At 46.2% G+C, this 64327-nt stretch overlaps 1 protein-coding gene and 1 pseudogene across 2 annotated transcripts; both read right to left on the reverse strand.

The window, feature by feature from the left end:
- Positions 1-45594: 45594 nt before the first annotated feature.
- LOC109735286 (uncharacterized) lies at positions 45595-48701 on the reverse strand. Of its 2 annotated transcripts, none has more exons than XM_020294489.3 (4): positions 48448-48701; positions 47684-48096; positions 47022-47257; positions 45595-46405 (listed from the first exon to the last, which is right to left on the reverse strand). In XM_020294489.3, the coding sequence occupies exons 2-4, from the start codon at positions 48090-48092 to the stop codon at positions 45845-45847; spliced, it is 1206 nt and encodes a 401-aa protein (XP_020150078.1). In that variant the 5' UTR covers positions 48093-48096; positions 48448-48701; the 3' UTR covers positions 45595-45844. The 2 variants fall into 2 exon arrangements, with proteins under 2 accessions (XP_020150078.1, XP_020150083.1); XM_020294494.4 differs by having other exon boundaries at positions 47684-48110; positions 48448-48691.
- Positions 48702-50896: 2195 nt separating this feature from the next.
- On the reverse strand, positions 50897-60316 carry LOC109735194 (uncharacterized; annotated as a pseudogene).
- Between the last annotated feature and the right edge of the window lie 4011 nt (positions 60317-64327).

Consider the following 64327-nt stretch of genomic DNA (forward strand, 5'->3'; position numbering starts at 1 on the left):
TAGTTGATATGGATCACCTGATCATTTAGATGACTAGAGGGATGTCTATCTAAGTGGGAGTTCTTAAGTAATATGATTAATTGAACTTTAATTTACCATGAACTTAGTCATGATAGTATTTGCATAACTATGTTGTAGATCAATAGCTCGTGATATAGCTCCCCGTTTATTTTTGATATGTTCCTAGAGAAAAACTATGTTGAAAGATGATAGTAGCAATGATGCGGACTTGGTCCATGATCTGAGGATTATCCTCATTGCTGCACAGAATAATTATGTCCTTGATGCACCGCTAGGTGACAGACCTATTGCAGGAGCAGATGCAGACGTTATGAACGTTTGGCAAGCTCGATATGATGACTACTTGATAGTTTAGTGCACCATGCTTTACGGCTTAGAACCGGGACTTCAAAAATGGTTTGAACGCCAAGGAGCATATAAGATGTTCCAAGAGCTGAAATTGGTATTTCAGACTCATGCCCGAGTCGAGAGGTATGAGACCTCTGACAAGTACTTTGCCTACAAGATGGAGGAGAAATAGCTCAACCAGTGAGCATGTGCTCAGAATGTCTGAGTACTACAGTCGCTTGAATCAAATGGGAGTTAATCTTCCAGATAAGATAGTGATTGACAAAGTTCTCTATTCACTATCACCAAGTTACTGAAACTTCGTGATGAACTATAATTTGCAAGGGATAACAATTCCCGAGCTCTTCGCGATGCTAAAATCGGCGAAGTAGAAATCAAGAAAGAACATCAAGTGTTGATGGTTAAACAAAACCACTAGTTTCAAGAAAAGGGCAAAGGAAAAGAAAGGGAACTTCAAGAAGAATGGCAAGCAAGTTGCTGCTCAAGTGAAGAAGCCCAAAGCTAAACCTAAGCCTGAAATAGAGTGTTTCTACTGCAAAGGGAATAATCACTGGAAGCGGAACTGCCCCAAATACTTGGCGGATAAGAAGGATGGCAAAGTGATCAAAAGTATATATGATATACATGTTATTGATGTGTACTTTACTAGTATTCATAGTAGCCCCTAGGTATTTGGTACTGGTTCAGTTGCTATGATTAGTAACTTGACACGAGTTACAAAATGAACAGAGACTAGTTGAGGGCAAGGTGACGATGTGTGTTGGAAGTGATTCCAAGGTTGATAAGATCACCATCGCACACTCCCTTTACCTTCGTGATTAGTATTGGAACTAAATAGATGTTATTTGGTGTTTGCGTTGAGCATAAATACGATTGGATCATGTTTATTGTGATACGGTTATTCATTTAAAGTCAGAGAATAATTGTTGTTCTGTTTACATGAATAAAACCTACTATGGTCTTACATCCAATGTAAATGGTTTACTGAATCTCGATCACAGTGATACACATAATATTGATGCCAAATGTCGTGGTTTTGTCACAGCAGATGTCCTAGAGAAAGGACTTAGTCGTGGAGCCATCGCTGCGGGTTAGCTTGAAGGGGTTAAAGCGGACAAGGGACGCAAGAGAGTTTTATACTAGTTCGGCCCCTTCAATGAAGATAAAAGCCTACATCTAGTTGTGATGGAATTGATGGGGTTTCGATGACCAGGGAGCGAATAGCTTTGCCTGAGTCTTGAGTTGTTGTTTGTTGTCCCTGAACCGCCGCCTGGTCATCCCCTTATATACTGGGTTGACGCCCATCGGTTTACAGACTCCGAGGCCGGCTCATAATCATGTCCGGCTCGGTCTCTGCTATGCATATCTTACAACACAAGTTTACATCTCAATGCCGGTTTGTGTCTACATGCCTTAAACCGGCTTTGGGCCCTGGGCCTCCATGAAGCGTCACCGTCTATCTTCATGGGCTTCAGATGAACTACTTATGAAGTTAACCCGGCCTCTCCTGGCCGGTTTACGCCCAGTGGTAATATCCCCAACATTAGGCCCCAGATTGATTTGAACTGGTTCATGTCAATCCTCAATACTTGAGAAAATTTCTTCTTCAAAATCTTCACACAATCTTGTAAACCGCCATGACATCATCTTCTAGGATCTTGGTAAACCACCGTGACGTCACCTGTCATTAACGAGCCTCTGACAATTGAGGCGACAGCATTACCTTATCCAGAAATCCGGCTCCTCAATTTTCGCATCTCTCGTTTATCTCCTTATAAATAGGGCCAGGGGGTCTTCCCAGTCTCCCCCTCGTGCCTCTTCACTTCATCTTCATCCTCGCGACGCCCGAACCCTCGACTTCAGCCGCCGCCGTCAACCTTCGACCGCTGCACCAACTTTGGCCGCTGCATCGGCCTGAACGTACCAGAGCTCCTCCGCGCGCCGCCGCTACTCAACAGCATTCGTAAGTCTCCCCTTTCTCTTACCACAGATCTGCGCTTAGGGTTTCTGTTGTTCATCAGTGTTCGTCGCTGCCTTTCCTTTCCCTTATTTATATCCGTGGGTTAGATCCAAAAACCACATAGGTCTCGTGCGGTAGTAGTTTAAACCTCATAGATCTCGTACTTTAGCAGTTTCAGCACCTGTTTGATATCCAACTCATCTCGTCTTGGTGAACCTTCAGTACACTGGAATTTAGGTCAGAATATACTTTGTTTTTCCTACGCGCGTTAGATCTGAAATTACCACAGCAAGATGTGAAACTTGTTTCTTCCTTCTTTTACACCCTTTGAATACCAGATTGGCTGGTTTAACCTCACAGAAAAAATGATGACCCAGTAGATACCATTAGTCCCCTGTTGAACCGCCACTGCATTACACTGTTCCATTGCCGGACTCCGGTTTACCAATATGCTAGTATCCTCATACCGTTGTATAGTTGTCCACTGTAAATCTTAAACCGGTAATACTCATGTTTCAGATTTTCCTTGTCATGGCTAAACAAGTTTATGAGTGCAATTGGGCTCCCTATCGAGTAACCGAGGAGCAATTAAACAACCTTGTTAAGACGGGCGCCCTAGCCAAGAAAGATGTCATCCACTGGAGGGTCCTTGGCCTGGAAAATCCTCCTACACCCAAGGATGGAGAAATAATCGTGTTTGCTGATCATCTCGGACGAGGTTTTAGCCCTCCCGGTTCAAAAAAATTCCGAGATGTGCAAGCCAATTTTCAGCTGCGCCCTCAAGACATCGGTCCCAACTCTGTTACCAATATCTGCCACTTCCAAGTATTCTGTGAAGCTTATCTGCAAGAGGAACCTATAGTCGAACTGCTTAGGGATTTCTTTCATTTAAACCGTCGCACCGAGTTCTCAGATGGACCCAATACAGAACTGGGTGGGATGGCGGTTCAGAAGAGAAAAGAAGTCACCTTCCCCCATCCCAAACTCCACAGTCACCCCAAAGAGTGGAACCAAACTTGGTTTTACTGCATGTATACCTCTCCATCTGACGAAAAACCCTTGCCGGGTTACCACCCTGAACGCCTGAGCAACACACACTCATTTCCTCATAGGCTGACAGCAAGAGAACGAGCCAACTATGCTCCCCAACTTTCGAAGCTTAGAGCCTTCATGGCAAACGGTTTGACAGGAGTCGATCTTGCTCGTTGCTGGATAAGCTGGAGCATTCTGCCCTTAAGCCGGCCCCCCGGTTTGATGTGTGAGTACACGGGGAGTTTGAAGGATGCTCAGCGGCACATTGACATTCAGCTTACAGATGACGAAGTCACTGAGGCTGTAAAGAAAATACTGAACGAACCGGAGGCCGTCTGTGCCCAAACCGGGCTACTCCCTTTTTGCACCTTCAATAAACCACCAGCTGTAAGAATCATATAACCCTTTGTGTCTGAATTTGCTTCTGTCCAAATATTCTCTGAAAGTGTGATTATTTTTCTGACAGGGTGATGATCCGTTCTGGAACAAGAAACCATCACAAGATAAACCGGCAAAACCGCAAGACAAACCGGTCAAGCCAGTTCGCCCAAAGACCAAGGTTGTCAAGAAACCTGCCAAGAGAAGGACCACCGCATCCTCCGATCTACCAGCTGACGACAATGTGCATAATCCGGAATCAGAGGTAGAACTCGACTCTCTTGGTTTATTTTTCGTACATCTTATTGACAATGATTATTATCAGGACGACGCTGAAGGCAGTCACGCTGAGGACATAGAGGTAACTATTCTTTCCTCCGATTCAGATCCTCTGCCAACATCAAAAATCCGTCAGGCAAACCGAAAAGTAAAATTTTCTCACCCTGTTGCTTATTTGGATCCAAACTTTCTTTTGAAGACGCCGCAGCACGAAGCTCGCCGTACAACCCGGCACAACGGCCAGGTAGTTACCTCCGCCGGTTTACCGAACAGTCCGGTTCGGAAACGCCGATCAGAGGTCTCTTATCCTATTGATACTTCATGCCCAAAAGCAGGTTGTTTTCGCCAACCTCTTAACCCGTCTGATTCAAATTATCATGGTACTTCTCACTCATCCTCTGGTGAGTCTTCGGCCACACAGCTTCCACCTCTCAAAACAGTTCCTGGGTGAGTTATGCACATGTCTTTATTCTTGATATGTTATCTTTTCATACTGTACTGATCCTTATGTCTTATCTTTTCGCAGCGCCAAGCCAAGACCCAGCAAGAAAGCTCGGTTGAACAAACCGGTTGATGAAAATGTAGCTGCTGAACCGGAAACAACTCCAGATCTGGAGGAAACCGATGCTGATGCCATGCTTCACGATCCACCGCTTCAAGACCATGATTTCCTTGCTGAACAAGTGCAAGTTGATACTACAAGTCATGCAGACCGGCCAACCAGCCCTGTCCGAACTGGTGACAAACCGGTCAGTCCAGCGAAGGACACTGATAAACCGCCAACTCCGACAAGAGCTGCTGATGAACAAGACGATGATGTTATGATTACTGGCACTGGCCACTCCACTCCAGGCAACCCTGTAGCTTTGTCCAAGCATACTGCCAAGGATGATCTCTCTGCTATCGGCAAAGGCAAATGGAATGCCGATTTATCAAGCTTCGCCAACCTCAATGTGCGAGATATTCACTCTGGCTTATTGAACCGTCTGTATACCAGTCGTGACTATGAAGCTAGTTTGGTAAACTTGATGAAGGAGCAATATGAGGTAACTACTGTTTCTCTCCTTTGTTCAATTGCAGTTCATCGACTCGTAGTAGCTCCCAAGTGACGGTTTATGATACCAATCTAAATCGGAATTTTTGTCATAACTTAACCTTGCCTATTTAGCCTCCAGGGACCGGATTACCTTGTTAAGATGAACCGGTTCCTTATAATTTTCCATACTTCTGTTTTGCCGGTATAGTCCCCAAGGGCCGGCTTAACTTTATAAAGATGAACTGGGACTATAGAAGAATTCCATATCAACAGCTTTTTGAGCAGACACACATTAGCCCCCAAGTGCCAAGCTTAATACTTGTATTGTGTTTGGGACTTGTAAAAATTTCTGAGTAAACGCAAATATGCATTAGCCCCCAAGTACTAAGGGCATAACTTGTTATGTGCTTGGTACTTCAAATATGTACTGTCAACTCATTATGTATCTGTCTCTTTACAGGCGGAGCTGAGCAAGAAGGAACGCCAAACCACTGATCTGCAGGAGAACATCAAAACCCAGCAAGCTGAAGCTTCCAAAGCGAAGGAAGAGTTGACCCGCGCTCTAGGCGCTATGGAGAAACTGAAAGAGGCCTTCAACAAAGAGCGGGAGGATTGGGAGACTGAAAAACCCACTCTGATAAAAAGGGCTGAAAACGCAGAAGCTGCTCTTAAACCGGTGGTTGACGAGCTGACTGGTGTAAAGCGGCGAGTGCATGCCATGACCTCTGCTGTGTTTGGTAAGCATCCTTCCTTTATGCTTTCAACATATCCTCTCATGTGTTGCCGGTTTACTGATGTTTGTAATGATACAGGAACCCGCATTAGCCATCTGGGCTCAGATGTGCAGAAGAAGTTGAAAGTTGCCTACACGCTGATAGAGCAACTTTATACCGGCGCACAACAGATTATCTGCACTGCTTCACACAATAAGCCACCCCCGTCGTTGATCAAGGATACCTTAGACAGGCTATCTATGCTGCCTGCCCGGATAGAAGAGCTGAAGCGGTCTGCTGCAAGGGTTGGTGCTCTGACCGCGCTAACCCGGGTAAAAGCATGGGTGCCTGATCTTGATCCGACGGACGTGGCTAAAGGCTACCCAAGCTTGAAAGAGGACGGATCAGAATTTTGCACTGAAGACCTCTGCGCCGTAAACTGGCAAGTACGTCCACTGGCTTATCAACTTGCTGAAGAAGCTGATCTTTCACATTATCAGGCGAGTTATGATATCAATAACAAGCGGGTTGCTGCACCAGCTCTTGAAACTCAAAGCCTGATCCCTCCAATCCGTAAGCACACTTATGCCCCTGATATTGAACCGTCCACCCTTATAAGCGACGAAGCTGTGTTCCAAGCTTTAACTGGGATCGACTGGACAACTGTTGACTTCCAGCCGCTGGGTAGGGACGAAGAAGAAGAACCGGTGCAAGATGACCCGCGGCCAACAGGTCAAGCTGCTCAGTGATCATAAACCGGTGGCCGGTTTAACCTTCCATACTTCAATGTTTATTGAGAAACAATTATTCCTTTGGGCACTGAAACGCCTTGTAATAGGCTAGTTAAAACACTTGGTCTGTTATGCCTTCGTGCATATTTATCTGCAACTGATGCGTGTTAATCCGCCATGCTTTGAGATATGATGTTCATAATCCATAGATATTTACTCCAATTGTTCCTGCAGATAAAAAGCTTAAAATGCCCTGGCGGTTTACCACCGGGCGGGTCATGATACCCAACTATATATATGACCAAGTTTTATAACCAAGGTTGTAAAAGATAACCAAGTATGGAAATATATGATACCTGCGACCTTTAGGCATAGTGTTGGCTGACCAACCTTGTAATGAAGGTAATAACCTTGAACCGGAGTAAAAGTATCTCCTGTTATATAGTGCCGGTTTACAACAAAATCGTTCCGGGTTGTGATAAACACCGGCTTATTCCATACTCGTGACTATGAGTCAAAACCAGACCGGGCAGATAGTCTCCGGATTATAACTTGGTCATGTACTGACAACTTGTAGCTGACAGCCCAACCGGGTTGATAAACACTGGTTTGAAAACATCACAAATCTTAGCAAAAGAAAAATAAACTTAGCAAAAGGCAAATAAAACTGTTGTAGTCGAGGCTTTTCACGGGCTGCCAGGCCCCAAATTTGATCAAGAGGTGTTGCTATGGTTCGGGTTCGACCAAGCCCCCAAGTGATGTTGTGGCATTACGCCGATCAAAAGGCATTGCTATGGTTCGGGTTCGACCAAGCCCCCAAGTGATTCTGTGGCTTTACGCCGATCAAGAGGCGTAGTCATGGTTCGGGTTCGACCATGCTCCCAAGTGATGCTGTGGCATTACGCCGATCAAGAGGCGTGGCTATGGTTCGGATACGACCAAGCCCCCAAGTGATTCTATGGCTTTACGCTGATCAAGGGGCGTAGTCATGGTTCGGGTTCGACCATGCTCCCAAATGATGCTGTGACATTGCGCCGATCAAGAGGTGTAGCTATGGTTCGGATACGACCAAGCCCCCAAGTGATCTGATATCAAGCTTTAAGAAGCTAAATCAAGGGGTAAACCGGACGCCGCTTTGCAAGCTCCATGTAACCACACGTGATGTAAGAAAACAACAGATACCCCACTTTAGCTGAGGTTCCGGTTTATTATATTGATCATAATATATACAATGTCATAATATGTACATAAGCAGAGCCTGTAGCTCAAGTGTAGTAGGGCCGAAGATGAGCAATATTCCACGGCCGGTTGGTCTCCTCCTCCGAAATACGTGAGTCTTTGCGCTCTCGAACATCGATTAGGTAGTATGGCCCATTGTGCAAATCCTTGCTGACCACAAAAGGCCCTTCCCAAGGGGGGATAGCTTGTGCATATCCGTCTGATCCTGGATGAGTCAAAGCACCAGATCTCCTTCTTGAAAGGTTCTGGTTCTAACCCGGCGGCTATGATAATGACGCAGATCTTGCTGGTAAATCGCCAAACGAGCTGCCGCCATGTCACGCTCCTCATCTAACAGGTCAAGGGCTTCCTGCCGTGCCTTCTCGTTGTCCGCTTCAACATATGCCGCTACACGAGGTGAGTCATGACGGATGTCACTAGGAAGAACCGCTTCCACTCCATAAACCATGAAGAATGGCGTGTAGCCTGTCGATCTGTTGGGTGTGGTATTGATGCTCCATAACACTGAAGGTAACTCCTCAACCCAACAACCCGGCGTCCGTTGCAAAGGAACCATAAGCCGGGGTTTGATGCCTCTCAAGATTTCTTGATTGGCCCTCTCCGCTTGACCATTGGACTGAGGGTGAGCCACTGATGATACGTTAAGCCGGATGTGCTCACGTTGACAGAACTCCTTCATGGCACCCTTTGACAGATTGGTACCATTGTCTGTTATAATGCTATGTGGAAAGCCAAATCGGAAGATCACCTTTTTGATGAATTGAACTGCCGTGGCTGCATCACACTTACTAACCGGCTCTACCTCCACCCATTTTGTGAACTTATCAACCGCCACCAAAAGGTGGGTCTTCTTGTCCTTGGACCTCTGGAAAGGCCCAACCATATCCAGCCCCCAAGTTGCAAACGGCCAGGTGATTGGAATCATCCTCAATTCTTGAGCTGGTACATGAACACGCCGTGAGAATTTCTGACAGCCATCACATCTTTTAACCAAGTCCTCGGCATCAGCATGAGCTATCAACCAATAAAAACCGTGATGAAACGCCTTGGCCACCAAAGATTTTGAACCGGCGTGGTGTCCACAATCTCCTTCGTGGATCTCACGCAAAATTTCACGGCCTTCCTCAGGAGATACACAGCGTTGAAACACCCCTGTCACACTGCAATGATGTAACTCTCCATTGATAATAGTCATGGACTTGGACCGCCGGGTTATCTGTCTGGCCAAAGTTTCATCCTCTGGTAACTCGCCCCGGTTTATATACGCCAGATACGGAATCGTCCAATCCGGGATAACATGTAGAGCTGCCACCAACTCAGCCTCCGGATCAGGAACAGCCAAATCCTCTTCACCAAGGAGCTTGACGGACGGATTATGCAAAACGTCCAGGAAAACATTAGGTGGAACCGGTTTACGTTGGGAACCCAGGCGGCTTAAAGCATCTGCCGCTTCATTCTTCCGCCGGTCCACATGATCCACCTGATAACCTTTGAAGTGACCTGCAACAATATCCACCTCACGATGATATGCTGCCATTAGTGGGTCCTTGGAATCCCAAGTGTCAGACACTTGTTGAGCCACCAGATCCGAGTCACCAAAGCATTTAACTTGGCTGAGATTCATCTCCTTAGCCATCCGTAGACCATGGAGTAAGGCCTCATATTCAGCTGCATTATTAGTGCAAGGGAACATTAAACAGAGAACATAACAAAACTTATCACCTCGTGGGGAAGTTAACACGACTCCAGCCCCCGAGCCCTCCAATTGTCTGGACCCATCAAAATGAATAGTCCAATAAGTGTGATCCGGCTTCTCTTCTGGTGCTTGTAATTCTGTCCAATCATTGATGAAATCCACAAGTGCCTGTGATTTGATCGCCGTTCGGGGTATGTATTTCAACCCGTGAGGCCCGAGCTCGATAGCCCACTTAGCAATTCGACCAGTTGCCTCCCTATTCTGGATTATATCCCCCAAAGGAGCAAAGCTGACCACCGTGATGGGATGACCTTGGAAATACTGCTTAAGCTTCCGGCTTGCCATGAAAACCCCATACACCAATTTTTGCCAATGCGGGTACCTCTGCTTGGATTCAATGAGTACCTCACTAATATAGTAAACCGGCCGCTGAACCGGATATTCCTTTCCTGTCTCCTTGCGCTCCACCACAATAGCCACACTAACAGCCCGAGCGTTAGCTGCCACATATAACAACAATGGCTCTTTGTCAACCGGAGCAGCGAGAACCGACGGATTAGCTACCTGCCGCTTTAAGTCCTCAAACGCTTCATTAGCGGCGTCACTCCAGACGAAGTTATCCGTTTTCTTCAGCATCTGATACAAAGATGGCCTTCTCACCAAGACGACTGATAAACCGGCTCAACGCGGCAATCCGGCCTGCCAGGCGTTGAACATCATTGATACACTTTGGTTTAGCCAAGGAGGTGATGGCCTTGATCTTTTCCGGATTGGCTTCAATGCCCCTGTTAGACACCAAAAAACCCAAGAGCTTGCCTGCAGGTACACCAAAGACACACTTGGCCGGATTAAGCATCATTTTATAAACCCGCAGGTTATCAAAGGTTTCCTTCAAGTCATCAATCAATGTCTCCTTTTTCCTTGATTTCACCACAATATCATCCACATAGGCGTGAACATTGCGGCCGATCTGTTTATGAAGACAATTCTGCACACACCGTTGATAAGTTGCCTGTGCACTCTTGAGCCCAAAGGGCATGGACACATAGCAGAAGGCTCCAAAGGGAGTTATGAAGGCCATCTTCTCCTGGTCCTTAACTGCCATCTTGATCTGATGATAACCAGAATTGCATCCAAAAAACTTAACCGCTCACAACCCGTCGTAGCATCAATAATCTGATCAATACGGGGGAGGGCAAAAGGATCTGCTGGACAAGCTTTGTTGAGATCTGTGTAGTCCACACACATACGCCAAGTGCCATTCTTCTTGAGGACCAGCACCGGATTAGCCAACCACTCAGGATGGAATACTTCAACGATAAATCCAGCCACCAAGAGCCTGGCTACTTCTTCTCCAATAGCTTTGCGTCTTTCTTCATTGAACCGGCGGAGAAACTGCTTGACCGGTTTATACTTAGGATCAACATTGAGGGTGTGCTCAGCGAGTTCTCTCGGTACACCAGGCATGTCAGAAGGCTTCCATGCAAAGATGTCCCGATTCTCACGGATGAACTCAATGAGCGCGCTTTCCTATTTCGGATCCAAGTTAGCGCTGATGCTAAACTGCTTGGACGAATCGCCAGGCACGAAGTCAACAAGTTTAGTCTCATCAGCCGATTTAAACTTCAGGGCCGGATCATGCTCCGTAGTTGGTTTCTTCAACGAAGTCATATCTGCCGGATCAACATTGTCTTTGTAAAACTTCAACTCCTCTGTGGCACAAACCGACTCAGCATAAGCCGCATCACCTTCCTCACACTCCAGAGCAATCTTGCGGCTTCCATGCACAGTTATAGTTCCCTTGTGACCCGACATCTTGAGCTGTAGATAGACATAACAAGGTCGTGCTATAAACTTGGCATAAGCTGGCCGTCCAAATAGGGCATGATACGGGCTTCTGATTTTCACCACTTCAAAGGTCAAGGTTTCTGATCTCGAGTCATGCTCATCTCCAAAAGCCACCTCCAGGGCTATCTTACCAACAGGATACGCCGACTTACCAGGCACCACACCATGGAACACTGTATTAGACGGTTTAAGATTTTTATCTGTTAGCCCCATGCGACGGAAAGTTTCATAATAAAGGATATTGATACTACTCCCTCCATCCATGAGTACCTTAGTGAACTTATAATCTCCCACCTGAGGTGCCACCACCAGGGCCAGTTGACCCGGATTGTCAACCCGGGGTGGATGATCATCTCTACTCCACACAATGGGCTGCTCGGACCAGCGCAAATAACGGGGCACTGCCGGTTCAACGGCATTCACCATCCTTTTATGAAGCTCCTGATCGCGCTTGTCCAAGCTAGTGGTGAAGACATGATACTGTCCGCTATTCAACTGCTTTGGGTTGCTCTGGTAACCCGACTGCTGCTGCTGCTGATTGCCCTGATGATTATAGCCACCTTGGTTACCTTGATTACTTTGATTGTTATGTCCGCCCTAATTGCCATGGAATCCTGAACCGGAATTTCCTCCGCCATAACCCGGCCCATGAGAGCCAGAGCCTGAACCGCCTCCTGATCCATGATCATACCGGAAAGAGTCAGAATTTTTGAACTCTTGCATGATATAACAATCTTTCCAGAGGTGTGTAGATGGTTCCTCCTTCGTCCCATGCTTTGGACAGGGCTGGTTCAACAGATACGACAAATGGTCCGGATTAGGATTCGGCATTCCATTCCGCCGGGGCGGTTTACCCTTACGCTGCTGGCCCTTGTCGTGCGTGTTAGTGTTAGCCACAAAGTCTAAACCATGCTCCGCTTTATGCTTGCCGCCGTTTCCATGACCCGCCGGGTTGTGGTGCTGTCCCTTGGCGTTGCCGCTCTTCTTTCCCTTCCCTGTCTTATCATTGTCAGACTCGGGATCCTTGGTACTATAAGAGTCGGCATACTTCACCAGTGCAGCCATGAGGGTTCCCATGTCATTACAATGACGTTTGAGCCGTCCCAACTTCAACTTCAAGGGTTGAAACCGGCAATTGCCTTCCATTGTTAACACTGCGGTGTCGGCGTTGATGCGGTCTGATGAATGCAAGATCTCCGAAACCCGGCGCACCCAATGGGTTGTTGACTCTCCTTCCTCCTGGACACAGGCAGCTAAGTCCACAATTGACATGGGCTGCTTGCATGTATCCTTGAAATTCTGAACAAACCGGGCTCTCAATTCAGCCCATGACCTGATAGAATTAGCCGGTAAACTCTTTAGCCAAGTGCGGGCCGTTCCTTCTAGCATCATGGTGAAGTACTTCGCACATGCGGCATCATCCACGTCCAGCATCTCCATGGCCATCTCGTAGCTTTCAACCCATGTTTCAGGGGACAAATCGGCGGTGTAATTCGCACCTTGCGCGGGCCCTTGAAATCCTTGGGCAGGCGCACATTGCGCAACGCTAGGACAAGACATTGCACTCCCAAGGAACTAGAGGTAATTCCTAGTTCCACCGATGTGGTTGGACGAACCGGAGTAAGCTGATGGGCCTCATGTTGCGCCGCTAACTCGGCCTCTCTGCGTGCCTGAGCCCGGTCCACCACATCCTGAGCCTCACCGGCACCACCCGCCGGGTTATGGCCACGGGGCGGATCACGGTTCCGCGCATTGCTTGATACTGCCGGTTCATCCATATGCCTGCTGTAACTCCGGCTTGGACGGGGAGTGGAATGAATCCGATCGCGACTATATGAATAAGCCTCCTGTTGAATCAATGCTGTCTGAAGAAGCTCCTTAACCCGACGTGTCTCGACCGCTGCTGGAGAATCGCCTTCGATCGGGATGGCCGCCAGCCGTGAAGCGGCAGCGACAATGTTGTCCATCGGGTTAGAGTAATGACCCGGTGGTGTGGGGACATGAGGTACCACAACGTTGTTCTGACGAGGCGGATCCACCAAACGTGGCTGAACCGGCGCCCCTGCTCCAGGTGCCTCTGCCCGGTTTACCACCGGCGGATTGCTGGTTCCTGCTCCTGGGGTGTTAAAGAGATTTCTAGCTTCATAAACCGGCGGCAGGCGAGATCGGTGCCTCCTCTTCAGGACTTCGTTCGACGCACTCTGATCCAGCATAATCCGGTAAGCTTGTGCATCCAAAGCGGCCTGCTCCGCGGCTATCCTGGTATCCTTAGCTGCTAAGTCGGCTTTTGCCTGGGTGATCTGATCTTTCACTTTCGCGACTTCCGCATTGTGTGCATCCTGATCCGCCGGGTTAACCTCCGCCATCAGCGTTGCCAATACGTCAAACAAATCAGATAAAACCTGAGCTGGCGGTCGCACAGGGCCTCCTGCCCCAGCTGCTGCCGCCGCTGCTGACCCGGAAATCATCGCTGCTGCGGTTGAAGAGTGGAGCGTTGGCTGCGTGCCGGCCATGAAGATCGCCACCCGGTTTGGTAGATCGAAGGGGTCCGGAATACTGTCGCCGTCGGAACAGCCCCCAATCCGGCCATCTTGTAACTGATATAACAACTCGGTCTCTCCAGTCGATGACTCGTCGCCGGAATAAACGACGGTCTCACCACCAGATTCCGATCTATCCTTAGATTCACCTCCATGGATAACTCCCACGAAGGCACGCTTCATGACAGGCTTGACCCGGGCAGATCTCGCACGCTGAGCCATTTCGACGAGGTCGGTGCAGATGTCCGGCTCAGGGCCCAGTTCACCGATCTTGCCAATGAAAACGTGTATGCCACCAAAGGGGGGCCCGGTACCCGTACTCGATTGAGCCGGCCTCGGGGCCCTAGCCTGCATCGTCGATGTAGAGCTTGCCGCGACGACTCTTGGTCATCCGGCCCATAGCGTAACCCTTGAGTCCTTCGAAGCTGCCCTCCAAGAACTTGAAACCATCGTGCGATAGCCCCACGGTGGGCACCAACTATTGTGGTTTTGTCACGGCAGATGTCCTAGAGAAAGGACTTAGTCGTGGAGCCATCGCTACGGGTTAGCTTGAAGGGGTTAAAGCGGACAAGGGACGCAAGAGAGTTTTATACTAGTTCGGCCCCTTCAATGAAGGTAAAAGCCTACGTCTAGTTGTGATGGAATTGATGGGGTTTCGATGACCAGGGAGCGAATACGCTTTGCCTGAGTCTCGAGTTGTTGTTTGTTGTCCCTGAACCGCCACCGGGTCGTCCCCTTATATACATGGGTTGACGCCCGTCGGTTTACAGACTCCGAGGCCGGCTCATAATCGTGTCCGGCTCGGTCTCTGCTACGCATATCTTACAACACAAGTTTACATCTCAATGCCGGTTTGTGTCTACATGCCTTAAACTGGCTTTGGGCCCTGGGCCTCCATGAAGCATCACCGTCTGTCTTCATGGGCTTCAGATGAACTACTTATGAAGTTAACCCGGCCTCTCCTGGTCGGTTTACGCCCAGTGGTAATATCCCCAACACCAAAAGATGCAAAGTTAATAATGATAGTGCAACTTATTTGTGGCACTGCCATTTAGGTCATATTGGTGTAAAGCGCACGAAGAAACTCCATGCTGATGGGCTTTTTCAATCACTTGATTATGAATCACTTGAAGCTTGCAAACCATGCCTCATGGGCAAGATGACTAAAACTCCGTTCTCCGGAACAATGGAGCGAGCCATTGACTTATTGGAAATAATACATACTGATGTATGCGGTCCGATGAGTGTTGATGCTCGTGGCGGGTATCATTATTTTCTGACCTTCATAGATTATTTGAGCAGATATGGGTATATCTACTTGATGAAACATAAGTCTAAAACATTTGAAAAGTTCGAAGAATTTCAGAGTGAAGTGGAAAATCATCGTAACAAGAAAATAAAGTTTCTACGATCTGATCGTGGAGGTGAATATTTGAGTTACGAGTTTGGTCTTCATTTGAAACAATGCGGAATAGTTTCGCTACTCACGCCACCCAGAACACCACAGCGTAATGGTGTGTCCGAACGTCGTAACCGCACTTTATTAGATATGGTGCGATATATGATGTCTCTTACTGATTTACCGCTACCGTTTTTGGGTTATGCTTTGGAGAGGACTGCATTCACGTTAAATAGGGCACTATCTAAATCCGTTGAGAGGACACCATATGAACTGTGGTTTGGCAAGAAACCCAAGTTGTCGTTTCTTAAAGTTTGGGGCTGCGATGCTTATGTGAAAAAGCTTCAACCTGATAAGCTCCAACCCAAATCGGAGAAATGTGTCTTCATTGGATACCCAAAGGAGACTGTTGGGTACACCTTCTATCACAGATCCGAAGGCAAGATATTCGTTGCTAAGAATGGTTCCTTTCTAGAGAAGGAGTTTCTCTCAAAAGAAGTGAGTGGGAGGAAAGTAGAACTTGATGAGGTAAATGTACCTACTCCATTATTGGAAAGTAGTTCATCACAGAAATCAGATCCAGTGATTCCTACACCAATCAGTGAGGAAGCTAATGATGATGATCATGAAGCTTCTGATCAAGTTACTACTGAACCTCATAGGTCAACCAGAGTAAGATCCGCACCAGAGTGGTATGGTAATCCTGTTCTGGAGGTCATGTTACTTGACCATGACGAACCTACGACTATGAGGAAGCGATGATGAGCCCAGATTCCGCTAAATGGCTTGAGGCCATGAAATCTGAGATGGGATCCATGTATGAGAACAAAGTATGGACTTTCGTTGACTTGCCCAATGATCGGCAAGCCATAGAGAATAAATGGATCTTCAAGAAGAAGACTGACGCTGACGGTAATGTTACTGTCTACAAAGCTCGACTTGTTGCGAAAGGTTTTTCACAAGTTCAAGGAGTTGACTACGATGAGACTTTCTCACCCGTAGCGATGCTTAAGTCTGTCCAAATCATGTTAGCAATTACCGCATTTTATGATTATGAAATTTTTCAAATGGATGTCAAAACTGCATTCTTGAATGGGTTACTGGAAGAAGAGTTGTATATGATGCAACCAGAAGGTTTTGTCGATCCAAAGGGTGCTAACAAAGTGTGCAAACTCCTGCGATCCATTTATGGACTAGTGCAAGCCTCTCGGAGTTGGAATAAACGTTTTGATAGTGTGATCAAAGCATATGGTTTTATACAGACTTTTGGAGAAGCCTGTATTTACAAGAAAGTGAGTGGGAGCTCTGTAGCATTTCTAATATTATATGTGGATGACATATTGCTGATTGGAAATGATATAGAATTTCTAGATAGCATAAAAGGATACTTGAATAAGAGTTTTTCTATGAAAGACCTCGATGAAGCTGCTTACATATTGGGCATCAAGATCTATAGAGATAGATCAAGACGCTTAATTGGACTTTCACAAAAGCACATACCTTGATAATATTTTGAAGAAGTTCAAAATGGATCAGTCAAAGAAAGGGTTCTTGCCTGTATTACAAGGTGTGAAGTTGAGTGAGACTCAATGCCCGACCACTGCAGAAGATAGAGAGAAAATGAAAGTCATTCCCTATGCCTCAGCCATAGGTTCTATCATGTATGCAATGCTGTGTGCCAGACCCGATGTGTGCCTTGCTATAAGTATAGTAGGGAGGTACCAAAGTAATCCAGGAGTGGATCACTGGACATCGGTCAAGAACATCCTAAAATACCTGAAAAGGACTAAGGATATGTTTCTTGTTTATGGAGGTGACAAAGAGCTCGTTGTAAATGGTTACGTCGATGCAAGCTTTGACACTGATCCGGATGACTCTAAGTATCAAACCGGATACGTATTTATATTGAATGGTGGAGTTATCAGTTGGTGCACTTCCAAACAGAGCGTCGTGGCGGGATCTACGTGTGAAGCGGAGTACATAGCTGCTTCGGAAGCAGCAAATGAAGGAGTCTGGATGAAGGAGTTCATATCCGATCTAGGTGTCATACACTACAAAAAAATACACATCCGTGCATTTTGGGCCGAACGAAACTTTTTTTGTCATACATATGACACTACTATGACGATAATTGTGACAAAACCCGGTATCATCATAGATGTGGTGGGCTCCTACTTATATAACAAAAAATCATGACAGAAAATGGGCTTTTCGTCCTGGGCGGGCCGGAGACGCAGCTGCATGACATTCTTTGGGCCATCCATGACGGAAAAAACTGTGGTAGAAGCGAGGGCGAGGAAAATTTCGGCGAGTTCCCGGTTATTGTGGGAGGTCGGGGGCCGAGCGATGCGCGTTTCTCTCGTACACGTACGCGCGTGTGTGCGAGGTGTTGGCTCTAACTGAACCTGAGCAAGGCGTTGGGCTCTAACTGAACCCGAGCGATTGCACTGCAGGCTACGCGTTACTGAACCTGAGCGATCAATCGATGGCTGTTAACTGAACCCGATCGAGCGATTCCTTCGCTACTGCTGCTAACTGAAGCCGATGGATGCTGCCTCTCTGGATGAACATTGAGCGGTGGCGTTGCCTCTGGATGAACAGGACCCCGTGGTGTGGAGGGCTGGATGAACAGGACGACCCCATGGAGGGCTGGATGAACAGTAGACGGTGGAGGGGTGCCCGTGGAGGGGTGGTTGAACAGTAGCTGGTGGAGTAGCGCGCGGTGGAGGCTGGATGAACAGGAGCCCGTGGAGGCTGGAGGAGGTCGACGGTAGCCCGTGGAGGTTGGAGGAGGTCGACGGTGGAGATGAACAGTATCCCGTGGAGTCCCGTTTTGCGGTACGCCACACCCCTCCCGATGAACAGGACCGCCGTTTCGACCATAGCGCTCCAACACAAGTCCGTTTCGTCCGTTTTGTGGTACGCCACACCCCTCCCGATCAATAGGACCCCCGTTTTGACCGTAGCGCTCCAACACAAGTCCGTTTTGCGGTACGCCACACCCCTCCCGGTCAACAGGACCCCCGTTTCGACCGTGGGAGGTCCGTTTCCTCCGTTTTGCGGTACGCCAGACCCCTCCCGATGAACAGGATCCTGTTTCGAACGTGGCCGGTCGAACACAAGGCCGTTTCCTCCGTTCTGCGGTACGCCAGGCCTCGTTTCCATCGCCTGTTCCGTCCAAGCCCTCCCGATGAACGCGACGACGCATTCCGTTCCGACCCAGCCGGTTGGCTCCCCATGAACACGACGGCGACGCTGTTTCTCCGTTCCGACCAGCCATGTACACAAGCCCTGGCCATACGTATGCGCGAGTAGGCGTTCGAGACCCCGCCCGTATGTACACATACGTGGCCGTATTTTCTTTCTTGCACCCTAGCCGCTGTACGTACGTGTACATGCTACATGCGCGCCTCTACTACAACACGTGCGCGCCTCTACATCGACACGTGCACGCCTCTACATCCACCAGTATATATGTACGTACACGTTCGCGACCAGAATGACAACGCTACGTACGCTTCGACCAGGTGGGTCCCGACTGTCAGGCACTTCCTTGCGTGCGAAGATGTAGCTGGTGGGTCCCAGCAGTCAGGGGGGCGAATCGTTTTTTTTGCCGGGACGCACTTCCTTGCGTGCGAAGGTGTAGCTGGTGGGTCCCAGCAGTCAGGGGGGAAACGTTTTTTTCGTGAAATACGGTGGCCCGTCCGGTGGGTCCCTGCTGTCAGGTGGAGGAATCATTATTTTCCGCGTAATAAGGAGGCACTTCCTTGCTGCGGCCGTTGACCCAGCTGTCAGCCTCTCCACGTACAGTCCACGTCCGATGGAAGTCGTTCCTTGACCACGTTGACCACGCCGCGCCGAGAGCACCAGGGCGGTGGACGATGGCGAGGCCTAGGAAGGGGACGACGGGGACCCGGGGAAGACGCGGCGGTGGAAGCCCGCGCGGAGAGGAGTACGAGGGTTCACTAGTTCGGCTGCGGTGTGAGGCTGCTGTCGCCGCAGGGCCTGGCCAGCGGTGGGAATAGTAGGGGGCGGTGAGGCCTCCACAGCAGCACAGCCGGCCACGGGAGGCAGGAGCATGCGGCACGACCGGCGCTGCTTTGGGCGGCTGGAGCAAGAAGACCAGAGGTTGAAGAAGCACTACGGCCGTTGGATGGACATCGTACGGTCACTGGAGCTAGAATCGTTTATATTGACTAAGTTGACAAAGCCCTCCGTCCCCGTCAACTTAGTAGGCCCACAAGTCAGCCTCCCACCAAGGTGGGTCCCAGCTAGCAGGGGGTATTCATTTTTTTGTGCATAATAAGGAGGCACTTCCGGTGGGTCCGAGCTGACAGCGGGGGGAACGTTTTTTTCGCGAAATACGGTGGCCCGTCCGGTGGGTCCCAGCAGTCAGGGGCAAATGTTTTCGCGAAATACTGGTGGCCCGTTCGGTGGGTCCCTGCTATCAGGTGGAGGAATAATTATTTTCCGCGTAATAAGGAGGCACTTCCTTGCGGCTGTCGTGGACCCAGCTGTCAGTCTCTCCACGTACAGTACTCTTCCGATGGAATTCGATCATTGACCACATTGACCACGCCGCGCCGAGAGCACCACGGTGGTGGACGACGGCAAGGCCTAGGAAGAGGACGACGCGGAGCCGGGGAAGACGCGGCAGTGGATGCCCACGCGGAGAGGAGTACGAGGGTTCACTGGTTCGGCTGCGCTGTCGTCACCACAGAATAACAGGGGGTGTGGGTGAGTGGAGTGGAGGGATGGCCTGGCCAGCGGTGGGAGTAGTATGGGGGCGGTGAGGCCTCCACGGCAGCACAGCCGGCCACGGGAGGCAGGAGCAGGCGGCACGACCGGCGCTGCTTTCGGCGGCTGGAGCAAGAAGACCAGAGGTTGAAGAAGCACTACGGCCGTTGGATGGACATCGTACGGTCATTCGAGCTAGAATCGTGCATATTGACTAAGTTGACAAAGCCCTTCATCCCCGTCAACTTAGTAGGCCCACTATACTGGGTCCCAGCTAGCAGGGGGAGTATTCATTTTTTTGTGCGTAATAAGGAGGCACTTCCTTGCGTGCGAAGATATAGCTGGTGGGTCCGAGCTGTCAGCGGCAGTAACGTTTTTTTCATGAAATACAGAGGCCCTTTCGGTGGGTCCCAGATGTCAGGTGGAGGAATCATTATTTTGCGCATAATAAGGAGGCATTTCCTTGCGTGCGGCCGTGGACCCAGCTGTCAGCCTCTCCACGTACAGTCCACTTCAGATGCATGTCGGTCGTTGACCACGTACAGTCCCGCCGGCGCTTGTTTGAGCGGCTGGAGCAGGAAGAGCAGAGATTGAAGAAGCACGACGGCCGTTGGATGGAAATCCAACAGTCACTGCTTGTGCATCAACCTTTTTTTAGGAAAGCCTCAAATCTGTGGAAAACAGCATACAGGCCATCTGCCATTATTTCAAATAATTTACAGCTCATTTGCTAATTCTTATGGGTTTTTTTGGAGCCCATATTCTTTTTGTTAGCATTACAGCCCATATTGTGGCCACGGTTAAAAAATTATACAAAATTTTGCATATGTCGGTGCGGTCTGAACTGTTTTTAATCCCGAAATTTCGAGTCACATTCAGACTGATTTTAAAAATAAATGTATATCAATATTAAATCCAATAAATTGTCCACGCATAAAAATCAATGCAATTTAAAATCTCGAAATGAAAAAAAGATATTTGAAACTAATTGCCGGTTTGATGTGTTTTAAAAATGTACAGCCCATTTCTCATTACTGATAGGCCATTTTCTCGGCCAGCCGAATGAAGCTCTCCTCGTCTTGAAAGATTTGCAGCCCAACAGGCCTGATAAAGCGACTTACTTGACAAATCACGAAAAAACTGGGCTAGCCATTTTCAGAAAGAAAAAAAACTACTGGGCTGGTCTGTGGTAAACATAAAAGAAAAGGTTGTCTAGACAGGCCAGAGTGTCCCGCACAGCCCAGTTGACACCCTGCTTCCGTCTCAAAAACAAATTAGATAAATGCCACTCCAATTATGGCGATTCATAAAAATGCCACTGCAATTTCCAAACTTTGAAAAATGCCACTGCAATTTTTGCAAACTTTGAAAAACGCCACTGCAGTTTGCAAACTTTGAAAAACGCCACTCCAGACTTCAAAAAATGCCACTAGAAATGGCTTGAAATGGCATTTTTCAAAGTTTGGAAATTGCAGTGGCATTTCTCAGATACACCAGATTTGGAGTGGCATTCATCAAATTAATCCAAAACAAAAATAACTGGGCGAGCTGCTGGGTCCCTGGTGTCAGCCGCTCGTTGTGCAATTCTCTCGTTTATTGACTACGTTGACAATGGCATGGGACCTAGATGTCAGAAATCCACTAGGAGGAGCCATTTTTTATTGGCTTGAAATAAGGAGGCACTTGCTTGCGTACTGCCATGACCTTGGCGGGTCCCTGCTGTCATCCTCTCCACGTACAATCATCTCCTGATTGTGTACGCGCCAACTTGGTAGGCCCACAAGTCAGCCTCTAAACCCGTGGAGGACAAATACAACCCATTTAAAAAAATAACAGCCCATTCCATATGTTCAAACGGAAAGTTCAACATTCAGAGCAAAGTAACAGGTCTGATCCACATATAGAGTACTGAACTTCCACGTTGACAACCATGATAGCCAAGTTAACTATCTACTCCCACTAATACTCTAGTAGCGTACAAGTACTAACTTACTCTTAGCTAACTAGACGATGCCGGCCGCCATCTGTGGTACACACTAAACGCCGGCACCGGCGTCCTGCGCCTCGCCTCGGACTTGCAAGAGGTGCGATAGGGCGCGTTGCTCGCGCGCGTTGGCCCTTTCCATGCCGACGTGGTCCACCGAAGCTTCGGCTTCCAAGCGGGAAACCCACTTGACGAGCTGGTAGTAAAAATCGGCGTTGCGAACGCGTGCGTGCCCGACAGCCTCCAGGGCTATTTGCCGGGCGCCGGCCTCCACGTAGTCAGCCCAGTTGCGGGCGCTCTGCGCGCGACTCAGAGAGTCGGTGCGCTGCTGCTCCATATCCCGCTGGTGGCGCAAATCGGTGATACGCTGCTCTTCAATCAGGCGGTCGCGCTCCAACAACTCCTGCTCCTCCGCCAGGCGGTCGCGCTCCAACAACTCCTCGATCTCCTCCCTCCATCTGCCTTCCGGTGAAAAACCAAACACTAGTTCCGGCGGTGACCGCCTTCGGCGTCGCCTACCGCGGACGGGTGGGGGCATGGCGGATGTGGCGAGCGACGTCGGGCCCGTGGGGGCTTATGAGGATATGGCGAGTTGGGTCACGGTGCCACCGGAGAAGGCCGGGAAACAGTACTTATAGGCGGAAGGTAGCGCGACGGTCATCAGAATTCAATGCATAATGGCTTAATTAGCACGCCAGCTTATCGTGGAAAACTAGAGAAACTGAAATTATGACTGTGCCGTCCCGTCCCGTCTGGGTCGCACGCCGGCATGGCGGTCAAACGAGTGCACTCGAATCATCTCCCTCCTTGTCAATAATGATTCCACGGATTTAAAAAGCCCGCAACAATTAAAGAGCATCTTTTTTCGCATCAGTTAGCTGCCTTAATTACGGCCGGCTGCATGCAGGCACTCAGAATCGCTCGCAGCCAGTACGCGGAGTAGCATGCAACGAGTCGCAGCCGAGGGCACGCATGCAGCCACTTAAACTGCTGGAATTAATTAGGCTTAAACTTTTGCATGTCGTTAATTATTGCCATGCCTTGGTCTTGCTGCTTTGCTCACGAGACTAATAAACCCGGACGGAGGGAGTACCTTGGTTGGTGAGAGGTTTGAATTAAGCCCTGCAAACCGGAAAGGAGGTACTAGTGCGTGCGTGATCCGCTATTTATTCGTGTAGGATCGAGTAGGTCGTTTCTTGAATTGATCCCTGCAAACCGGAAAGGAGGTAGTACGTGTGTGATCTGCTATTTATCTGTGTAGGATCGATAGTGTAGCTTGTCAGTTTCTTCAGAGGTAGGCATTTTTATTCAAAAAACTGCCACTTCGCATCTTGTGTCGCAAATAAAACTGCCAGGAGCGCATTTGTAGGCTAGCTAGTGATCGATCAGTAACTTGTAAACACTGAGCGAACAGAAATAAGTAACTGTTAATGCATCTCAATGATTCACAGATCATATACAAATATGTAGCTCCAAAAGCAAAGATCAGCCACTTCGGATCTTGCGTCGCAACTAAAACTAACTAGTACGATTCCCATACATAAGATCAACATGTTAATGCATCTCAATGATTCACAGATCATATACAAATATATACCAATGTAGTAGGAGTACTAGCACTGTACTACTCGTTGGTCAAATTATTACGTGCTGCTCCTCACAGTGAAGTGACAAGACCCTGCGCCGGAGATGACACCTGAGTATAGGCGCCGTGTTCGGCATACCATAGTCAGCCTCACCGTCTGCAGTCACTACCATCATGGCTGTAGAGCTAGCCTGCTTACAACTAGCCCTGTTCGACATAATTTCCCGTGCGTAGATGCCCGTGCATTGCACGGAACACCAAGATTGGGGGTGGACGGCGCCGGCAGCGGCCATCGCGCCAGATTTTTCCATGGCCTTCTAGATGTGGTGGGGAGGAGATAAGGCTGATTGTGAGAGACAAGGAGTTATTTGTAAATAGGGAACAAGTGCGGGCATCTTTTTGCAAAAATGGAGAAGTTTGGTTTGTATGCGTCAGATCTAGATCCGACGGCTATTGGTGAAAGATGGGAGGCACAACATCATCACCAACTCAGGACCTGTTTGATTCGCAGGATTTTGAAAACGCAGGAATAGGACACGGCAATATTACAAGTTTCAAACTGATATTACAAATGTTAGGAGTAATGTTGCACCTACGAAGAGGGAATTACTAGGAAGTTTACGTAAGAACTTTCGTTACTTTAGGTGGATGTAGCATTATCGTACAAACTAAAATCCACCGCCCTGACAAGTCACTAATGGGCAAATAAGTTTTCGAGTCTCTGGCCACTTGATGTTTCAAAAACAAATTCAGCTTCTGCGGAGACTTTGTCATTTAGGCTTAGACGCTTGCGGTGATCAGCACGCCATTCATTGTTGCGCCAGAGAATGCCAAACCTCATTACCTTGAGCACACTTGCCTCCAGAACAAAGAACCTGGCCAATTTAATCTCAGATGTGCTTCCTCGGTAGTCGATCAAATCAATTTCTATAAGATGGAGATCAAGGCATTCGATGAGATTGTTATAGTGCAGCACATTTTTCACTTTCGGGTCTTTTTTATCTGCAAAAGAAGAGAACATATTAGAGCAGCTGGATGTATAAGATTGCCGTGTCATCAAGAGGTACCAATATCATTCGCTCATACGATAGGGTTGGCTGGCTAGTGATATTTTTTCACTCTCTCTCTCTCTCTCTCTCTCTCTCTCTCTCTCTTTCTGTTTCCTCTCATTTAACTAGGAGCACGTGAAGAGCTTGGGCATTTGTTGCCTTCCACTATCTGGCCGATGCCATATTTCGCAAAAGTATGCCACATAATACGCATCAATGTCAAATCAAAAGATTTTGGCACCGCTCTCGCGATGTGAGAGAGTTGGCACCGCTCTGCACACAGACCCACATGTATAAACAAATCAATCAAACCAACTACACCAGCCTCTCACTCTCCCAAACAAGTGTTTTTATTGCCTCAGTCCTCTCTCTCTCTCCCACGCAGTGTTTTTTCATTGCGTGAGTTAATTTGGCACCGGAGCAAAGTAGGTGATCCAGATTGGGGCACCAGGTGAGCAATGGAGGGGCATCGATGCCAAATGCATCACAAGTGAATTTGGCACATGTTTTGGCCTACATAGCCCACTTTTGTACTCCCTCCGTCCCAAAATTCTTGTCTTAAATTTGTCTAAATACGGATGTATCTAGTTACATTTTAGTGTTAGATACATCCGTATCTAAAAAAATGTAAGACAAGAATTTTGGGACGGAGGGAATACTACCTCGTATTTAGTATAAAATTTTGACCATAGATTTACCTAAGAAAATGCCAATGCATGTCACTAAAAATTACACCATTTGAAATTATGTTCAAATACGAATCCAACGATATAGTTCTTAGTGACATGCATTAATATTTTGTCAGTTAAATCTATGGTCAAATTTTGATACTACAAAATTGGAAGAGTAAACCAGGACGGAGGTTAACCAAAGAGTTACTGGAGTAGTCTAAGTTACTTTCCACTATGACTAGCCTAGGCTACTATAGTAGTACAACATAAAAACGATGCAGGTGATCACGTGAGAAAAAATACTAAAAACATTTCTTATGGTGCAGTGCGTAGATGCAGTTTTGAACAATACACTTGTCATCGTAATTTGGGAAAATTACGAAAAAATTGAGCTACGTTGTGATTACCATTTACTTATAGGAAAGAAGTTTCACCTCGATGAGTAGATTCTCCATGCACGGAAAGCATGTAAGGAATCCAACAACTTGATCCAGATTGAGGCCGATAGATTTTAGTGTTAAGATCTTCACTGTGCGCATGGACTGGGTCAAGCTTGTGGGAATCATTTTCTGGAAGACGGTCGTAAATACATCAAGAAGAAATTTAAAAATGTGAATTTCAAGAAGACGGATAAGAAGATGAGTGCTGTACCTGAACGATTACGGATCCAATAAAGAGTTCGGAGAATTTGGCAGACGAGTACACCAACGCTGTCAATTTCGGCGCGTCAATGACCCTGATTTTTGTTGGACCTTCTAGATCAGATACAAGCAATCTCTCAAGGAAAGGCGCATTCTCAATGACCATAACATGGAACAACTGGAGTGATCTCTTCCCAATTGATGTCTTGTTGCGGGGCCAGCAAGACACATAAATCCATCGGAGATTCGTCGAGGCGATGTGGAGGCTAATGAACCCGTGGATCTGCTCAAGACGAAGGTACTCGAGCGTAGTACAGCTGCGGAGCAGGTGCTCCATAGCCTTCTTCGAGATGACAACGTCGAAGAGGTCGAGCTGCTTGAGTTGAGGGAGAAGAAGGGCGGGCGCGGCATTAATCTGGGGAAGATAGCAGGAGCTGAAGCTGGCGCAGTGCAGCGTTGGCATGAGGCGGAGTGCGGACGGCGGCAGAGAGCGACATCGTCCAGCTTCAAAGCTGAGCTCCTCGAGCTGATCTAGGGCGGGGGATAAGAACCACTCATCGAACTTGGGTTGGACCTTGCAGTTGGTACTGGACATGCGGATGTCAAGGCGTCTGGCTGGCCCAGGGTGCGATGAAAGGATCTTGGAGACTGCGGCCATGCGTTTGCAATCCCCGTCGCAGATGCAGCTATCGACGGTGAGGTTGAGGGGGACGCAGTGCCAGAGGGGGCGCCACCGCCAGGAGAGCAGGGCGGTCCGCACGGCAGATTTGGTGGGGAGGAGGCCGATGATGACGAGCAGCATGTCGTCGGGGAGGCTGCTGATGAAGTCCAGGCTCGCCGAATGCGGTTTTGGCTCGAGCCGCCTCCGCTTGTTGGCTGCCTCGCCGTCCATCTCAACCGGCGGCGACGCCGGTGTACACGTGTGCTGGTGTGTGTGCGAGTGCGTCCTTCTGTGCATGCCGCCGCGCAGTGGTGAATTGTGCGTGGGTGCGTCCTTCACGCGCAAGAAGTGTGTCCTCAATGCGCCCCCAATTTACTAGCGTGCGGGGTGCTACCCCGAGTGGTTTCAACTTTGTTTACTTCACCGCGTGTCAGATGGGCCTCTAGTTTACTTATTTTCACCCACTGCCACATGGGCCAGCACATGAAGATACAGAACACGAGCTGACAAGACAGCATGTGGATTGGTTGACCAGTCAACTAAACAATATACGGAGCTATACGCTGACACAGTGAGCGTATAATCCGTCGGTATAAAGAGTTCGAGTGAGAGGGGAGGCCCGTGAGAGATAGCAGAGAGAGAGAGAAAGAGCTACTCCCTCCGTTCGATAATGTAGTTCCAACATTTTTTTAAAGTCAAACTTTTGAAACTTTGACCAAGTTTATAAAGAAATTACTTATATCTACAATACCAAAGATAAATGATAGTATGAAGTAAGTACATGTTGTGATGAATCTAATGATCGTTCCAGATGTAAATGTTTTTCTCCACATATACCTGGTCAAACTTTTCTGAGGTTTGACTTTTCAAAACATCCATATGCTTATGGACGTGACAGAGTCCCTAACTAGAGAGAGAGAGAGAGATAGAAAGAGTGAGTGAAAAAGTGTGTGTGCGTGTGTGAAAGAGACATGGACAACACACGATAAAAGTAGAGAAAAAGCGTGCGTGTCTTATGCAAACATATCACACATGCATCTTCGACAACGGAGGCAAGGTGAGGAGATAGTGTGTGGTTGTTTGGAACTGAGAGAGCAAGACCCCTAGCACGTGGCCAAGAGGGGTCTGACAAACAAGGGAGAGAGGTCGAGAGAGACGTATGGAGAAAATGCAGACATGGGGAGGAGAGAGTGTATGTTTGTCATAGAGAGATCCCCTGGAGATCGTGATGGGACTACATGGGTGGGAGATCGAGTGACAAGGTGTGTGCGCGATAGAAGATGCCCCGAGAGATATCGAGATAGACGTATGGATGGAAGGAGACAATACGTGTGTTCCTGATGGCTAGTAAGAGATAATCATACTTAGGAGGGGGGAGTGCTTGCACCTATGATGGAGTGAGGGATTATGGTACTTAGGGGGTGCGTGTCACATGGAGAGAGAACAAGGGCGAAGAGTGTTGGATGGGTCTATATGTATAGCGCGAGCGAGACATGTGTATGTGTGAACCGGGGAGATATAAGGTCAGTTTGGCTTGTGTCCTGAGCATCTTTTGCCTGGCCTGGGGTTGTGGCTGGATTTCATGCACGCTTGTTTGGTTGCTACCCTGTGAAAAAGAAAGCCCACCTAGCCTGGGTTCCCTTGCACTTTAATTAGCCTGGCTGGACTCCAGACACTACAAGTAGCCTGGCCCAGGCGACCGATTTCGAACGCCTGGCCGTGCCTGGTCATGCGGCCACGAGGCTAATAGCAACATGGATGGATATTAGCATTAAATAATTGCTGCATGGATTGATTGATGGGACGTTGATGCTTTGCCTGGCCCAGGCATGAACCAAACGCTTCAGCACCACACAAGCTTGACCAGGCAGAAATATTTTACATCTCACGTCCACACCAGGCAGTGCTGGCCATCAAGGCATGAGGGTCAGGTCACGAACCAAACTGACCAATAAAGTTTGAGAGAGATTGAGGAGCCCCGATAAGGCTGAGTGGTGCGTCAGATAGCTGAGAGGGGGAAAGAGATATTCCATCCGCTCGATAATGCAGTGCATGTAAATTTTTTAGAAGTCAAACTTTGGAAACTTTGATCAGGTTTACGCAAATGTTATTTATATCTACAATACCAAAGATACATCATACAAAACTACATCTCATGGTGAATCTAATGGTATATGTTTGCCGTACTAGATGTAATTGTTTTTCTCCACGTACATGGTCAAACTTTGTGATGTTTGACTTTTCAATAAATCTATATGCTATGGACCGAGGAGAGTGCCTAAGTCGAGACAGATCAAGTGCGTGTGAAGGAGAATGAGTAAGTGTGCAAAAAGAGTATGTGTGTGAAAGAGAAAGTGACAACAAACGATAAATTAGAGAGAGTGTGTGTTTTTTCGTTTCTTATGCGAACATATCACGCATGCATCTTCGAGATGGAAAAGCGAGGCGAGGAGATACACGAAGATAGCTAGTGTGTGATTGTTTGCAACGGAGAGAGACACCCCTGTAGCACATGTCCAATAGAGGTCTGGCCAACAAGGAACAAAGGTCGAGAGGGACACATGGATGGCATGGATGCATGGGGAGGGAGAGAGGGTGTGTTTGTGATAGAGAGATCCCCTCGAGATCGTGAGGGGACTATATGGGTGGGAGATCGAGGGAGTACATGCGCGATAGAAAGATGCCCCGAGAGAAATCGAGATAGACCATGCACATGTTTGTGATGGAGACTAAGATTAGCTAGTCATATACATATAGGGGGGACTGCGTGTGCCTGCAATTGAGTGAGAGACCATCATACTTGGCTAGCTAGGCATGAGATTGTGTGTGTGTGCGTGTGAGATGGAGAGAGAACGAGGGAGAGAGATAGAGTTTTAGATGGGCCTATCGAGTGCGAGTGAGATATGCATGTGTATGTGTGACCCAGGTGGATGGAGAGTTTGAGAGAGGGGGGGAGAGCTCGGAGACGACAGAGTGGTGCGTGAGAGAGTTACGGGCAAAGAGCCAAGGAATTTGTGTGTGTACGATGAGTGCAACCAAGATATCTAGCTTGGACTAGCTAGAGTATCATACATAGTGTGCGAGAGAGACCTATAGATGGTGTATATATGCATGCAAACTAGAAAGACCCCCCCACACACACACAAAGAGAGAGAGAGAGAGAGAGAGAGAAATGGAGAGAAAGGGAGAGAAAGGGAGAGGGACCAACAAGGTTTTTGTGTCGGATGCGTGCGACAGAATTGAAGATTGTCAGCGAGAGAGAGAGAGAGAGAGAGAGGGAGGGAGAGAGAGAGAGAGAGAACAGGAGTCCGGGAGAGGGGGAGGTCGCGTTTTATGCATCAAAGACTGATATAAACCATGTTTCGATATAAACTTGCATTCAAATATTTAAATTGGAGAACATGTTGTCTGCAATCCACACATGAACGGATATACGCGTATATCAAACAAGTTCATTAATTTGACTTTCAACATGTTCATGGGGTACTATAATACTGTACAACATGCTACTCGATTGAGGTGTTCAATTTTGCATTTAGTTCACTATTTTGACCTAGTGAACGAGCTATTTCATTGAATCAAGATATTTCATTTTGGGTTTGATTCGCGTTTTTGAGTGGGTCAACTATTTGTCATATAGTAAATCGCTAGCAATGAGCATGTAAAAACACATTACTCCCGAGCATCATCTCTCCATCTAAAAAAGAAGTGGCAAGCTAATATTTCAAAATTTGATTCGAATCGACTTGGTAAGGTAGACGTGGATGCTCGTTCTCCCAAAATTTGAACGAACCGTTAAACATCCTCTCTGCTCGGTGGAATTCGCCCGAGCAAATAAATGGGAGACGCAAAATTACCGTCCTATGTGGGACACGCATCAATTGGCCCATTGTACATCGAGGGTAGGTTCGTAACTTCATCCAAGCGCGCCTTCTCCTCGGCCAAAATCACATGTGCCGAATAATTCATAAACCATGGTCGGAAAAACACGCTCTCCTCGCCCGAAATAGCTCGCGCCCACTATTTCAAAACACGCTCTCCTCGGCTGAAATCGTTCGCGCCCACTATAGTTCAAAACACGCCCTCCTCGCCCGAAATCGCTCCCGCCCACTATTTGGGGAGAAGCAAAGTTACTCTACTATCCCCGACCCTCAGTACACAGACCCAAGCCGAGAAGCCTATAGGCAAGGATAGAGTTGTAACTCCCCCTCACATTTCAGACAAATGGTTCCACTCCCCTCCCAATCCCCCCCCCCCCCATTCATACCTCGTGGGCGCCAAATCACCTTCTCCCCGGGAAGCTCCCTTCTCCCGAGCCGCGAAACCTCAGCCCCACCTCCATGGCACCCCCCACCGCACCAATTTCACAGCCGCCCTCCTCCCTAATGCCGGAGACGTTGTCCATTTGCCGTCGTGCACTGGGTCATGTGCCTCTTACTCCGTGTTGCTGGTGCTGCCTCGATGACGGCCGCGTGAACCGTACCGAAGCCGATTCACCCCAGCCGTTGTTCACGGCGCCGGAGCGGCTCCAACTTCGGATCCGTCCAGAGTCCTGGCGCTGCTTCCCCGTAGCCGTCGACCGTCGCGACATCGCTCTTTCCCTGCCGCCGGTCGCCACCGCAACCGCGCCGGCCTCACCGACTCGGCAGCTGGACCTGCCTACTTCACCATGCTGCCAGATAGGTCGCACCCTCATCTCAAATCACTTTATTTAGGCGTCAGTTGTCTGAATTTTTATTCTGGGCCAATCGATTCCCAATGGGAAGCAGCACCCCTCGAGGCGGCGGAGCTCCTAGGCTGCCGGTTGGCTGGTGTCTAACGTAAGGGTGCGGGGCCGCAAGTTCGCCGCGGAAGCAACGCTTAGATGGCTATCTTTTAGAGTTGCGTGGGTTGAAGGTACTGCCGCCGCCGGATCTGGATGACGGGGAGTCTTTGTGGATTGGCCGGGGGACGGCGCAACCACGGCAGTGCGGTGGGGCGGGGAGCGGGGTTTTGGCCGGGGCCATGGACGGCGGAGGCAAGCTGCTCTGCCGTTGGTCGCTGGCTCTTCGGGGAAGATTCCGAACAGTGTCAGCCGGGAGGCACAAGACGGCCATCAAGCCATTCGGCGTAGATCGGACAGTACCAAAATAAAATAAAATCGTGTGACCCCAATTTAGTCTTCAGTCAACAGACGTGTGACCACTCTCGTACCTTGCTGTTGATCTCTTAGTGTATTTCTTCAGATCAAAGAGATATGTCGTTCTTAACATTATGTGTTATCTGCATCTTCAGACACACCGTCTTCTGACTCACCGCAGCTGCTCCGACAAGGGAAGCATACACCAGAAGGGAGCTATAGTCCCCACTCAACAGTTCCCTGCATCGAATGCGCGTGCCCGACATGGACAGCCACAACAACTACAGGGCCATCGACAAGTCAGCACATGATGCTCACTCCTATGGATGGCAGCCAGATAGGTTGTACCCTCATCTTACTTGTGTGCAACATTTATGGCTTTGTTATTCATCTAAGCATGGAAAATAGATCATCACATTTCACTGTATATTCATGCTGATCTCTTACGGGTCTTGTTCAGGAGTTAACGATGTTCCATAGTTCAGCTAAGATACTTGTTCTTTAGGTAACGTTGTTCCATAGTTATCATCCATCAGCCAATGCTATCCCACAGGCTGGTGATTATAGTATTATACCACTTCTAGTATTACCTATGTTGTTCTTTAATACTTTTGTGTGCCATCTAGTTAATCTCGAGTACAAATGATATATATTATGTAGCTTTCATCTGTGTTCTCCCTTTAGTTTATGAGACCTGTTGCTGCTAGTTAACCCCAGTCCTACTATTTATGTCGTCTCCTACAGGTACTCATTACATAAATCTAACTGCTAGTTGTCTTCCATGCATGTCAGATATAATTGCACACACTGATATATCCACAAGAACCTCACGGAGCAATGTAAAGGCCAATAAACTTGATGTCAATGATACCCAATATGATGGAACATGTAAAGGCAGTTCTTCAGAAGACTTGCAGAAAGATGATGAATCCTCTTCACCCCACAAGGTCCTTGCTCTAACTTGGCCTGTGATATGGGTACAACATGCATATAATGTCCTGGAGTGTATCTACTCTGTTGCAATGACATGTGCTTAGCATGCTGATCATGCATGTAAATATGTCATGCCTTCCTGTTTTTCAGTACCTATTCCATTCATGATAACATGTTTTCAAATTCAAGTACTGTCATTCTACTCTATCGCAATGCCATCTGCTTAATTTGGACATCATGCTTCTGAATATTTTATGCATTGTTATTCATCAGTATGTACTTCATCTGTCTACCATACCATGTTTTTTTACATTGAAGTGCTGTTCTAGTGCTCTGTTGCAATGCCATCTTAGTTTCCCAATCATACACGTGTATGTTGGCTTAGTTATTTCTGTACGAATTCCGCTAGCATACAGTTTTACATTCAACTAGTGTTTTTTTTGCTGTGTTGTCTTGTCGTATCCCTAGCTCTTACACCATACTCCCTCCGTCCGGATTACATGTTGTCGAAATGGATAAAAAGGGATGTATCTAGAACTAAAATACGCCTAGACCCATCCATTTTTTTCCGGATGGAGGGAATACATGTCAATATGTCATGCCTTTCTATTCTTCAGTACCTATTCCATCTCTCTGTTGTCGCATGTTTTATAATTAAAGCACCATTCTTCTATACAAGGCATGCAAGGGGAAGACGACTATGTTAGAATCTGAAGGGTTACAAACAAGGCCTTTGCAAAAGATCCAAACGCTAGGAGATAATAAACCAACTCCAGTTTTTATAGATACTGCTCCCGCACAGAGAAACCCAACTCCTACTGATAATAAGCAGTTTCCAGTGGCCAAAGAACTAGTCCGCTCCAGTCCAGCAAAAATATGTCAACTCCATTCTAAGAAGCGTGTGCGTATCCTTGCATCATGAAATTTAATAGCATGCTGATCATATTTTCTACATGTTTCTTACCCATCTCTCTTTTAGAAAATAAGCTTAATAGATAGAAGAATTTCTGCAATGGTATCGTTTATGAGGAAAGATTCTTGCAGGAATTCTCTGTGCTTCAATGTAGATGTAAGTACCTGTTGTATATCACTATATTTTTACATCAGCATGTATTTTGTTAATCGGTGTGAATCCAACCTTTATCTGATCTAAATTTAGTTGTAGCAAAATGTATGATTAAAGGCCACAATGTTGATTTTTGTAAGGAAAACTGCCTGGTAGTTTTGCATCCTGAGCTGCATGAGTGTACTATCTCATATCAGTGGGTTTGAATACTTTGGTTCTGCAGTGGGTTTTCAGTGTTTTTTTACTGTGTTGTCCTGTCGTATCCCTAGCTCTTACATCATACTCCCTCCGTCCGGATTACATGTCGCAGAAATGGATAAAACTGGATGTATCTAGAACTGAAATACGCGTAGACCCATCCATTTATTTCCGGATGGAGGGAATACATGTCAATATGTCATGCCTTTCTATTCTTCAGTACCTATTCCATCTCTGCTGTAGCATGTTTTATAACTGAATCACCATTCTTCTATATAAGGCATGCAAGGGGAAGACGGCTATGTTAGAATCTGAAGGGTTACAAACCAGGTCTTTGCAAAAGATCCAAACCCCAGGAGATAATAAACCAACTCCATTTTTCATAGATACTGCTCCAGCACAGAGAAACCCAACTCCCACTGATAATAAGCAGATTCCAGTGGCCAAAGAACTAGTCCGCTCCAGTCCAGCAAAAGAATGTCAACTCCATTCTAAGAAGCGTGTGCGTATCCTCGCATCATGAAATTTTATAGCATTCTGATCATATTTTCTACATGTTTCTTACCCATCTCTCTTTTAGAAAATAAGGTTAAACGATAGAAGACTTCCTCCATTGGGATCGTATTCAAGGAAAATATCTTGCGGGAATTCTCTGTGCTCCAATGCTGATGTAAGTACCTGTTGTATATCACTATATTTTTACATCAGCATGTATTTTGTTAATCGGCGTGAATCTAACCTTTATCTGATCTAAAATTAGTTGTAGCAAAATGTTAAAGGCGCCAATGTTGATTTTTGTAAGGAAAACTGCTTGGTAGTTTTGCATACTGAGCTGCATGAGTGTACTATCTCATATCACGCACATTACTGAATTGTAGTGCTTCTCTGGTTGCCCATTCATTCATTGTGTCAATGTTGCTTTCGTATTACCTTACCTGGCTGATGATAGTTGTGCCATATTGTGTTAATTTGGTGTAGGCTAGTTGCCCAAATGTTCGTTGTGTCAATGTTGCTTTCCTATTATCTGACTTGGCCAATGATAGCAATGCTAGTGTGTTAATTTTGTGCAGGCTGCTGAAGATAAGAAGACAAACTCTGAAAACAAGGCAACCCCATTGTTTCTTTCCAATAAATCTAGGCCAGGTAATATGGCAATAACTCATGATTAATCTGTTTGGTTCCCGTCCTAATTTATGTTATGATGCAGTGGTCGAGACACTCTCCACTATCAATAATACAAGCCTTCCAAAATCGTCATCTGAATCTGTTCAGTATCCTCTGTCTCAAATGCAACGAAATAAATGTATGTTTGTGAACCAATTAATGGCTGAAGCAATGATGGAAATGGTGGATGAATCAGAGGTGCAGAGTCGTGCGACACAATAACTGATCAATGTTTTCAGAGATAGTGTAGCAAAGCAGCAAGAACTTGCCCACATGCTTATGGGTGTCATTTGTGCTGAGGTTGCAGATTGTGACATTGTAGATGGTTAGGTTGTGCTCATTTATTTGCACTGGCATCAACCTTTGATTGCCCAGTGGATGTAATTTCCTGTAATATATGCTGGATGTGCAATGTTATTCCCTGTATGCCGTACCTTTGCTTGATCGGTTTTGGTCCTGTGCATAATTGCTTGTCGTAATGGGCTCAAATTATCTAATTTGGCCTAAAGACATGTACGAACTTTAGTGGGCCCATTAAGTTAATGGGCCGTTACTAGGCCGAAAGTTAATGGTCCGCCCTCTTACCTCCCAGGTCGTTAACAGGCCGACATCGAAGCGGGCAACATGTGGGCCCAATTTATTTCACGGGCCGTTAACAGGCCGTTACTAAGTTTGGGCTACATATGGCCCAACTATACTGTAGGCCTTTAGCAGGCCGAAAGAGACAGCGGGCTTGTACTGGACCATGAAGAGCATGGGCCGCTAAGAGGCCAAAAGTCAGGTCGTATTGTAAATGGCCCAACTGTGTTGTGGGCCTTTAGCAGGCCGAAAGAGAAACCGGGCTGGTATTGGACCATGAAGGGCATGGGCCGTTAAAAGGCCAAAACTAAGGTCCGACTACAAATGGCCCAACTCATTTATGGTCTGTTAACAGGCCGAAAGGCACACAGGGCCGGGAATTGGCCCAACACTTAAATGGGTCGCTAAAAGGCCAAAACTCAGGTCCGACTACAAATGGCCCAACTGATTTATGGGCCGTCAACAGGCTAAAAGTGACACCAGGCCAGAAATTGGCCCAACACTTAAATGGGCCGCTAAAAGGCCGAAACTCAGGTCCGACTACAAATGGCCCATCAGATTTATGGGCTGTCAACAGGCTGAAAGACACACCGGGCCGGAAATTAGCCCAACATTTAAATGGGTCGCTAAAAGGCCGAAAGATGTACATCCTAAAAATTGGCCCATCCATTGAATGGGCCGTTAACAGGCCGAAATCTCATCGGGCCGATATTAAGCCCAAATATATAGCGGGCTGTTAACGGGCTCGAACTGACGATGGGCTGCAATGGTGTCAAATCTTTAACGGGCTGTTGAAGGGCTGAATTGGCACATCTCGTATGGGCCGTGGGCTTAAATGGACCTGACACAAGTAGGCCTTATATGGGCCGGCCTGCTAATTTTTACTGGGCCGGCCTTTTTCACCGGAATGGGCCACTGTTGGGTCGTGCCATGTGTCGACCTATCATAGGCGCCTCCTGTCCAATGAGTGGATGACATATGTCCCAACGGTGAGGCAACACGTGTTTCCTGCGGCCAATGATGATTTTACACGTGGAATATCCCCATTGGACCGGGCTGTTAACGGGTTATCGGATCCAAAACCGGACCCGGTAGCTTAACGGTGTTCCGTTGCGGTGGATGCCACGTGTTGGTCACCCTTGACGAAAGCACTTCTATGACGCGCGATTTATCGTCATGGAAGTGGACACTTCCGTGATGATAATTTTGGTAATGTCATGGAACACTTCTACGACAGCACAGGTATGACTATCTTGATTCTGTCATAAAATCGTCATGGATGTACATGCATGACAAAAAACATGACCTACTGTGACAAACACGTATCATCACAAAAGTGTATTTTTTTTTGTAGTGATACCTAGTGCATCGGGTCCAATGAAAAATCTTTTGTGACAATACTGGTGCAATTGCCTTGGCAAAGGAATCCAGATTTCACAAGAAGACCAAGCACATAAAGAGACGCTTCAATTCCATCCGTCATCAAGTGTCGGAAGGGGACATAGAGATTTTCAAGATACATACGGATCTGAATGTTGCAGACCCGTTGACTAAGCCTCTCTCACAAGCAAAACATGATCAGCACCAAGACTCCATGGGTGTTAGAATCATTACTATGTAATATAGATTATTGACTCTAGTGCAAGTGGGAGACTGAAGGAAATGTGCCCTAGAAGCAATAATAAAGTTACATTTCCTTATATCATGATAAATGTTTATTATTCATGATAGAATTGTATTAACCGGAAATTTAGTACATGTGTGAATACATAGACAAACAGAGTGTCCCTAGTATGCCTCTACTTGACTAGCTTGTTTATCAAAGATGGTTATGTTTCCTAGCCATAGACATGTGTTGTCATTTGATGAATGGGATCACATCATTAGAGAATGATGTGATGGACAAGACCCATCCGTTAGCTTAGCACTATGATCGTTTAGTTTGTTGCTATTGCTTTCATCATGACTTATACATGTTCCTCTGACTATGAGATTATGCAACTCCCGAATACCGGAGGAACACTTAGTGTGCTATCAAACGTCACAACGTAACTAGGTGATTATAAAGATGCTCTACAGGTGTCTCCGATGGTGTTTGTTGAGTTGGCATAGATCGAGATTAGGATTTGTCACTCCGATTGTCGAAGAGGTATCTTTGGGCCCTCTCGGTAATGCACATCACTATAAGCCTTGCAAGCAACGTGACTAATGAGTTAGTTGCGGGATGATGCATTATGAAATGAGTAAAGAGACTTGCCGGTAACGAGATTGAACTAGGTATGGTGATACCGACGATCGAATCTCGGGCAAGTAACATACCGATGACAAAGGGAACAACGTATGTTGTTGTGCGGTTTGACCGATAAAGATCTTCGTAGAATATGTAGGAGCCAATATGAGCATCCAGGTTCCGCTATTGGTTATTGACCGGAGAGGTGTCTCGGTCATGTCTACATAGTTCTCGAACCCGTAGGATCCGCACGCTTAACGTTCGATGACGATTCGTATTGTGAGTTTATGTAATTTGATGTACTAAAGGTTGTTCGGAGTCCCGGAAGAGATCACGGACATGACGAGGAGTCTCGAAATGGTCGAGACATAAAGATTAATATATTGGAAGGTTATATTCGGACACCAGAATAGTTTCGAAGTGTATTGGGTATTTTCCGGAGTACCGTGGGGTTACCAGAACCCCCCGGGGGGTTAATGGGCCTTCATGGGCCCTAGTGGAAGAGAGGAGGCAGCAGCCAGGGAGGTGCGTCCCCCAAGCCCAAACCGAATTGGACTAGGGGTTCGGGGCGCCCCCCCCCTTCCTTTCTCTCCTCCTCCTCTTTCCCCCTTCTCCTTGTGGAAGTAGGAAAGGGGGGCTAAATCCTACTTGGAGTAGGACTCCCCCCCCCTTGGGCGCGCCTCCTCTTGGTCGGGCCTCCTCCTCCCTCCCTTCTTTATATATGTGGGAGGGGGGCACCCCATAGACACACAAGTTGATCTTTACCCGTGTGCGGTGCCCCCCTCCACAGTTTTACACCTCGGTCATATCGTCGTAGTGCTTAGGCGAAGCCCTGCGCCGGTAACTTCATCATCACCATCACCACGCCATCGTGCTGACGGAACTCTCCCTCGGCCTCAGCTGGATCTAGAGTTCAGGGACATCACCGAGCTGAACGTGTGCAGATGCGGAGGTGCCGTGCGTTTGGTACTAGATCAGTTGGATCACGAAGACGTTCGACTACGTCAACCGCGTTACTTAACGCTTCCGCTTTCGGTCTACGAGGGTACGTGGACACACTCTCCCCGCTCGTTGCTATGCTTCTCCTAGATAGATCTTGCGTGATCGTAGGAATTTTTTTGAAATACTACGTTCCCCAACACCAAGGACACAGATTTCAATTTTCAACCAATTTATATGCATTAGAGCATGTGCATGTAGTTCAAATTTGAATTATGCACATAAATGCATTGAAAATAGTTAATGCATAAAAATGTCCAAACGAACCCCCAAAAATCCCAAAAATTGACACAACACTCCTGTTGTTCTATGTTGACACGAGAAAAAAAAATTAAAGCAATAAGAGGCAATGGATATCGATTCGTCCCCAAAGGTGGGACGTTCCCTACAGAAACCATCAGGCTTGTTGTGAGAAGCTCTGGTTTGTGAGGAGCATATCCCCAAACCTGCCCCAAATGGGACAAAAAAATTACCATGGCATGTTGATGCCGCTCCATGATAGCATGCCAAGTTTCATGAATTTCAGACGAGCTTTGGATTTACTAGAATTTAAAAACCAGGTATCTCAATGTTTGCGACCGAGTGACGATGGCAGGGTGTTTGACATTCCTTCCCATTTCTTGCATGGGACCTAAGCATGCAACCGAGGACACAGATTTGAATATTCAACCAATTTATATGCATTAGAGCATGTGCCTGTAGTTCAAATTTGAATTATGCACATGAATGCATAGAAAACTCAGTTAATGTATAAAATGTCCAAGCGAACCCCGAAAAATCCCAAAAATTGACACAACACTCCTGTTGTTCTATGTTGACACTAGGAAAAAAATTGAAATCGAGAAGAGGCTAGGGATATCGTTTCGTCCAGAAAGGTGAAACGTTCCCTACCGAAACCATCAGGCTTGTTGTGAGAAGCTCTGGTTTGTGAGAAGTATATCCTGAACCCTGCCCCAAATCGGACAAAAAAATTACCACGGCATGTTGATGCCGCTCCTTGATAGCATGCCAAGTTTCATGAATTTCAGACGAGCTTTGGATTTACTAGAATTTAAAAACCAGGTATCTCAATGTTTGCGGTCGAGTGATGGTGGCAGGGTGTTTGACATTCATTCCCATTTCTTGCATGGGACCTAAGCAATTTGCAAAGACAACTTACACTATTGTTCATGATAATGAGTTCAATTAATCATGTTACCTAAGAACTCCCACTCAAATCAACATCCCTTCGGTTGTCCAAGTGTAACATGATCCAAATTCACCAACCCAAGTCCGATCATCACGTGAGATGAGGTGGTTTCAATGTGAACATATCCATGTTGATCATATCTACAATATGACTCATGCTCGACCTTTCGGTCTCTTGTGTTCCGAGGCCATGTCTGTACATGCTAGGCTCGTCAAGTTTAACCCAAGTGTTCCACATGTGCAAAACTGTCTTACACCTGTTGTATGTGAACATAGAGTCTATCACACCCAATCATCACATGGTGCTTCGAAACGACGAACTTTCGCAACGGTGCACACTTGAGGAGAACACAATTTTATCTTGAAATTTTAGTGAGGGATCACCTTATAATGCTACCGTCATCCTAAGCAAAGTAAGATGCATAAAAGGATTAACATCACATGCATATCATAAGTGACATGATATGGCCATCATCTTGTGTTTTTATCTCCATCTCCAAAGCACCGGCATGATCTCCATCGTCACCGGCATGACACCATGATCTCCATTATCGTGTCGCCATCGGGGTTGTCACGCCAACCATGCTTCTACAACTATTGCTACCGCTTAGCGATAAAGTAAAGCATTACATACCGCTTAAGGATTGACACGCATGTCATACAAAAATTAAAGACAACCCTATGGCTCCTGCCGGTTGCCGTATTCATCGACATGCAAGTCGTGATAATATATACAAACATGATCATCTCATACATCAAATATATCTCATCATGTCTTTGGCCATATCATATCACAACATACCCTGCAAAAACAAGTTAGACGTCCTCTAATTGTTGTTGCATGTTTTACGTGGCTGCTATGGGTATCTAGCAAGAACGATTCTTACCTACGCAAAGCCACAACGGTGATATGCAAATTGCTATTCAACCTTCTACAAGGACCGCCTTTGTCAAATCCGATTCAACTAAGGTGGGAGAGACAGACACCCGCCAGCCATCTTTATGCAATCTAGTTGCATGTCAGTCGATTGAACCGGTCTCATGTACGTGGACATGTAAGGTTGGTCCGGGCCGCTTCATCCCACAATACCGCTGAATCAAAATAAGACTAAGGAAGGAAGCAATCTGAATATCAATGCCCACAAACTCCTTTGTTTTCTACTCGTGATGTCATCTGCACATAGACCTAACTCATGATGCCACTGTTGGGGAACGTTGCATGGGAAACAGAAAATTTCCTACGCTCACCAAGATAAATCTAGGAGATGCACATCTACGAGAGGAGATATTGGATCTACATACCCTTGTAGATCTTTAAGAGGAAGCGTTAAGAAACGCTGTTGATGTAGTCGAAAGTCTTCGCGATCCAATCACGATCCGTGCACGAACTCCCGATCAAGTGCCGAACGGACGACACCTCCGCGTTCAGCACACGTGCGGCTCGATGACGTCTCCTCCTTCTTGATCCAGCAAGATAGGGAGAATAAGTAGATGGGATCTCAACCAGCACGGCGGCGTGGTGGAGATGGTGGTGGAGCAATCCCAGCAGGGCTTCGCCAGGCGCTGCCGTAGATGCGATCTGAGGAGAAAACAGAGTAATGGGAGAGGTAGGGCTGCCTCCAGGGCGTGGGAATTGGTGTGCCCAGCCCCCACACCCCTCCCCACTATATATAGGGGTGTGGGAGGCCTCGGGGCGCAGCCCTAGCCCCTCCTCCAAGGAGGGGAGGCGTCCAAGGGGGAGGAGTGCCCTCCAAGTAAGTGGAGGGCCCTCCCCCTTAGGGTTTCCCTTCCCTTAGGCGCATGGGCCTCTTTGGGGCAGGTGCCCCTGGCCCAATAAGGCTAGGACGCCCCCCCTACAGCCCATGCACGCCCTAGGTGATGGAGGGACCCTTCCGGACTCCTCCAGAACCTTTCGGAAGCTTCCTGGTACAATACCGATAAAACCTGAAACTTTTCCGGTAGCCAAAATATGACTTCCCATATATAAATCTTTACCTCCGAACCATTCCGGAGCTCCTCGTGACGTCCGGGACCTCATCCTGGACTCCGAACAACATTCGGTCACCAACGTGAATATCCCAATACTACTGTAGCATTACCGAACATTAAGTGTGTGGACCCTACGGGGTCGAGAATCATGTGAACATGACCAAGACACCTCTCCGGTCAATAACCAATAGCGGGACCTGGATGCCCATATTGGTTCCCACATATTCCACAAAGATCTTTATCGGTTGAACCACGATGCCAAGGATTCAATCAATCTCGTATGCAGTTCCCTTTGTCTAGCGGTATGTTACTTGCCCGAGATTCAATCGTCGGTATCTCCATACCTTGTTCAATCTCGTTACCGACAAGTCTCTTTACTCGTTCCGTAATACAAGATCCCGACACTAACTCCTTAGTCACATTGCTTGCAAGCCTGTTTTTTTAGGGAATTGACAGTGGGAGAGAACTCCCACTGTGTTTTTTATATATCTATATAAATGGGGTGTTTACATAGACATATAGGGTGTACCACTCAACTATCCATCTACTCCCCCTCCCCAAGGATTAGGGAGGAGGTAGACTACCAGCTCTCCACGGGAGGAGTCAAGTAAGAAAGAGTTTGAAAGAATCAACCTAGAGCAGTACAAAGGTTTACAAATGAGCCTCTATGGGCTTCTTTGACTCTATGCTGGAGTTGACCCAGATCATTTTTGAAGCGTGAAAACCAGGACCCAATAGTAGGGTCAACTCCACGAAAGTGTTTGTTATTCCTCTCCTTCCATATGCTCCACCCAGCAGTGAGGAAAATTTCCATGAAGAATGGGTCACGCCATGAGTCTCTATTCAATGTGAGGGTAGTGAGACGGTTATCAAAGGGGGGGCATTGGATACCAAGTTTGGTCCAGAAAGTTCTGCTGAAATCACAGGTGAAGATCATATGGTCCATCGTTTCTTCAATTGGCAGCCCGCAGAGGAGGCAGTCAAAGTCATCTCCGATGTTATAGTGCCTCCGCTTCAACATATTGCGCATGTTGAGTCTATCATGGAAAAGCAGCCAGCCAAACACCTTCAACTTCATTGTACATTTTGATTTCCACAGGTGCTTGAACATGGGGTCGGTATAAGCATCTCTAAAGAAATAAGAATAGTAATCCTTAGGTCGGAAAGTGGCCGCGACCCACAGGTAGTGCCAAATATCAGTATTCGACGTGGAAGGGCAGAACTTGGTCAAGGTTAGCTGCACGTCGCGTATTTCCTCCAAGGCGAGCGGCGACACGGGGAGTTCGAAGGTTTCATGCAGATCGTTGGATGCCCAGAAGTCAGCAACTGAGATGTCTTCATGCAGAGTAAAAGAGAAGGCACGTGGGATACACACAAGGAGTGACAAATCCCAGTCTTGATCCATGCCAACTCAACAGACACTCGTTGCGACGTTTGATACACACAAGGTATTCCTTCGGTGTTGGGGAGTTGCATGATCTCATGGTCATAGGAACAGATACTTGACATGAAGAAAGTAGTAGCAATAAACTAATACGATCAAATGCTATGCTTACGATTGGGTCTTGTCCATCACATCATTCTCCTAATGATGTGATCCCGTTATCAAATGACAACTCATGTCTATGGTTAGGAAACCTTGACCATCTTTGATCAACGAGCTAGTCTAGTAGAGGCTCACTAGGGACACGCTGTTGTCTATGTATCCACACATGTATCTGAGTTTCCGATCAATACAATTCTAGCATGGATAATAACGATTATCATGAACCAAGAAATATGATAATAACCAATTTATTATTGCCTCTAGGGCATATTCCCAACATGCTCTGCCTCCAGAACGATAGAGCAAGTGCTCTGATCCCAGGAGGCGCCGCTAAGGTCTCTGAGCTTGGACACTTGGATCCGTTGAGCTATCCACTTCCTCGGGTGGTTGTACACCTGGGTGGCGGTCACCTCATGGCCACAGAACTCGAACACCTACTTCGCAACGGTGTTCAAGTGCACCTCCTTGAAGCCCTTGTCAGTCCTAACCCCACTAGAGATGAGCTCGCACATCTTGTTCGGCACGAACGTTGACATGAACGGCTCCCTCTTCATGTTGTTCCCCCGGCCATCCTTCTTGGCCTTCAGTGTAGCCACAACAGAATTAGCAGTTGGCTCAACGAGCACAACTGGCACAGAGCAAAAAGCACTAGCTGAAACCTCGAACACCTCTGAATCAACAGGCATGTTCTGATCGAGGAGGGGCTGCGAGTCCTCGACATAGGAGGCAACAAACTGGTTGCCCGACAGGACAAGGGCCTGACTAAGATCTTGCGTCTGCGTGGTCATGTCCTACAATCGTATCACGCACACACAATAAGCATAACATACACATTACCACAACAGAGCAACCAGACGATCTATGAAAGTAGGAGCATACATGCCAACAGTGGCGGAGCTTGAAACAAAAAATCTGGGCAGGCCAGCCGGCCAGGCACGCTATTCTGAAGGATAATCTGAAGGGAATTGCGGTTGGGCAGGCCTTCACATCATGCACAGTGTGAGCTTTGCTCTTAGGCTGGGCGGGCCATGGCCACCTTTTGCCTTAACGTAGCTCCGCCTTTACATGCCAACTAGATATGAATCCATCACCAATAGCTACCACAACATCAGAACTAGTTGTGCAACCATTGTGTTCATCACAAGTAGCTACTCTAGCATGCTACAAATCCTACACAACTACCTATGAATCCATAGCGTTCATCATTATCATACTACTCAATCTACATAGATCCAGCACAAATAGATACCACTACATCAAAATCTAGCATCTGCTCAAAGATCAATGCACGAATGAACCGTACCACATGCTTGCACATCTAACCCTACGACCACATCCTCTCGGATCTAGCTTGAACGAACATAGAGAAAGAGGTCATTGAACTCACAGAGGCCATGGCTGCAGCTCGGGGGGACACGATAAGGGTCGAAGAAGTTGAGAACATGAGTCGCCGCCGTCGTCGACCGCCGGCCGGTGAAGGAGCTCCGCTTACCTGGTCATCAGTGCCGATGCGCGCCGGAGGGAAAGATCGAAAGGGGAGAGAAGCGTGACGGGGCTTTCGGCGGTGAGAGGATGGGGGCTAAATAGGGCGACCGAATCGGCGGGAGGTGAGCCAAAATCCTCTCACCAATTTTTCGAAGACGCACGCGAGCTCGCGCCATCTCCCTACTCGCACGTGTTGCGCGCCGGTTCCCCTCCCCTGCCTCGCACGAGCCTGGCTCTAGAAAAACTGCCGATCTGGGCATGGGCCGTGGGCCCGGCTAGGAGTGCTTTAAAGTTCGTGCCGTGCAGGCCGAACAGTGTATACAGGCCAACCAAACAGGCCGATTCAATCCCGGGCAGGCCTGATTGGCCGAAATGCAGGCAACCAATCGCGTCCATAGTACGTCTTCAAGTACGTCCTCTTGATCAGGTCCTATATTTGTTTTCTAGGGTATCATATTGGTCAGTTGACTCTTTTACCTGTGACCTCATATAGTAAAATTAAACAATACATTAATTGTTTTAGTACCTATTTTACAATGAGTGTCTTGAATAAAAAACAAAATAGCACTTCTACATAAAAAGTACAGTCATACAAATATATATTACATAATCTTAATAAAATGATACAAATCTGAACTCACACAACTCTAATAGAGTTGAATAATAAATACTCCCACTGTAAAGAAATATAAGACGTTTTAGATCAGCATACACATTTTTGCGGAGCCATTTATTTGTTTTCTGTGGCAACACACTTACTTTCAACTTTGCAACCAAAGTTCGAATATGAAACAATTGATTTATTTTTGCAAGTTCGACCAAGTCACCTTCACTGAGATAGAGGCAAGCTCAAGCATGATTTGCTGATAGTCGTACCCATGTTTTTTCGCTTTGAAGGAAAAATGGTGATCAAGATCATTTTTACAACTATTCTGTCCTACTTTGAACTTCAAATGCATCAAAGTATCCTCCTTTACAGCAATCACATGTCTTCTCAAGCCACATGACTCACCAATACTGCCACGAAAGAGTTGGATCTCATGTAAACCATCCATAAGGGGAATACACGAACTGAGAGATAAATCAAATCCACACTGCACTTTTGATATGACAACATCTATTGTGGCCTCAAATGCCCAACGAACGAGGGCTAAAGTGATGTCAACCGCACCACAATCGTCATTAATCCGATGCGTGAATGGGTACTCAGGTGTGACTAGATCGTGGTACTCCATTGCACCATCAATTAGTTGTAGATCATCTTCTTGCTTTCCTTTCTTAATCCTCATGTCAAACTCAACTAGAACAGGGGCTACCATTGTGATGCCTCGCTTAGGGCCGGTCATCTCAATAAGAGAACCCTGTAAACCTACTATTTTAGTAGCTCCTCATGGAAAGTAAGAAATATGTGAAGCATATGCTCTACTTTATGCCAATTGACAACAGATATCAAATAAATGATAGCATAAAATCTAAACCCTTCAAAACAAAATTATTTGAGATATTTTATCAACAAACATAATTTGACTGCATATGGAACATGACTTCGATAAATCATGCAAAGATAACTAACCACAAACTTGCCTAACATATGCAAATGAAAAAACACATCGTTGTATAAGATCCTCAAAGCACATGCATTTGCATAAATGAATGCATATAGTCATACAAATAAGATCATCAGAGTGGTGCCACCATCAGCAACATCTCAAATGTTTGACCTCTTTGGTAGCAGGATTCCCGAAAAGTTTTACACTAAATAAAGCACAAGATTAGAGTGTCACGCCATCTTCGGTACAAGATGACTGAAAGGATGTTTGATTGTGAGGAGGAAAAGCATAGGAGTCTTCCTAAAAGCTTGGAGTGAATAGAATCTCAATAAACTATAGCGCAAATGCATCCCAAGAGAGAGAAAATCCTACGATTTAAATGAATGAAATATCAAATATATTTGCATATATATGTAAAAATGTGCACCTGTTCCACAATGATGGGATCATCTCTGCTACGATTGAAGACATAGTTAAGCAATGAATCATGACAATCACGCACTGCTATATATCCATATAGTTGTACCAAGCCGATGTTGGTACTAGCTTTTTCCAATTTCAGTGAGAAAATCTGCATCATACCAGTTGCATCATGTACCATGCATCTATCCCTATCCGGGAAACAATTCGTAGGATTCGAGAACATCATCGGCTCTAGTTGTGCTTCATGAAAAAAATACATGTTATATTACAACAAATAATGTTTTATACAAACAATTTACACAAACGAATAAAATTATAATTACGCTTGTCAATACCTATTTGTGCAGTTTAGAAAGAAAAATCATAATGTCGTTGGATTTTACGAGCCATGGAGGTTTTGTTGGTGTATGAATACAAGGGGCACTTATTTGTAGGACTAAAACTAGTGACAAGATCCTGACCATGTATGATATATCAAAAAAATTATATATCCAAATAAAGCATGATACTTTTTGCTAATTCATAAATTCTTTATAACAATCAAGATATTTATTGCATTTTTTTAAATACAATAATGCATTTTAAATCAATCAACCAAACCATATAGCTGTTAAGCATCCTAAAAATAAAATGGAAAACAGTATAGAAGAGATCAAGATAACTTACTCTCATCACGTTGAGTAAGATGCCATAGCTTTAGAAAACCATAGTTTATCTTGTATATAGAACCATCCCGATGGGTGGTTTTCTTAAGGATGTTGGCTTCAGATACAGGATAAGAGGCATGGCTAACAAAGACTTGCTTCGTTCGCCCCTTCATCTCTGATCTATCCATCCCCTTGGTGATGGCAAATTGTTTGCCTTTGGTGGCATAGATGGAGGTGCAGAAATAATTACTGGCACAAGGGAGGGCGCAGAGCCAATTTGGCCTGCCCCAATTATTCCCTCCTTTTACTGCAATGTTGCTTGCCATGACAAAGGATGCATAAGCAGATCGGTCACCAAAGAGCAATCTAAGAACCCGGTCATTAATCCGTGTTAGTCTCAATCCAGATCCAAAAATCTCCAGCAGCATGGTCCTGACGAGAATAATCTACAGAAGGTCAAAACGCACCCTAAAAAGGGTCCAGATTATGGCATGAGTGGAGCATCCGGGCTTATTCAACATTTTTAGCCCAATAAATCTAGAATTTCTACTCAATGCTTGACGGTCCAAATAGATAAAACATGACATAAACTACAAATAACAATACCAAAATGTCAGAATAGTCCTGCACTTCACACATGCAATTGAAAACAAAATCTCTAAATCTTCTATTTAAGCTCGGCACTAAAGTATGGCACATCGCGATATACTGGACACATACACATGATACGGAATGTCAAAAAGATAACCACCACCGCCGGCTGCCTGAAGCCCTGAGCCTCACCTGAAGAAGAGGAACAAGCCTGCAGCGCGGCGGCTGCCGCGGGGACAGGGCCGCCGGGGCAGGTGCGAGGCCGGATTGCAGGAGCAGGCCGCGGGACGGCGCGACGCGGGCTGCGTCGGGAGAGCGGCAGAGGTGCGTGACAAGGGAGCGGGATCAGCAGGTGGCGGTGCCGGCGCACAAGGCGGCAGCAACCTATCAACACGGCGGCGGCTAGCTGCCAGATTCCGCGTGCGGTCTCCCTCTGCCACTGGCTGTCAGCAAGAAGGGCCCATTAAAAACAGTGCTGAATTGTTTTTTCTCCAAATCGAGGGCCGTGGGGAGCTCTCTAGCGCCTTCAGGCCCTAATAGACCCTGTAGCACACAGCTGGGCCGGCCCATTAACGTACTCAGTTCGTCAGGAACAACTATGCAAGGGCTGCTCTTTATCTCAAAAAACAAAAGTGCAAGGGCTACCTACCCCCTTGCATGGCTCCCGCAAGAGTGACTTTTTTCTTCACAAAAGTCACTTTCTTGACATACGAGCGCGCGTCATGTGACGCGTACTGGGACTTCCTATGGAATTTTTTATTTTTATAAATGCATTTTTCGGTTTTAGATGGTTTTTTTTTCTCTTTTTGGTTTATGTTTGGTTTTCTCTACTTTTGAAGCAAAAAAATTCTTTCATTTTGTTTTTTCGAATCACATATATACTTCTCGGGAAAAAGTTGTGCTTCCATGAGAAGCACATATTTGATTCCAAGATAAGTACAATTGTGTTTCTCGAAAAGGAAAAAAAATTGTGCTTCCCAGAAATAGATTTGCTTTCATGGAAGCACAACTCTGCTTCTCGAAAAGGGAATTGTGCTTCCACAAGAAGCACATTTTTTTTGTCGTGGAAGTATAGATTTACTTTTGCGAGAAGCACTCTGTTTCTCAGAGAAAACAAATTGTGTTTCTCGAAAAGGGAAAAAAATGAAAAACCTCTACTGTTTTTTTGGGCTTCCCCCTTTTTTTTCTTTATTCATTTTTTGCCGAATTTTTTGGTTTTCATTTTTTATCGAATTCTATTTTTGTTAGTATTTTTTTTGTGAACAAAAGTTTGTCGAAATCTATTAACATATAATGTAGTTTCGATGATCTTGATGCCAGAAATCCAACGGCGAAAACATTTCGGGATTGGAACGCACAATTTAAGAGATAAAACGTTTTGAATAAACAAATCTACGGGGAAACAAAAAGAAAACACTCGGATTGCTACAAGTGGCGCACCGCCTGAGAATGTAGGCTTTGCAATGGGTACCCCTTAACCAGTAATTTTGCCGCTCGTCCTGATTGTTGCCTTGCTCTTTCGTTGCTCGTTCAAAAAAAAACAATTGCTGGTTTTTTTACATGGATTTAAAAAATGTTTACGGATTTGAAAAGTTCACAGTCAAAAAATGTACCAATTTTGCACTAAATTGGCGACATTTATTTTGAGACAGAGGAAGAACTAAAAATACAATCAAGAGTTCACCTTAGATCAGCAAAATTTGTCCATTTGCCGAGGAAACAATGTGCATCAAATACTGCGCGGTGGATGCTTACCATAAATTATGCTACACATCTGCGGACACATCGTCACTTTTGTGTTTCATCTGCGGACACATCGTCATGGAACCTGTTTGTCTGGGCAAGCTGGCGTTTCAACAGACGATGCGGTGGAGCTCGGATGGCGTGTGCTCCATGCGTCTGATGTACCGTAGCAGCAGTTCCTTTTGTGTTTACCTGGCCTTCAGGCTGCAGATTGAATCTACCAACGATGTATGGTCCATATTAACATGCACCATACTTTTGACGACCAATCCACCATTTTTTGGCTACACTAAAGACTCATACTCATGGTCCATCTTCATTGATAAGGTGATGATTAGATCTTCACCGAACCTCTGAATTTCAGGTTTTGTCGCATGTATGAATGGAACTAAAAGCTAATTCGGACGGTTTGAATGATACACGGCTAGACCATCTTGGTTGCATTTTTTTCTTCTTTTCCTGAGGTCTTCAGATTTTCTTTCATACAGTATCTCTCAAGCACCGCCTCCTATCTACTTCGTACAATGAGTCACGCTTTTCTAGTATTTGTTGCAGCAAATATGTCCAAAAAAAAAAATAGAGTGCATATCGTACGAGAATGAAATCAATACAACTTCCAAAGGAGATATGATAAGGCATTCTCAGAGTATTTGCAGAAAATATGCTTCTCATAGAAACAGAGAAGACACATACGTTCCGGCACAAAATTAGTAACTACTCCCTCATTTCCTGAATATAAGTCTTTTTAGAAATTTCAATATGGACTGCATACGAAGCAAAGTGAGTGAATCTACACTCTAAAAATATCTACGTACATTCGTACGTAGTTTGTATTGAAATCTCTAAAAAGGCTTATATTTAGGAACGGAGGGACTAGTAGCAAATAGACATACATACAGTGCTAGATCAAATAACGCGCCATCAATAAAAAAAACTAGGTATGCATTTGTCTAGTGCCTTCTAGAGTTAAATCCAGTGCAAGATCAAATAACATAACTAAGTTCAAATATGAAAGAGTGCTTTACATTTGCACATTGGTCGCTGTGTATTTTCTTTCCTTGTTAATCCCTTGATGTAATTACTGGCCGGTTGTTGACTTATAATTCAGAGCAGTTCGCACATTCGACCAGGTCACCTTCACTGAGATAGAGGCAAGCTCAAGCATGATTTGTTGACAATCATACCCATGTTTTTTTGCTTTGAAGGAACAATGGCGATCAAGATCACCATCATTTTTACAACTTCTCTGGCCTACCTTGAACTTCAAATGCATCCAAGTATCCTCCTTTACAGCGATCACATGTCTTCTTAAGCCACACGACTCACCAATATTGCCACGAAAAAGCTTAATCTCATGTAACCCATCCATAATAAAAATAAAGGAACTGAGAGATAAATCGAATCTTGCACTTTTGATAAGGTAACATCTATTGTGGCCTCAACTGCCCAATGAATGAGGGCTAAAGTGATGTCAACTGTGCCAAAATCGCCATTAATACGGTATCTCTACTCCTAATGGAGCAGTCCTAAGTCGTTCGTTCGTTCCTCCCTCCCATCGTGCGATTCCTAACTCCACCGATTTTCTTCCCGTGATCCCCTCCACGGTAGAAAAACCAGCGGCAGAAAACACCCAAAAAAAAACCATAACACCTCGCTCGCCCCAACCTCTCACGTCACCCAAACCCTAACATAACTGACCCAGCCAGCCCCTCGCTCCCCGCGCCGCCGCCCCATCGTGTCCTGCTCCTCATGCCGATGAGGACGACGAGGATCCGGCGAATAGGAGGAGAGCGGGATGTCGAGGCAGCCCCTCGCCGTCGTGCTCACGCACTTCCACCTCGTGTCCCGCTCGAGGAAGACGACGGGAGTGGCAACGAAAAGCACTACAAAGAGGAGGAATAGAGCGGAGACGAGCGGGAAGAGGACGCCGACCACCAAGCCTCCGAGCAGGAAGACTACACATGAGATGAGATGCTTGCGGAGGCGAGAAAGATCGAGTAAGGCCTCCTCTGATGCCCCACTCCTCCATCGCCTGGGTCTCCATCTTCATCGCTCTCTTTCATCGGCAGAGAACGACGTCCACACACGCACGACCGTGCCAACCATTCCCCCGCCATCCATCTACCCGCATGGGTTCTCGCGCTGCCGGCCCTAACCAACTCCCAATGTGCCCCAAGCACACGACGCCACCACAGTGGACCTCGCCTCCACGGTTAACGCCTTGCTCTTCGTCCTGGCGGGGCGCATCAAGACAGTCGTGTTTGGAAAAAGAGGGGGCCATCCCGAGGAGAGAGGAGAGGTCGCCGTCGGGGGAAGGAGAGGATGCGGGAGGCGGGTCGGTGGTCGAGGTAGAGGTCTGCCTGCTCCTCATGCAGGGATGCATCCAAGACACATGACCACGCGCTGGTGTGTGTTGAGGCAGCAGGGAGGGGAGGGAATAGGGTTGCGTTGCTCGATCCAGGAAGGAGAAGGTTAGACGGGCACCAACGGAGCGACGAGACGCTGGAGACGAGCTGGGGAGACATTCATAGATGAGAGAGATGCAATTTTTGCCGCTACCCTGCTACTGTACATATTATTATTTTGGTCAAAGTGCTGCATTTCTTTACTCATCACCACATCACACGTAGGCACGTAGTGCACCACACCAGCCTGTTCCTTGGAGAGCCGCACACATCATCAGAGTCAAAATGCTGCGTTTGTTTCATGGAGAGCCGCATGCATCATCAGAGTCTTCAGAGATGGGTGGAGAACAACTTAGCAGAGACGGCAGCGCTGTGAGTAGGATGGCGATGGTTCAGCGGCAGAATCCACTGAAGCCGGTCCAAACCATTGTTAATAATGACCGCCCCGATCAACCGATCCATCGTCGCTGCTGCTTCTGCTAAGCCAACAGTGGGTATCAGGTTCCCCATGCCCGGGTCGCACTGTATCGGTGTTGTCGTACTCGCTGCCTGCGAGACATCGTCTGGTTGGTGGCGTGCCCCACCCGGCGGGGGATCCGTTGCCCATGCGGCCAGTGCTCGTTGGGCCCGATGCTGCGAGGCTCCCCGTCAGTTTCATACCGGGAAGCCGTTCCATGATAACATCCCTCCTTGGTTGATCCGTAGCGGCTCAACAGTGAGGTTGTTGCTGCTTATGCTCATGCTGAGAGATGATGTTTGATCAAGGAGTGAGAAAGATGCGATGAGATTGTTTAGGTACCCTATGTTGTTACTGCTATTCGCTGTTGTTGCACGCACGCACGGACAGGGGGGAGAGAGGGAGGGAGAGAGTGCTTACTCATGTTTTTGATTATTCATTTGTTTGCTTCTTGTGACAGGCGCAACTATAAAGAACAACAATGTAGTTTGAGGCTATCCATGTATTTTGGGTCATTATCTAAATGCACAGGTGATGTAAATGTAGTAAAATCCCATTGACGTAGTCGTCAAGCTAAGGTATGCACCCAAGCTAATTTTAATTCAGATCAGCATTACAATTTCACCCGGTCACATTAAGCTTTGTTAAGGTGTCTAAATAATGTATTTTTGTTATGCTCGTGTGACTTAGAGCTAATAACTGATCTTGATATATTATACTCCCTCCATTCCAAAATATAGTGCGCCCGCGCTTCCCGAGGTCCGACTTTGACCATAAATTTAACCAACGAGACCGACTGCGGCGGGAGAAAAAATTATATAATTGAAAACTCTTTTTGAATACGAATTCACTGGTATAACTTTTGCTCCCGCCGCAATCGGTGTTGTTGGTTAAATTTCTGGTCAAAGTTGAAGCACGGGAATAGAGGAAACACTATATTTTGAAACGGAGGGAGTATTTCATGCAACTGATGTGCACCAATTTGCTACAGGAATATGATATTTCCCTTATTCAATTAATTTGCTACACATTCCCATGTTGTATGCATGTCTAGGAAGTAAGATTTTGTTCTCATAATTTCATCAAATTCACCATTGAAAATAATAGCTCCTGATATTGGAGAGGGAGATGAGTGGTTACATGTTGATTATGAGAGAGAGGGAGAAAAGTTTAGCATGATTCGATGAAAACAGTAGGAACGTACCTTGCTAACACATGCAACAGTTTGGAAATATAACACACATGTATGTGGTTACATGTTTAAAATTTGAAGTATGGTGGTGGGGGTGGAAGGAGGAATTGTAAGCTGGATGCACCATTGAGAAATGTGGCGAGCCCCTTCGGGCAACATCACGTGATTGCTTAATTTACCATGTTTTCCCGCCTTATCCCTCCTACATCAATGATAAGCCAGCAATACGCTAGGTCTTTACAAAAAGTGGCGAGTTTGGACCGGGCAGTTGAAGTGGCGGACATAGCTGGTGAAGGAAGGAGAGTGATTTAAGTAAAAGTAAAAGTCAGCAAGTTTCCATAGATGTATGTTACGACTTGATCGATGTTGAACCACCCTAATATATATGTTGAACAATCCTAATAAGTATGCCTCCGTTGCAACGCACGGGCAGCGGTGTACAGCCGGAGAAGGTGACTCGGGCAGGGTGTCACACGACATCGGCACCGTCTGTAACCAGTGTCAAAAGGTGGGTCATGGGAACGGAATGAGGAAGAAGATGACAACGAATATAGAATTTTAGAAGAGGGTTAAGCGCAATTGTGGACCTACGGAGGAGGCAGCTCGGGCAGAGCTGCATGCGACATCGATACAGGTTGCAGCCAGTGTCGGAGAGTGGATCGGGGGTAACGATGGACCGAATAAGAATGGCAGGGCCGCATCGACACCGGGCGCGATCAGTGTCAGGGCAACAGTGAACCGACAGAGAAGATGTCTTGGGTATGGTGGTGAACAATATCGACGCCGACAACGACCAGTCTCGTAGGATGGGTCGTGGGCGTAGAAGGAGGAAGACGAGGACGATCACATAATTTTACCACAGAAAACATGTGATTTATGCATAGTTGCTCCCATAATATCCGCTAAAGAAATTGATAAAAGGCCATATATAGTCGAAGGACTTCACTCATGCCACTTAGTCATCAGCTTGATTCATTTTCCTACTTTCCGCCCGTAGCAACGCACGGGCATTCTACTAGTGTGAATGGGTATTCGGATGTGCGTAGAACGTTGTACTCTATTGCACCATCATTTAGTTGTAGATCATCCTCTTCTTGCTCTCCTTTCTTGATCCTCATGTCAAACTCAACTAGAACAAGGGCTAGCATTGAGATGTATCGCTTAGGGCCAGTCATCCCAATAATAGAACCCTGCAAAACTATTATTATTTAGTAGCTCCTAATGTAAAGTAAGAAATATCACTTTTCTTTCTAGCCAACCTACAACAAATCTAAGATAAATGATAGCATAAAATCTAAACTCTCTAGACCTAAACAATTTGAGATATTTTGTCAACAAACATAATTCAGTTGCATATATAACACAACTAAATCATGCCAAGATAATTAACCACAAACTTGCCTAATATATGCAAGGTCAGCCCTATCATTATATAACATGCATTTGCATAAACGAATCCATACAATGATACAAATGAGATCATCAAAGTAGAGCCACAAACACCTCAAATGTTTGACCTGTTTGATTGCAGGATTCCCAAAACGTGGTAACACCAAAGCACAAATTACAGTGTTGTGCCATCTTGAGTAAAAGAGGACTCGAAGAATGTTTGATTGTGGACAGGAAAAGCATAAAAAATTTCCTAAAATGTTGGAGCGGATAGATTTTTAATGAATTATAGTGCAAATGAATCCTAAGAGAGAAAAAAAATCCTATGATCTGCAACCCTGTGGTAGGAAGAATTCGCTCGGACTAGAATCCTCCAAAAATCTATTGGAAATCCTTTCTATCAAAGAGGCCCTATAAAAGTGAAGATACTATTTCACTTATGACAACAAGTGAGAAGGGTATTTGTAGTTTATGTGCTAACAAATTTGGTGTGTTTGGATAATTCATGGTATGAACCCTCATATGCATTGTGAAGGAAAGAAAATAATTATTGTACTAAGTAATTGCCTTACATGAAGTAAACTTCCAGAATTATGTTGATTGATTTTACTTTAAATACCTATAACACACTAATAGATCACTCAAATAAATTATAATCCATAAGCAACACGAATGCCAATCATGTCTACGTTAGGTAAAAGGTAAGGAAACTAAGGGTTTGACAACAAATAAAATCCTCTTGATCTTCCTTGGTTAACCAATGGGACCGAACCTTAGTGTTCTCGAGAAGTTGATGAGTTATAGCTACAAAGACTGTAGGACAAGGCGGAGACATGTGTGCCCAAGTCTGCGTCAAGGAGAGAACGCTAACACACGCTCTACATTTTTTTGGGATGGATATGGATGAAAACTGTGTAAGACACTAAGACGACATGCCATGCCATGCTAGCAATGTTAATTAGTAGGGGGTGCTGAGGATCTGCAAGCACGACGCGTTCGGTGTGAAGAAGCGGATGTGGTCGCACACGTGCCATTTTGCCTGTCGACTAGGTGGCAAGGGATGCAGCCGATGCGGTAAGCGATAATGTTGGGCGGCGAAAAAGAGTAGTAACGTTGCTAGATGCAGCCTCAATCATACTCATACGCAGATGGTATCAACAAAACAGTCAGCGTTTTGGCCAGATCGCACCACTTGCCAAGGATGAGGTTAGCAACACCTACGAGATGACTTGAGATGGGAGTAGTGGGTCCATCAGAGGGGCTACTATTCAGCGAATGAACTTAGGCCTACTTTTATTCAACCTGGCAATGGCATATTTTTTAAAAGAAACCCCATGGGCTAATTTTGAGCCACTCCACTCAAAGGGCAAGACTAGTCGAGGTAAATCAACAACTAGTCCATTAATCTCTTGATGTTCCAACCGGTCGAGTTGAGATATCAAGTCAACAACCAAACTTCTAACTCACTATATAGTCTTGGAAACTTAAATACTGATTACGTGGTTATAGTATGACATACAAATATTTATATCTCAATCAGTTAGCTTTATGCATAAGACACCTAGATTGAGCTTTATTATTAAATGAATCCAATACTAAATATAATTGCATATAAGTAAAGACGTGCACCTGTTCAACAATGATGGGATCATCTCTGCTACGATTAACAACATAGTTAAGCAATGAATCATGGTAATCTCGCACTACTATATATCCATACACCTGTACCAAGCCGATGTTGGTACTATTATCAGCCAATAATAATAAGTAAATCTGCATCATATGAGTTGCATAATGCATTTCACATTTTTCCCGATTCGGGGAGCAATTCATGGGTTGCGACGACATCAATGGCTCTAGTTGTGCTTCATGAAAAAATTTATGAATATTTTATTTCACCAAATAATGAATTAAACAATATTTCTCACAAGAAGTAGAATTATAATTATGATTCTACTTCATGCCAATTTTATCATCTGCATGTTACTAAACCAACCATAATATGTTAGACACATGACCAGAAAAATGAATAATGCTAATGATCTCGTACCAACATCCTCGTAAACATCTTATGTGCTCTAGAATTTTCTATTCGGATATATTTAATCCTAATTAGCACTATCAAGTTTTTTTATACCATACGCTTTAGAAGTCTCTACTAAGATAGTTAATGATACACACATACATAGGCAATATATTAATGCAAGATTCACAAATTAATCCAAGAAAACATTTGATTTTATTGTTTACTTTTTTCACATTTAAATGGAATTGAATTAAATATGTTTTCATATGTATGTATTGAAATTTTATTTTTTATTACAAAATATAGTTATACAACTTGACATAATAATTCATTATGAATGTAGTTAAATGACTTATAAACACGTATTAAAGTTTAGTATTAAAGAACTCAACGACCACCTCATCTTCCTAGACCTGGGCCACAAAGTAGGCACAACACGGTCCAAAACATGTTTTCACTACTCCAAAGAAGAACTCTACAATGTTGTCAAATATGAAAACCATACTATAACATTCATTAACCAAGCAAAGTAGTGGTGTGAAAAAGAATATTGTACTAGTGGTAAGGCACATGAGCTGATAGCAGAAAAAACGTTGCTAATTGCATGAGAATGTCCATAGTACTACTTCCTACCGCTTTGACTTACTCATTCCATATATCAATAAACTCATGCGCCACTGGAGAAATGCTTGAGTGAATATTCAATAGAATATATGCACTGTCTTTGTGAAGGCAAGGAGCTTCGAGAGCTAGTGGAAGAGATTACTTTGCCAGGATTGAATTATGTACAAGAGATTCTTGGTCTGTTAAGATCCTCCAGTTGGACGCTTACAATCATGGTATATTTATTCATGAACCATCGCAGCATCCAGATCCATATGTGTAGAGTGCAACGGATGACACATCTGATAGAAGAAAGGATATAAACTCCAGGAAGAAGTATGGAAAAGCTGCAGCTACTCCTGAGAGTTCTTTTGCGCATGTGGATGAAAGCATTTTCCATATGATGAATATCAATGGGAAGGTTGAGAGTTTATATGCTGACCAACCCCTAGTTCAGCACTAAACTGAGTAGATGACATGACTTGTTTTCAAACAAAGAAAAGTTTTCAAGCTCCAATCCTACAAGAAGGATGAGCACAAGAGAATATGCAAACATGGTGTGTACACAGTTAAACAATACTCGGAGTTAATCCTTTGCATATTCATATTTGGAAAAGGTAATTCGTAAACCTGAAAAAATGCGCAGATTTGAAAAAAGTACGCGAATCTAAAAAAAGGATCTGAAAGTTTTACGCGAACTTGAAAAAAGTACATGGATTTGGAAAAATTACGCTAACTTGAAAAAAGAATGTGCATTTGAAAAATGTACGGAAATTTCAAAAAAGCTCACAGATTTGAAAAAACAGTGCGAACCTGAAAAAAGTATGTGAATTTGAAAAAAAAAACACCAACTCAAAAAAAGAACGCGGATATGAGAAAAGTTTGAGAATTTTAAAAAGTACACTGATCTAAGAATACGTGAACTTGAGAAAAGTACGTGGATTGAAAAAAAGTACGGAAATTTAGAAAATCATGGATTTGAAAAGAGTGCGCGAATCTGAGTCAACACCGGTCAAAACCAGGCTGAGTTAGCACTAAAACTGGACCAGGGATGAACTTTGTCCGGTTTCTGTAGTTGGGAATGCAAGTTATCCGGTTTTGGAGCTGAGAGACCAAATCTAGACTCCCCCCAAAATTGATGGACGAAAATATACTTTTCTCTTAAAAAATTAGCTAGTATTTAATGGCAATACAGGTGCTCGAGCATAATTTGCATGACCAAGAGAGTAAAGCGCACGTTCGCGCTATTTGGAGACCAGATACTTAAGAGAGGCCATGTGCAATGTTGGGAGACCAGAAATACTTGAGAGAGCATGGAGACATAATCTAAGAAAGGTCACTCGATCAACCCATATAACTGTATTTTGTCAGAAGAAAATATGGTGCATCAGAAGAAGTGCTTTGGCACTGTTGTAGATTGCAAATTGCGGAATTGATCGCTCCAGGGTTTTTTATTTCTGCTTGCTTAGGCATAGCTTTGGTCTTATATGACTTTGCTATTTGCCGGCAGGTTTTTTATGTGTATGCGTTGGTTTTGGTTGTATGCATCCTAACTATGCAGAGATCGGATGTGTAGTTATTTTAATTGTATTTGTTTGATCTTTCATTTTGAATAATAAAATCCACCCTTGATAGAAAAAAAAGTCAACCTGACGCCTGAAATATGAAGACACCGTCAAGAGTTCAAAGTTCAGAATCTACCTGCAGGTGTTCAAATAGTCAGAATGTTCAGAGCAGATCAAGCATAGCAAAGCAGAGGAAGAGTGAGAAGGAGTGAGAAGGATGCATGGTTTCTGCTGTGGCTCAATCTGACGGCCTGAAATATTTATTTAGTCATAGTCCAATTAAGTGTAATTTACACCTGGTGTTTTACTATGTAAACTAAAATTGGGTACCAGGTCTTGTTGCAATCAGACCTGGTCAAATGGGCCGGCCTGGCACGCCCGGCCTAAATTGGGTTAAATTGGCCAGGCATGGCCCCGCCCGCCAGGCACGCTAAGTAATCGTTCCGTGCGGGGCCGGCACGCGTGCTGGCTACTCTGGCCCAGGCACCGAGAACATCGATCGGCATTGTTGGAAGGTAAATGTTTGGGCGCGGTGCACGCCACGCTGGCAAAACGCGCCCCGCGCAATGGCCCCGCGCGCCCTGCCTCCTTCCAGCGCCTCCATCCTGTCTCCTTCCAGCACGCGCATCCTTTCCCCTCTCTCCTCCCCCCGGGCAGCGACTTGGCCACCATGAGCTCCATTGACGGCAGCCCGGCGCTCCCTCGCCGGCTGCCATGGCCAGATCCATCCCCTACCTACAGTTTTCACGCGCGCGCATCCCCTCCCCCCTCCTCCCGGGCTGCGTTTGGGCCACCACAAGCTCCACCGCCGGCGGCCAGACACTCCCTCATCGCCGGCGGCCAGGCGCTCCCTCGCCGGCCACCATGCCCGGATCCTCCCGCGTATACAAGTGTTGCAACCGTCACCTAGAAAAGCTTCAACAGCCGTTGAAAAAAGCTTCAAACATAGACATAGAAAGCTTCAATGGCACTACACAACAAGGGGAAGCTGCAACCGTTGTTGAATTTTGCTACTACCGGCAAAGCTTTTTGCTACATCCATCAGGCAGAGCTGCGACCTTGCGAGGACGACAATGATTTTTTTGCTGCAACCGTAGCAGGATTTTGCTACTACCGTTGGAGGTTTTGCTACATCCATGTTTTTTTGCTACTACCGTTGGAGGTTTTTGCTACATCCATGTAAGGCGGAGCTGCGACCTTGCGAAGGCGGCGACGGCATTTTTTCTGCACCCATAGTTTGTTTTTGCTACTACCGGTGAATTTTTTTGCTACATCCCATTTCAAACGGCGTTGATTTGACTCGCGGCTGCCGTCGACGTTTTTTTCCTGCAGCGAACATCAATGGCGAGGGCGGCGGAGCCACAACCGTTGTCGTCAAGAGCTGCAGCCGCAGGTGAAGCTGTTGCATGGGTCGAGGCGAGAACGAGGCCGGGAGGGGTGGGGGACCGGTGACGAGGACGGCCGGCGAGGGCGGGGTCCGGCGGGCGACGAGGAAGACCGGCGAGGGTGGGGACTGACGACGGGGACGACCACCGGAGGGGGACAGGAGGCGCGGTGCCGTGCTCCCTGGGGGAGATGCGGATCCAGGCCGACTGCCCGAGGAGGAAGAAACTGGGGCGATCTTTTTTTTTTTGACTGGATCCAACGACCGCGTGGCTCACATCCGACGGCCTGGGCTGGACCGGCCGAAACTTTTGGCCGGTGCGCCGGCGCCTATAAGTGCCCTTGTTGGAATAAAAAAATTGATCATTGGCCGGCCGCCAGTGACCCGTGTCCGTGTGCAGTGCCGTGGTGTGCTCGTCGAGAGTCACATCGAGCGTCGGCAGGACAAAACTGGCCTGCCCCTCTTCCTACATACTTTCTCCGTCTTATAATATAAGACGCTTTTGCAAGAGTAATTTTTCAAAATCGGCTTGTATTTATGTTAATCGCTCTGCTAATTCTCCAGACGTATATGATCAACATATCTTTTTCTATCTCATACACTCGTCTGGTCCTTTCTAAAGTTTGCTTCACGCTCCGCCACTGATCGCATGCACGCACGTCTCCCTGACTCCCTGGTCCCTGGCTCGCTGGCTCCTTGTCCCTGGTACGTACTCCCTTGTTCATGTATTAGTGTAAAACACGCTTTTATATTATGGGCCGAGGAAGTACGTAGTAATAGGTTTTTGTTAAGAAAAACATGGCACTAGGTTAGCCGTGCGTGTCGTGCCGGGCAAGGCAGTCCGGCCCTTGCCGGGCCACGTGCCATGCGTGGCACGTGGGCTAGGCTATCGTGCCAGCCCGACAAAACCAGCCCGTTTGGCCAGGTTTGGTTGCAATCAGTGGCGGAGCCAGGAATTAAGGATAGGGGGGCCAAATGACTCAAACTTCTGATAATAGGGGCCAAACACTACTAATACATGTATTTTTGTATAAACTACACACTGTTCATCTACTAATTAGGAGCAAATCAATGATCTTAGGGGGGGCCGGGCCCCTCCTGGCCCCTGTCTCCGCCACTGGTTGCAATTGACGGTGCCATTTATATAACTGGCCCAATTGACGGTGCCATTTATATAATTGACGGTTTCCCGGCACACTTCTTTTAGCGCCATTGGAAGGTGCGTGGTGATGATATCACCAAAGCCGTCTTGAACATAGTGGAAGGAAAGGAGTCGACAGAGAGCCTAAATGAAACTATCTTGGTCCTGATCCCAAAGGTAAAAAATCCGACCCTCCTATCACAATTTCGGCCTATTAGTCTATGCAACGTCCTCTATAAAATAGCTTCCAAGGTGATATCTAACCGACTCAAAGTGGTGTTACCTGACATTATATCAGAAGAACAGTCAGCTTTTGTACCAGGGAGACTAATCATGGATAACATAATTACTGCCTATGAATGCTTACACTTCATGAAGAGGAACAAAGCTAAAAAACATCAGTCTTGTGCTTTGAAACTAGACATGATGAAGACCTATGACAGAGTCGAATGGCAATATTTGGAAGCTATCATGCTAAAGATGGGTTTCTCCGCAAGATGGGTTGGCATCATTAGGAATTTGGTGACAATTGTACGGTTCTCGGTATAGTTTAACGGAAAGAAATTGGAAGAGTTCTCACCTTCTCGTGGAATCAGATAAGGGGACCCGATATCTCCATACTTGTTCTTGTTAGCAGCAGAGGGCCTGTCGTGCCTTTTAAAATCTAGAAGTGAGTCATCGAACCTGAGTGGTCTGCAAGTGGCGCCTCTGGCACCGCCGGTTAATCACTTATTTTTTGCTGATGACAGCCTGCTGTTTTTCAAGGCAAACGGTATGGGAGCTACGGAGGTGAACCTAGTCTTGGACATGTATTGTCAAGCTACGGGGCAGCGGATAAACTATAGTAAGTCTTCTATATATTTCAGCAAGGGTGTGCCGGAAAGTGCACGTCTGGAAATAAAAACTTTGCTACAAGTGCCAAATGAAACACTCAATGAGAAATATTTGGGCATGCCTTCTGATATTGGAAGCTCAAAAAATGGGGCCTTTAAATACCTCAAGGACCGACTATGGAGCAAAGTACAAGGGTGGATTGAAAATACTATGTCATCGGCAGGAAAAGAGGTATTGGTGAAGGTCGTTGCCCAAGTTGTGCCAGTGTTCTCTATGTCGTGTTTCAAACTTCCTCGGGGTCTTTGCGAGCACCTAAATATGTTGATTCGGAAGTTTTGGTGGGGAAGCAAAGAAGGGAAACGCAAACCACACTGGGTATCATGGAAAGCAATGACACAACCCAAATGCATGGGAGGGCTTGGTTTTAAGGACTTTGAACTCTTCAACATGGCACTGCTTGCCAAGCAGGCCTGGCGTTTACTGCAATGTCCTGACTCATTGAGTGCTCGGCTTCTAAAGAATATATACTATCCAAATTGTTCTGTCCTTGAAGCGACTTTAGGGGGTCACCCCAGCCAAGTTTGGCGAGCCATGATCAAAGGAAGAGACACCCTCAAGCTGGGCTTGATCAAGCGGATAGGGAACGGCTCCTCAACCAAGATCTAGGTGGACAATTGGCTCCCAAGGGAAGAGATGTTGAGACCCTATGGTTGCATAAGTCAGAACCCTCCCGAGTTTGTGTCTGAACTAATAGACCAAACTGCTGCGCGGTGGGACATATAGAGGATTTCGGAGACATTCATGCCAATAGATGCCCGTATAATTCTGGGTATCCCTCTTTGCACGAGGAATATGTCTGATTTCTGGAGCTGGCATCATGAGAAGAATGGCTTGTTCTCTGTTAGGTCGGCATACAGGATGCTTGTTGCAACGAGATCGAGAAGGGAGGCTTGGCTACAGAGCAGAGCGGGCTCTTCCAGCGCTTCTAGGGATGAGCGAGCTTGGAAAATGCTTTGGAAAACACAAGTACCAGGGAAGGTGAGGAATTTCCTATGGCGACCGTCAAAACACTCAATCCCAACGAATGATGTCAGAGCCCATAGACATATGACAGACTCTAGCGCTTGCGGCTTGTGCGGAGCCCTAGACTCATGGAGACACTCTCTGCTCGAGTGCACCATGTCTCGATGCACTTGGACCCTGGTGGACAGTGAACTAGCACAAACAAGGGCAACAGTGACTGAACCGAGCGCCAAGCAATGGCTATTCACTCTGATAGATCGCCTTTCTCATGATGACTTTGTGAAACTATCGGTGACACTCTGGGCTCTTT

Source organism: Aegilops tauschii, chromosome 5 (genome assembly GCF_002575655.3).
Source record: "Aegilops tauschii subsp. strangulata cultivar AL8/78 chromosome 5, Aet v6.0, whole genome shotgun sequence".
NCBI lineage: Eukaryota > Viridiplantae > Streptophyta > Magnoliopsida > Poales > Poaceae > Aegilops > Aegilops tauschii.

Bases quoted from the DNA above. Each gene is read 5' to 3' on its own strand.
- LOC109735286 (XM_020294489.3), bottom strand. From the start codon at position 48,092: ATGCTGCTGGAGATTTTTGGATCTGGATTGAGACTAACACGGATTAAT. The intron at 47,258-47,683 runs GTAAGTTATCTT...TTTTTCATGAAG, and splicing joins TCTTACTCAACGTGATGAGA to CACAACTAGAGCCGATGATG. The intron at 46,406-47,021 runs GTGCACATTTTT...GTAGGTTTACAG, and splicing joins ATCCCATCATTGTGGAACAG to GGTTCTCTTATTGAGATGAC.